This window comes from Seriola dumerili, unplaced genomic scaffold (genome assembly GCF_002260705.1).
Source record: "Seriola dumerili isolate Sdu_G_001 unplaced genomic scaffold, Sdu_1.0 BDQW01000050.1, whole genome shotgun sequence".
Taxonomy (NCBI): domain Eukaryota; kingdom Metazoa; phylum Chordata; class Actinopteri; order Carangiformes; family Carangidae; genus Seriola; species Seriola dumerili.
Genome location: NW_019174305.1, coordinates 1,228,784 through 1,300,569, shown reverse-complemented (window position 1 = coordinate 1,300,569; position 71,786 = coordinate 1,228,784). Strand labels below are relative to the sequence as shown.

At 41.5% G+C, this 71,786-nt stretch overlaps 4 protein-coding genes across 4 annotated transcripts in view; 2 read left to right on the top strand and 2 right to left on the bottom strand.

Annotated features, from left to right (window-relative positions):
- Positions 1–1,949: 1,949 nt before the first annotated feature.
- Positions 1,950–14,759, bottom strand: pi4k2b (phosphatidylinositol 4-kinase type 2 beta). The gene is made up of 11 exons (XM_022740091.1): positions 14,234–14,759; positions 10,243–10,394; positions 9,045–9,125; positions 8,828–8,947; positions 8,483–8,614; positions 7,652–7,805; positions 7,201–7,274; positions 5,854–5,956; positions 4,933–5,066; positions 4,697–4,756; positions 1,950–3,349 (listed from the first exon to the last, which is right to left on the bottom strand). The coding sequence occupies exons 1-11, from the start codon at positions 14,586–14,588 to the stop codon at positions 3,176–3,178; spliced, it is 1,539 nt and encodes a 512-aa protein (XP_022595812.1). The 5' UTR covers positions 14,589–14,759; the 3' UTR covers positions 1,950–3,175.
- Positions 14,760–17,055: 2,296 nt separating this feature from the next.
- LOC111217972 (cysteine-rich protein 1-like) lies at positions 17,056–19,076 on the bottom strand. Its single transcript, XM_022740044.1, has 4 exons — positions 18,886–19,076; positions 17,741–17,835; positions 17,558–17,612; positions 17,056–17,383 (listed from the first exon to the last, which is right to left on the bottom strand). The coding sequence occupies exons 1-4, from the start codon at positions 18,926–18,928 to the stop codon at positions 17,373–17,375; spliced, it is 204 nt and encodes a 67-aa protein (XP_022595765.1). The 5' UTR covers positions 18,929–19,076; the 3' UTR covers positions 17,056–17,372.
- Positions 19,077–28,305: 9,229 nt separating this feature from the next.
- On the top strand, positions 28,306–54,225 carry LOC111217998 (E3 ubiquitin-protein ligase RNF38-like). Its single transcript, XM_022740083.1, has 13 exons — positions 28,306–28,386; positions 29,414–30,085; positions 42,230–42,291; positions 47,625–47,827; positions 47,923–48,295; positions 48,467–48,631; positions 48,917–49,087; positions 49,640–49,825; positions 49,920–50,023; positions 50,157–50,241; positions 50,468–50,589; positions 50,715–50,814; positions 51,562–54,225. Exons 2-13 carry the CDS (start codon positions 29,494–29,496, stop codon positions 51,622–51,624), a joined length of 2,226 nt encoding a protein of 741 aa, XP_022595804.1. The 5' UTR covers positions 28,306–28,386; positions 29,414–29,493; the 3' UTR covers positions 51,625–54,225.
- Positions 54,226–68,035: 13,810 nt separating this feature from the next.
- Positions 68,036–71,786, top strand: part of LOC111217890 (neuronal acetylcholine receptor subunit beta-2-like) — a 7,250-nt gene continuing 3,499 nt past the window's right edge. The window contains exons 1-3 of the mRNA XM_022739911.1: positions 68,036–68,173; positions 70,912–70,956; positions 71,076–71,185. Coding sequence (XP_022595632.1) covers positions 70,930–70,956; positions 71,076–71,185 — 137 coding nt within the window. The 5' untranslated portion in view covers positions 68,036–68,173; positions 70,912–70,929. The remainder of the gene's footprint in view (positions 68,174–70,911; positions 70,957–71,075; positions 71,186–71,786) is intronic.

Sequence of the window (71,786 nt, the reverse complement as noted above, 5' to 3'; positions counted from 1 at the left end):
TTCAGAAAACAGCTTCATCACTTTGACAACACATGCACACAACACAAACAAATGCTACCAAGTAGCACAGATGACATCTCAAGTGTTTCCAGGGGACACTACAAAGTGACAAACCTGGCTGGGACGCCCCCGTTGTTCAGTGCTTTGTGACTTTTGAAGTTAAAAGCATTGGACAATAAGTGTGCATGGGAGTGTTATAATACATGTATTAATCTACAGCCATGCAAGTGCGTCCCAGCCGGGTTCATTCATACACTTCCAAGAATTCAACGGAAACTCCAGTGAATAAAATGCCTTGATTTGCAGGTTTAAAATGTAAAACGTAAAACACTCAGTATTCTATTATCAAACAAACAGCTCTATTAATGCATCTAATCTCAAGAAAATATATGAAAAGCTATATCTAAACAACAAACAAAATTCAAAACACACAGCACCTATGAAGCTGTCATTGCCACTGTGTGATTTTTAATGTTTGAGTCATAATCATGTACATAATTCAAGACTGAGTTATGGATGTTTCAAAAATAATTATAATTTAAACTACAGACGTGTTTTATCTGAGTTTTTACAATTATTGATGTAACAGCATCAGAATAAACACTAACCTCTGTCAGGTTGTTGTACAGTTGTACAGTTGACACAGACTGACACAGTTCTCCACACGGGGGCGGTGTTAGGTAAGGCCTGTGTCAGCCTTCTGCTCAGTGCTGACACACACACACACTGCTGACATTGCAACATGTCTTTTTATATTTTATTTCCTCTCCAGAGGTGTGCTTCCTCTTAGTGAATGTGTATATGTGTGTGTGGTTGATGCCTTAACATAAACGGATAAGTGTGTGTGGTGACACTTTTCAGCTGTATCTCACCTCACCTTCCACTCTCACAGTTGTGAAGGAACACACTGTAGAGGAAGTATGTGGGTGTGTGTTTGTGCATGTGTTTCACTTGCACGTGCATGTGGAGATATGTATATGAGGGCCGGTAAATAACAGGTTTCCACATACCAACATCTGCTCTGCATCATCAGTGGAACCTGCAGGATGAGCTGAGTACGTGGAAGAGGCACAACTGTGTGGAAATGAAACTGTGTTTTAAAAGGTCATTGTTTATCACGGTGATTCTATGATATACAGTGACCTTAAGCTGAAGCACCTCTGTGCCTTCAAGATGTGACTAGTGCTGAAATAATGTCAAAAATCGACAGCACTTTTGATTATCAATTAACCACTGAGTCGCTGGTTCCAGTGTCTCAAATTATGGGATTTCAAATCTTAATCTGTTTTGCAGATTTGACTGAATATCTGTATTGAAATCAGGCTTAGGGAAATTGCGATTGCCATTAATCAGCATTTTCTTCTATATTCTATTTCCTTTTTAGATTAATTGATGATTCAAAAATATAAACCATATATCAATATTGGACGGTTGAGTTCAAGATCCAACAGGAAGACAGACAGTACTCGTCTCTTTCTCATAATCACGTCACGTGAAGTGAGTTTTCTCTTTTTCTCAGTCTGATGGCTAATCTACTGCCTATTCAAATGTCAAACAAATTAGCGCCATACATAATGTACCTAGTTTGTTTTTTCAAACACACATTTTCATTTTTAAATTCCTGTATAACACAGCGGGCACAGCCTGGATAATCTGCATTTGACTCCAACAGTTATTAATAGCTGACTTTGGCTTGAGGCATTACTGTTACTGTCATCCGTTAAACATTAAGTCTAATGGCTCTGTCACAGGTGCATGGAAACCACCCGAGTCATCTTAGCTCTGCTGAAAAACACCTTTGTCAATACTGTTTGACAACTGTAATCGTACACTGTTGTGATACCTGTTGTTTCCCTCAGCAGTGTGGTACCTCTTCATGTGCTTCATCCCTCAAACCATCAGTGGTGATTTTTCTTTGAACTGTAACACTGATCCAAACAAAGTTTCAAATTTCCAAAATTTTATTTTTCATCTGTTAAATATACAACTTTTCTCATACAATCATTGAGTTGGAATAAAAATTTCAAGATGCATACATAAGAAAACACAACGGCGTCAAGCAAGTGTGAGATATTGTCCTCGGTTTTTGTTTTTCCTCTTCACATAATGTATAATAAAGGGGCGGGACGAGACCTCATCCCCCATGCCACGAGGTTCGAGAGAAATCTGCTCGCCAGCGATTAAATACATGTCAAACAACAAATACATTCATTGTTACGAGAAAAGTCTATTTTTTGACAGCATTCACTCGAACTGAAATGTTTAGGAGCAAGAATCTTGTGTAGAAATAGTAAACTGATTACATTCAAGCAATGTGTTTATTCCTAGTCCTCCCCATCCTCCAAACTTTATTTTCAAGTTTCAACGGTATTCTCTTATTGAGGCTTTTCAAAGTTCCTTCCACAGACAGATTTTGGCAGTACTCAGAGTTGAAGACACTAGGTTTGTTCAGCAGATGTGGATTTGAAAACTAACACTGTGTAAGAGCGGTTCGATCCAGATGTGTGGAACTAGTCAAACACTTCCCGCAGTGCAAGTGCACATCTATACTTCGATAAGTAATCCTACAAGGCAAAAGCAAATGTTTTTGGACTTAATATCCCAGACCAGGAGCAACGTCGTACTGGAGAAAAATTCACTTTCTGGAGAGATCTGTGGAAACCGGATTCCCAAACACTACTGGACCACAGATCTGTGAGCGTGCAGTTTGTAAGTGCTTGTTCTTTGGCCGTTAGCCCCACTAAGAGACCTTGCAAGAGACTTCAGTAGGTACTTTGGGTGGGTAAAAAGCGTCTTCCTCTTTCCCTTTCTAACAATAAACAAAGCCTACCTCTGTGGAAAAGGCGATTATCCAATCTAGTCACCATGGTAACCACAAAGATCCCCAAGGTCTCTAAGAGACACTGGTATGCCAATCTCTCCATTTCCAATGTTTCTCTGTGTTCTCTTCAAAAAACTGAGGAATGGGCCCAGGCCCAAGTCCTTCACTAAACATTCTTCATCTCACTTTCTATCATCATGTCTTTCCTTCTGTGCAAGGACTAATATGAGCAGTTTCCAGTGTGACAGTCTCATCCTCTCTCTCATTTCATCCTTCCTCGTTTCAGAACTGGCTTCAGGACAAAAACAGCTGTTGCAGATTCTCTCCTCAGCCCTACTCCTCATCCCTTTCTGATTACCAAGAGGAGAAAAATGGGCGCTTGCAGTGGAAGGTTTGTGTGAAGGCGTTACCCAGTGTGACCACGCGTCCCTGGCCGCCTGATCGGCTGCGCTCCACCACCACCCGGGGCATCTGCACTAGCTGGATGGGACTCTTCCCGTCTTTTAACGCCTGCGTCAGATTCAAAACCTGTAGACGAACAGGAGTCATGTTTAAAGTACAGAAACTGTGCAGTGTAAAGTATGACAGGTAACATAATGGTAAGATAATGGTGAGGTTAAGCACCTGATGAAATCTGAGACAACATGGACCATTCAAATGCAATCTAGTCTGTTGCCGGAGCAGTTTTTGGTTACATATTTACCTGTGTGTAATTTTTTTTTCAACAGGAGAATTTCAAAATAGAATAAAGACATCATCTGTGGCAAGAACATCAGATAATCTGGTGGTTATTTTCTTAGCTAAATGATTATTTGTTTTGTCCCAAAGAGTCAAAAAATTCCCCAAAAAACCTAAAGATATTTAATTTACTATCACATGAAACCAGAAAATGACCACCTATCCTTTTTATTTGAAAAACAAATTCTCAAAATATTTGCTAACAAGCCATAAGCTATTCACTTGTGGCCAAAAAACAGTGACTTGGACCAATCAGGGTCCCATGAGGAAGGAATCACTGGCAGCTGTGTGTCTTACGTGTGATGAAAGCGGTAAGGCGCCGTGCATTAACAGCAATGATGGCTCCTACAGAGGTCAGAGTAGATGCTGCTATAGCATCAGTTACATCAGAGCTGGGGAGTATTTCTTCATTGACAGAAGATGGAAAAAATGTTTTTGCTCTTCTCTCGACTGGTTTGGCAACACTTTGCTTTACCAACTGGCTCCGCCGGTAGTGACAAAAAAAATATAAAGGATGGAGCATCTGATTGGTTGAAGTTAGCCTGTGATAAACAGTGATAGACAGATGGTTCATCCAATCACCTGCCAAGTATCTATTGAAAGCACCTGTCCTTTTCCAAACAGTTTCCAACGAAGCCTTCCCAGATGGTTCTGAGTAACAAACCATCTGGCACCTCAGGTTAAATATTTTCTAATTGATTCACTAACTAATTGTTTCAGCTTAAACAGCAATACAAGAAAGTACCTCACAGCCTAAACAACTCAAATGGGTGGACAGGTCCCAGTATAATCTTATGCTATAACACCCTGGGAGCTCAATGAACATCCATACACATTATAGCAGAGACCAGAGCGGTAAAAGGAAAACAGGGGCAGAGGTGAGGAGCACAACAGAGAGACAGGAAAGGTGAGGCAGGACAGTAGACGGGGGGTGGAGGGTGAGGAAATTAAGTTAAGATGGGTGGTGATGAGGTTCCAAAGAAAACAATGGAAGAGACTGAAAGTGGGGCACAAGAGCGACAGGAGAGCAAGGTAGGATATTAAAGGAAAGAACAAAAAAAAGAGGACAGAAAGGATGACGGAGACAAACTGAACAGCACAGTCAAAAATAATCAGCTTAAAAAAAAGAACCCTCACCTGTCCCCTCATAACAGACATCTGTCTCTCAAACATGGTTTTGTCAAAGCCTTTATCCGTCTGAAAAGAAAGACAATAACTCGTGTTTGCGGGCGTCCTGTGTGTCATTAATTCAAACATGCACACTGTACTCTGCTGCTGGACAGCTGCTTGTTTCCACGATTACTTCATCAATTTCAATTTAAATCTCCATGAACAGTACTAAACAGTTGTAGAAGAGAGAAAGTGGACTGTACCTTGAACATCTCGTAGAGGTCCTCACAGAGGTCCTGGACAAAGTTCATGTCAGAGAGGCGGGATAGCACCAGGTCTCTGGTCTCCTGGGAGAAGGCCACCTTCGCCTGGGGGAGCCACGCCCAGTGGAATGGGTCTGATGGACGGAAGCAGCGTTAAAAGCACAGTTTGTCAATACACTGTATGACATTAAACAACCTCAGCCTGCCATTACAGCAGTACACAGCTGTCAGTAACTAAAGGAACAGTTCATCTTGGAACAATACGCTTATTTGCTTTCTTGTTGAGAGTTCAGATGAGAAGCCTGATACCACTCGCGTATGTATGGTAAATATGTTGCTTGAGCCAGCGTACAATTTAATTAGATAATAACAACTGAAACAAACACCCTGGCTTTAACTGCAGGTTACAAAATCTGTCTACAGGCACCTCTACAGCTCACTGATTGACACATTATATTTTGTTTGTATAATCCACGAAAACACAAAATGTTGTGGTGTTATGGAGAGTCTTTATGATAAGATAAACCTAAAATCTATCATATTTAGGGCTGACAGAGGCACAAGTGTATTTCCCAAAATGTCAAACTATTCCTTTAATTGATAATCATTTTCATGGCCTGAATGGTTATAGTTTAAAATCTAAAAAAAAAAAAAAAAAAAAAGAATCCTAAAACATTTGTTTGATGTAATTACAAAATATTCCTACTAATGATATTATCATTGCAATCTAAAGAAACAGTTTCATCATCATCATATTGTTCTCTGGCAACGTGTGATCTCATTTGCCAGCTTTTTGAAGATTTTATAGATTAAATGACAAAAAAAATGAATCAATCCAGGATGAAAATCAATACATGCTGTTCACGCATGAAGGCAGAGCACAAATGAAAAAGAAGTGAGTGAGAAAAGAGACCAACATACAGGCTCTCCATTCGTCCGGGTGTTTAAAGGGGAAGGCCAAGCCGTTGTCAATTGCTGCGATCTTGATGCAGGATTCTGGACAGTTCTCTGGCCACTCTGAGTCCTGCAGCGAGGCGGGGAGAAGATCAGAGGACACATCGCCATTAAATGACTGAATGATTAATGGCCAATGACCAATTACTGACCATTGTCCAAAGAGCTGATAGATATGACAGATAGATGACAACCTTTGCTCATTTATCAATATGTGGCAAGTAATGACTGATAGTCATTGTCAGATAGTGTCCTGGTTGTTTTATCCAGCAAGGTCAGTGGGGCACTGGTTTGTTCTAGACCCGCAATATTCAACCTATTGTCTGCTCATGCTGGCCCCTGTGTGTACTGTGTGTGAATGAGTGACAGAGCATAAAGTACACAGGGGTGTGTGTTTGCTTATGTGTGCGAGTGTCTCTACAGCAGGGGTCTCCACCCTTTTTTACTCTGAGAGCTACTTTGACAAAATAAAAGGGGCTGAGAGCTCCTCATGTCTTGTATAACTGCTTAAATCCAGAACAAATCAGATGAACAAAATAAGATAATCCAAAACTCACATTTGGTACCAAAAACATCTGAAACTCACATCAGACGTCGCATCAGTGTCAATTTTTTTGTGAAAAATCTGAGTCATGATTCAGTCAAACCTGAACACTCAGACATGATAACACTACTGCAAATAAATCTGCTGAGAAACAAGAGAAAAGAAGGAGCTCCTTAGCCAGTAATCCAGTGATAGCTGTCAGTACATCCAATGGCACATAACAAGCAGGAACTTAAAATAGCTTATTTGGTACACTGAACAAACACTAAACATATCAACTCACTCAATCCATGGCAACATATTTCCTGTTTCTTGGAAAGTCTAGTTTATATCTATTCTGTTAACAGAGGAGTCGCTATCACTGCACGTCGCCTGCGGCATATCTGATGTAAACAAACTTGACAGCGTAACATTAACCTGACAACTGACAAACAATTGTTTGGTGATGAAGAAGGGGGAGTGTGTCTGTGTATTTGATTTAGTTGCATTTGGAGTAGATTTACTGAGTGAAGTTGTGTTGCTTTAAGTTTATACTATGCACCTATGGTTCGTACAGACTATATTCTCAGAACCTTTGGGTGAGCTACTCTAAAACAGAGGGTGAGCTTCTGGTAGCTCGTGAGCCACCTGTTGGAGACCCCAGGTCTATAGGATACAAAGAGAAACACCAAAATCATTCACCTTACAGAGCTCAAATATTATGAGCTGTGACCTATGACGAAAATGTTTCAACACCGCAGCATTTCAAGCGTGTCTGGATTTAACCTCACCTTTTGTCCATCTCCTTCTCCTCCTCCTTCTCCTGGCTTCTCATACTTGATCAACCAGTTGTCGTTCCCTCGATCTGAGGAGGAAGACAAAGATAAAATGGAAATAAAAAAAGTGCAGGGTAAGTTTTCATACGCAGATATGAAGCTGAGCAGAGAGAGCACGATCTTCGCCCAATTATTGGTCATAATGACAAGCGCAAATACAATGTGACACACACTTACACACATTAACAAACTTGCTAATAGCCTGACAGTATCAACAAAATGCAAAGACAACATGATGTGCCAAAGAAAGCCGGTGACACTGTCAATAAATTAAGTCAACACAAGTAAAAAAAAAACTGTCAACACTGTATGGAAACAGTTTGACTGATGGGCTGTTACGCAGTGCAATGTTGTGTTTAAGTTCAGCAAACACTGTGTTCAACTGTCAACACAGACACACCCTCACCTGTGTTTCTGATAACGTAGTCTAACACCACCAGCCGCTCAAACTGTGACTGCAGCTGCTTCCTGATGTTCTCTGGCAGCGGCTCTGCCTCAAAGCGCCGCAGCCAGTAGTCCGCTTCACGGTAACCCTCCACAAACAGCTGAAACGAGCCCACCTGGGAAAAACACACACAATCACATTTACATAGGGTTCAGTGATCTAGGCTGTTTGTTTATATGGTAATACTGTGGTGTCGTGTGGTGTCGTCACATGTGAAATTGTGACATAAATGTTCCAAAATGTCAGCGGTGCATGACATTTGAAACATGAAGCCAACTTTCTCATAGCTACCTTCAAACAACATCGAACATCCACAAAGGTATCACCCTGAAGACGGCCTCAGACGGAAAACAGGCAGTTTTACAATGCACTGTCATACAGGGTTTAGATTATATACTAAAATTGGCACTGGAGGTGAGAACAGTACTCTATACATGAGATAAGGATATCCAGTCACTGTTTGAAAGATCTGAAAGCAGAGATAACATGTATGCTTGCTCTGACCTACTTATTTGAATAAACCTGTCTTTTCAGGAAACACAAAAACAGACTGCCACGATCCCTCTGCCCTCAAGTGTTGAGACAACACTGACACACTGAGACAACTCCTTCACTTTATACTGTTGAGACAGCACACCATGTATATGTAAAACACAACATTTTGACATGAAAGATACTACTTAAATAAAAAAGATGTACATTTTATAATTATTAGTAATGTCAAAATGCAGAGGTGAGTTTCCAGCCTACGCTGATACTACACTACTAAAGGGAAGCACCAGTCTCTGTTACCTTGGGTGGCAGTCCCACTCTGTGGAAGCGTCGTCCCACCTTGGGGACTTTCTCCAGTGCATACTTCTTCCCCCTGGATTTTGCTCTGTCGATGGCGCTGTAATGGAATGTCTCACTGGCCAGATACACCACCTGATGAAAAGGAAGTTAACGCTGGTTTAGTTGAATAAGCCGAGTCATTTCTTCCACAGCTAGAAATATGTGAAAGAGAAAATGAATCCAATGACATCTGCAGCCAGGTTCATTCAGGCGTTCATTTACATAAGCGCACAAATGGAATCTCAGTGTACACGGTAACTTTAAAAACGTTAAAATGCAATAACAGGCATGCTCTCTGAGCCCCACCTTGGTTTTTGGCACCACTCCCAGGCCGAGCTTCGTATCAACCAATGAGGCAGCAGCCTCTGAGAGGTAGCCCTGGTTAGGCAACAAGCAGCCTCGGCCAAAACAACACGGACAGCACAGCTAATGAGAGAGGGAAAGAGAAAGAACAAGCACAAAACCTTCAGAAAGCTGTTTTAAAAACCTGGTTCAACACTGATTCTGTATTCAAGTTGTTTACCTTGTGAAAATATTTGGTCCATTTGGGGTTCAGGTGACCGTACGGTTCCTCTGACTTTGGTTTGAAAACACCAATGATTTTCTGTAGCAGGAAAAGACAATGATGAATGAAAAAATATTTTTAAAAAATGCAATTTGTTAAGCATTTGGCACATGACTGACCATGGACAAAAACAGCACAGTCATGTACATATGTTTACTCTACAGAAATTCTTCTACATTTCTCTAAGAACACAAGGAAAAAACCACAGGCAAGAAATGTAAAGTTATAATCAACAGATGTGAAGGGACAGAGATGCTGCTAACAAGTTAGAGATCAATATCCCTTCCCTGTGGTGTACATTAAACTTGTTAATGTGATGCTAATCGTGCATGCTGGCTATCTGTTATCAATGCGAGCATCACTGGTTGCATTATTCAGCGGCTCTCTGCTGTAGATTCTTCTTCCTGTGCATTTCTCAACTCCTCATTTCCTCTTCACTACTTTCAGCTGTTTCACTCTACTCTACACTGCATTCAGTCACTTCTCTCAACTTTGGTTATGTTGCAGCCTTATGCGAAAATCCTGCCAAAAAAATCATCAATCTACACTCAACACCCCCATAATGACAAAGCAAAAGCAATTTCAGAATGTTTTGCTAATTTATTAAAAGGAAAAACTGAAATATCACATTGACATAAATATTCAGACATTTTGCTTTGGTACCTGAAATTAAGCTCAGGTTCCTCCTTTTTCTCTTGATCATCTTTGAGGTATTTCTACACCTTGATTGATTGGATCACCTGGGGTAAATTCAGCTGATTGGACATGATTTGGAAAAACACACCTGTCAATATGAGGTCTCACAGCTGACAATGCAGACCAGAGCAAAAACCACCCATGAGCTCACAGACGGTGTAAAGACACGGATCTGGGGACGGCTAGAAAAACCGTATCCGCTGCATTGAAGGTTTCCCAAGAACACAGTGGCCTCGCTAATTCTTTAGTAGAAGAAGTCGGCTGCAACATAACAAAATGTGAAAAGGGGAACGGGTCTGACCGTTTCTGAATGCACTGTAGATAGATAAATAGGAGTGGTTATGCAGTAACCTCAGTGGAAAAAAACCTTTTGAAATATTTTAACGACTATTCTTAGTCCGTGCTCTTTCCTTCACCCTCCCTATCATTTATCATTGCCGCTCCTCCATCCCCAGCTCACCCCTTTTGGGTCTTTGACAAAATAGCTCCCACTGGATCCCTGTGAAATCCTCTCTGGAAAGACGCCATTCTCGATGGCTTGCTCCGCCCTTTGGATAATATCTGCAAACTCAGGATCTTCAGGGAAATGGTTGAAGTCCCCACTGTTGGTACCTAGAATGGGAATAAGTGGATAATATTAAAAATTCAAATTTACATTGTGGGCAATAAGACTGTGCTTCAGGAAATAGCGATGGCTTTTCTCAAGGAAGAGAGCAACAATAGTGCACCATCACCGTTCCACAATATGGTGTTAAATTAATGTCATGCAGTTTAAGTATGTTGGTAAAAAATTTTGGTGATCCTTAAAGCGTTATAAGGAAAGACCCTCAAAATCAGTTCACTACTGGAAACATGGCCGCCCTGCTGCCTGTTTCATAGCACATAATACTGAGCGCACTGCCATTAAAGACATAATGAAAAAAACCTATTAAAAAGTAAAAAGATGATATTGCTTGTAAAAAGTATTTTTGAAAATTCATGTGCAAAATTAACTGAAAATGAAAACAATTGAATCCAAATAATGTATATTTAAGCCTATCTATATCTTTCTATCTACTACTGAGTCTTTTCTTAGACATAGTTTGTGTGTGAGAGGCAACTGGATCCATCCATCCATCCATCCATCCATCCATCCATCCATCCATCCATCCATCCATCCATCCATCCATTTCATGGGAGGCTGGACCTGTTCCCAGCAAGTACTGGGCGAGAGGTGGGATTAAAAAGGTGGCTCGTCTATCACAGGGCTAACACACACAGAAACACAGGAACACACACATTTACAGGCAATTCCAAATCACCACTTCACCAAACCTGCACGTCTCTGGACTGTGGCATGAAGACACAGAGAGAACATGCAAACTCCACACAGAGAGGCCTCAGCTGGTCAGTGGATTTAAACCAAAGATCTTCCTGCTGTGAGGCAACAACACTCAATGAGTGACTGTGCCACTTGTCAGAAAAAAGCATTTTCTATTCCCTTGCAGATCTAATATACTTCTCTAGATGTGACTGCTCTCTGATGAGTATAGGGTGCTAATTATTCCTGTGAAGAAGGCCCGGTCATATGACATGACTCCATATGCTCTGTATCAGTCACACTAAAGTCACAGTGGGATGCAGGGAGAGATGAAGGGACAGACACTGGGAGGAGGGGACGGAGGGGAGGAAAGAATGGACAAAGGGACAGGAGGACAGTTATCTGGCCATTTGTCACAGCGAGATAAGGAGAAACAAAGATGGCTTTGAAGCTAATTTACTTGAAGAGGGCAGAGAGAGAAGCAAATTAAAAAGGAGGAAGGAGAGAATAGAGGGACAGAGATATGGAAATATTACATGGGGGTTGAGGATGATTTAAGTTCTAGATACTTGTCAGGGTTTTGTGAGTCATGTAGACCTGACTCCCTAGAGGAAAACTTACAGAGACAAATTCATGTTGAATATTTTACTTCACTGGGGGTCTCTGATATTGTTTTATTTTCCATCCTTTCAAAAACCTCAAAACATTAGCACTGACATCTTTCTAAAAGCCACAGGGACGGGCATGAGGTGCACCTAACAGGCACAACCATAATGATGTCTTAGGCCAGGCTGCACTTGTATTTTGTGCTGCATTTGTTCCTAGCCAAGCCAAAGTCATACTATACAATGATTTAAACCATGCATTCAGACTAGACTAATTGTAATTGCTCATGCACCACCCTGCCACAAGATGTGTGATGACGACAATAACTTTGTAGTATCTACTGAAGCTGACTGTGATTCAAAACCAGCTCCATCTTGACTTTTATATGGAAATAATCTGGAGATAGACTGTGATAAAGTCCTGCAGGCTGTCTTTGATTTACAGCTCGATTTTTTCTCTGTGTGTGGGGCAGATGTGACACAATATTTTATCTTCATTATTTAATTTCCAACAATAAATTCAGTTGTGTTTATTCAGCTGTCGTGCCTGATGAAGGATGTGCGCTTGCACTGGATTGTACTGTTGATGAAAGTCTATGATAATTCCACTGTGTAGTGTGACTGCAGGAGGCAGAGATGTCTCTCTCTCTCAGTTCCTCCCTTTTCATTATTCTCAACCTGCAGAAAGCCAGAGTGAAAGCAAATACACATGCATACTTTCTCTCTCCCAAATTCCCTCTTCATCAACATCATGCACTGTACTGGACTACAGAGCGTTTGTGTGTCTGTTTGAGCAGTGGCCTTATCCATATTTAATGTCTGTCTCGCAGAGCTCTTGGTCAGTTAATGGGCCCAGCAGAGCTCCCTCATTGGGAGGGGGTGGGGGGGCAGCTCACTCACATCTCTAGAGACCTGCTGACCTGCAGAGTACACAGTGTGTGAGATGTCACAGCACTGCGTTCTGAAAATGTGGGTTACTACCAAGTTTAAATTTAAGTCATTACAAGCTCATGTCCTTAAAACATCAGTGCTTTCATGTATTTAAAATGTATCAATCAAGATTAAAACGTATGTTGTGTAGCGTTACATCTGATAAAACACACACTGCTTGCTGCTTTCGGCAACTATGGACTCTGGTGAAATGGTGAAAACAGGCTGCAAGAACAGGTGAACAGTTGAATGCAGCTTAGTGTGTTGGACCCATGTAAATTTTACCACTGACCTATAAAACCTCAAGTAACGTTCAAGTCATGTTCTGGGAGATATGCCTGGTAAAATTTAACTGCCACAATCTGAAATGGAGAATAAAAGGCAACGCAGTACACTGGCTATCAGGACGATGTGTGACTGCTCATTTGTAATGCAAACTGTGTTGTAATACTAGATCTGAACACTATTATTCTAAAAGGTCACAGGAAATGGGACACTAACACCTGCGTTTTCAGGCTCTGTGGCTACCTGTGGCCTAGATTTTTGGCCCTGATAGAACATAGTTGAACAACAGAGAGACACAGACCAATAGAGGTGAAAACAGAAGGAAACAAATGCTCAAAAATGATGTTGCAGGGGAGAAAAAAAGGTGGGCGTTATGAGGGGGAGAGGTGCTAAATCCAATTAGCAGTTAAGTGAGAATGTATGTGCTGCTTCCATGGTGACTAGGTTACCTTTTCTTTGTTTTCTCCTATAATAACCTTTTCTTTTATAGTCCAACACAAATCCAGTGTTGTATGAGTGACAACAGATAAGCAACACAAACTATACATCGGCAAAACATTGATTATATTAGCCTCATTTCTGTAGCAATGTAGAGACTTTGGCTATACAGAGAGAGACATGTACCTAGAAGCATCAACACCTGCTGCACAGGTATTGACACTAATACAGGAAACTTAAAAAAATATGCAATTACCATAAGTATGACCAATGGGCGTCTAAGGTGAGGACATTTAAAAAGCAGTTACACAGTTCACTGTACTAGTGGCTAACCATGTAGTGTTGACGTCACCAGGTGAAAGTGCCAGCTCATATCATTCACATGAGTGATAACATGCAGCTATTACATCAGCTGACTCGAAAACACAGACAGGACACAGACTCCATCTCAATGCAAACACAAGCCAAATACCTAAAGTGTGACATGAATGTATGGATAGTTCTCATAACCTTCACGGTCTTTTTTAGAAAACTGGGACTTTTCAGCTTTACCAGGGCAACAAGTTATTGCTTTTTCTCTTAAAGTCAAAGTTTCCGTTCCCAATTTAGGTAAGGGACCCCTTAAGGGGTGTCAATGGGGGGCTCAGTGAAATGGTTAGTATTCAACAGAAGGTTTAGATAACAGCACAACATTTGGACCATGTTGCAGTCACTGTTACCTCTACACCAACCAGTAATCAGCCGGCGTTATTCTTCACTGAACCATATGCGACAAAACATTATGTTCCTCCGGACATATCCTCACTGGGTATGGGTTCCCTGACTTAACTGCCTATCGATCAGCCAGTACTTGAGATAATAAGATTTTGACGGCCTTGATCCAAAACAATTACCTGGGGAGGCCAAGGTGTCTTTATCCGACGATGAGCTATGTCTGTTCCGCCTGCTCCGCTTCTCTCGTACACCCCGCGGAGACGACGAACCTCCTGCTAAGCACGGTAACAACAGCGCCTCTTCCCCGGAGCCATCCGTCTCCAGCTCGGTCAAGACGCTTTCACAAGAGTCCGAAATACGAACAGCGGCTCCAGGGTTGGCCGCAAGCCCCAAACCTATCTGTTTCCTGTCAAATAATACATTTAGAGGGTCCGCGGAGTGAAAGTTAGACTCCAGCACAGACTCCGCTGTTGCTCCAGTAAGCGACACTGGCTCGCTGGTCTCTGTCCCTGTCGGGTCGCATTCTGACATCATTGTCGCTCAGTTTTTAATACATGCGATTACACTAATTTACACCGAGTTCCCTTGAAGTTGTCAGCCTTCCATTGTAAAGAAGCCTGAGTACATAAATCACGAATGAATTATTCGAAAGCAGCTGCTTTCGCCCACTGACATGTCCACATAATCCTTCTAGCTTGTCTGCTCTGCTTCCTATGTAGTCCAGTACGCATGCGCAACAAAAAGAAAACGGTTGGGTAAAGTTGCCTTCATGTGCTCCTGGGGAAGTCGGGAATCCAGAAATCAAATTAGCCTTTAACAGATACATCCGGCAGACAATTCTCTAACACAGGATATTACAGAAATCTTGTGTCATCTTTTGGCTGTAAACCAAATATGGAATTAGCTTTACAGTCCATAAATATGCTACTTAACGTCAACATAAACAAATATAGCAATTTATTGGAGATTTATTGGAGACATGACTCGCTGGCCTGCTGTGAAACAACTTTCTTGGTTTTTCTCTATGCATGTCTGTTATCTCTTGTCAAAGGAACTTTTACACGGTTCATGAAACGTAATATAAAGCGCCAATATATTAACCCCATCTAACTGTAGGCTACAGTCAAGCTGCTGTGACCTTTAGTATATTTCAGTTTCATGGAATAAGTAAGAAAATCGCGGTGTATGCTCGCGTACAGGCTACGTTTTTAATGCCTTATTAAGACTATACGACTTTTCTTACGACTATAAGACTTTTCCAAAATCGTAACCCTAAAATAATTTGAGGAAGTGGGTAGACTTTTTAAATGACTCGATGTGGGTTACACTAACAATTAAAAAGGGACACTATGTCACAAAAACAACACTGGTTTTTTAGTTCATCCTCACACATTAAAATGTTGAAGACATCTCCCAAACAAGTACACTGATGCCTTCACTGTCCATTCTTTCATGCTATTGCTTGCCTCCCTGTGACATGTAGCAGTTATTTGTAAGGCCACTAGATGTCGACAGGGATACATAAATGAAGACTGCTGCAAAAATATGTTGAATCCCACGTAAAAGAGCTTTTATTTAGAAACATACTTTATTTACTGTTTTTTTTTCTTTGATGTAAAATATTGGTGTTCCTTATAGACCAATTTTAATTTCTTATCATTCTTAATATTTGTCCAGCATAGGAGTAATTCCTTGCCTACCTACATCCTGTCACTGACATTAAGGTTAGGATCACAAATGGGCCTTTTTCTGGTGGAGCCACCATGTGGAAAGATAATGATAAATTTTACTAAGCTCCATTTTTCAGCTTGGGCCCAAGGTGGATTAATGCAGGTTGAAGTACCTCTGCATTAACTTTGCCAGGCTTAATGCAGTAATTTTCCATTCCTTTATTTTACTTCCCCTGCTCTCTTCCTATCTCCCCTATAAATGAGTGGTCTTTCTCTTTTCTTTCTATTCTCTCAGTTCCCCTCAATCACACAGTGGTCTGCACAGCACCAGCTCTCCCTTAACCCTCAGCCCCTCTCCACCTATAACTCAGCCCCTCCACCACCACCCAGCTCTATAATAAGGGAGTAGCTGAAACACATGCAAATGAGCAGTCAGCCAGCTGGTATCACAGCAGTCATGTGATCTATCAAGGTAGGGGGTTAGGGGGTGAAGGAGACATGGAGGGAGGAGGGAGGGAGGGGAAGAGTGCAGGATAGAGGAGGAGGGAGGATGAAGGAGGGATCTTGGGGCTCGAGAGGGAGATGGACAGGTTCAAAGACATGCTAAAGAGACACACAGGCATCCCTCTGCCAGCTCTTTGCTACATGTTAAAATAATCCAATCAGTCCTCTCTTCCCTTGTCCATCAGCCTCCTCCATACTGTTTGTGACTCAGCCTTCTTCCCCCTTTATGTCTGTATCCCTCCATTCTTCAAGGACAAATACCTGAAATGTCACTCATGTGACACATGACACTTTACAGAGAAGCACATCAGCACACAGCACATCTCCCTCATTCTCTTTGTGTGCGTGTGTGTGTGTGTGTGTATGTGTGTGTGTGTGTGTGTCAAACCTATGTACTTCACCCACCACTGGGTGACAAGCCCCTGCAGCAGTCAAGGCACACTGTAGACACACTCACTGCATGAATGCGTGTGTGTGTGTGTGTGTGTGTGTGTGTGTGACAGAGAGAGAGAGAGAGAGAGATCCGTCTTTGCCTCACCGTGGCACCCATTCCAGCAGATTCTGCTGGCATAAGATCTGGTATACTCTGCCAACAGCAACCACCCTCATCCATTCCTGCTTCCTTCCTTCACTCCCCCCCTGGCTGCTTGATGAGGGAGAGAGGGAAAACCCTATAGCTCAACTCATTTTTTTGTGTGCATATGTGTTGTCGGTGATTAGAGTATTTTTTAGTGTGTGAGCAAATACATCAAGTGTAAGCTTGTGGGCTCCTGATTGCAAAGTCTACAAACTCCGACAAACAGACTCAGACAGCCAGCAGGGTTTGATGTTAGAATGTTTAAAATGCATTCATCAGTACTGACTTATAATTTTCTACATGCAAAATTAAGTTACATTATAAAAGTGAACAATCACATACATGTGGCATTACATGGTCATTACACATTTATAAATATTAAATTTTTTGGAAGTGTAAATGACAGTCAACTAAAGTTAATAAGTCTAACTGTCATTCATATTTATTTATTACGTTTGTCATTTTAATAATAAACAAGGCCCTGCGTGTCTTTTTAAGTCAGCATTTGTCCATTTCAGCTCAGTCTGGTTCCTGTGGAGGGGATGCACTCTGCCATGGTGGCACCAGTCACCTGTTACCTGTCAAGAGAGATTCACACGGAGAAAAGAGATTCAGAAATTGCAAATGTGAGCCTGTGTGTGTGTGTGTGTGTGTGTGTATGTGTGTGTGTGTGTGTGTGTGTATGTGTGTGTATGTGTGTGTGTATCAGTGTATGTGTATGTGTATGTGTATTCAAAGTGTGAAGGCAGTACCTCTTGGACCAAACATCTTCAGGTAGCAGTGAGAGCAGTATGGCTTCTCATCATACTGAAATACAATTAGTGGGACATATTTAAAGCATTATACATGTATTTGATTTTCCTCTTTATTCATTCAATCACTTTTTGTCTTTACTATTTCTCTCATGTATTTCTTCATTCTTTGTCCTCATTTACCTCAGCATGTTGTCCAGCTGTGAGCTGTCTGTTGCACTTCTGACACTTCAGACACAGAGGGTGGTAGTCCCTCCCTAAGGACCTCTTCTTCTCACCTGGACCAAGGAAAGATGAGGGCTGTGTTAATGAGAGGCAGGGCTGGATTTTTTATTTTTATTTTATTTATTTTTTATAGAACTTCCAAAAGGTCAAAGGAGTCTTGCATTTGCAAACATACACTCTGTATTTTATATCACATTATGTCTGTTTTTTTTTTGGATTTGAAAATCAGTTCAATTAAATAATATTTTGGATATTTTTTCATCTGATCCACAACGAACATGACTGTATGAGTGTGTCTGGTTCAGAACATACAGGTTGTTACTCTCCTTAGCACAAATAGGCCACAGTTTGTGGTGTTGGAGGAAAAGAGGTAAGTAGGCCAGGTCACATCAGAGCATTTGAACTTAGCTGGCACATAGCAGTAAAAGAACAGCAAAATAGACTTGAAATAGTTGGTTTAGGTGAATCGAATACTGAGTTCTGAGTGTGGGTGAGGATTTGACTAAAAGACACTGAAGGTAAGGAGGAAACCCAAAGAACAGCATGCATGCATGTTTGGCTAGACCCACATCCTGTTGTCATCATGGAACTGTGCATGTGCACAAGAGAAGCAGAAAAAGCCTGGGACAAAATGTCCTCTGTTTAAGCCTTTTTTTTTAGCACATATCAAAGCGGATAACACTGGCCTTTATTAAGATATTATAACATGTCATGCCTATTCAGAAAATGTATCATTATCATCACAGAACAGGTGTAACATCGCTAATGCTGTTGCAATGGCTTAGCTATATTTGCATAATACCATTGCACTCACATTGGTATTCCTCAATACTGCCATAGTTTGTGCTTGGCGGGTTAGAAAGTCCACTGAACAAGATGTCATTAACAATCGTTAATAGTATCTTCACCTGTTCCTTTCTTTTCCTAATTAAGATCATTTCTTATTTGTACTTTTTTTTTTTTATTTAAGTGACACAAGACAAATATAGACACTGAGTGAGGGCAAGTGAGAGAGAAATCAACGGCCGTACAGAGAGAAGATGCCAGGCAGACAGAGGAAGACAAACATCTAGAGTAAAAAAAATGAAAGAGGTCAGACTCACCAAAGTAGACGGGCTTCCCACAGATTGGACAGTAGCCTACCATGATAGCATGTAATTATTTATCATACAGTGTGTGTGTATGTGTGCACTTAAGCTGGCGTAGTGAGAAAATATATCCTACGAGAGCATACGTGTGCATATGTGTGAGAGCTGAAAATTGACAGGAAAACCGTTAAACTGCAGAGATGTCGATGTCTTGTGAAGTCAAAATCAGGATGTGGTGAGTGAGACGTCACAGGAAGAGAGAAAAATGTGATTTGAGCAGTAAATACTATCATCAGTGGGAAAAAAGGAGACAGGCAGCATCTCTAATCAAGTCCTCTAGATGTAAAGTCATATAAATAAGCATCATTTTACAGTCTGCTTTATATTTGGTTTCATCAAATGCTTTGTGGACCCAGCCTTGACACAGTTAAAAGAGGAAGAAAGAAGGGGAGAAAAAAGAAAGAGAAAGGGGTGAGGAGAGAAGGGACAAAACCCAGCTGTCAGCAGCTCAAATTCCCAGCTATCTCCTCTCCTTTCCTGCTCTTTTCACCCTCTTTTCTAGATTAAAAACAAGGAGTTGAGCCTCTGAATTGAAAAAGGAAACCTGACACTTGTGCCTTTCTTTCCTTCTGTCTGTCGTTCCTCTCTCTCTCTCTCTCTCTCTCTCTCTCTCTCTCTCTCTCTCTCTCTCTCTATTTCCCTGTCACATACTCACACACATGCACACCCCTGCGCTCACTGACTCACACAGACACATACCACACACCCAGTTACACGCACACACACACACACACACACACACACACACACACACACACACACACACACACACACACACACTCACCAAAAAGGCCGTACTTCTTCTCAATGACATCACATGAAGAGGCTGCAGCCAAAGAGCAGAGGGAGAGGCAGGGTGAGGCCGGGTTTGGTTGAGGGACAGTCAGGGGCGGGGGAGGTGTGTGTTTGTGTGTGTGTACATATGTGTGTACGTGTGTGTGTGTGTGTGTGTGTGTGTGTGTATGTGTGTGTGTGTGTGTGTGAGTGTGTGTGGGTGTGAGTGTGGAGGCGGTTTCCCTCGAGACGTGATGGAAGCAGACCTGGGGAGGGACAGGGGTGAGGAGAGATGAGCGAGACAAGGATGGAGACAGTAGCCAGCCTCAGCTAAGCGGGGACAAAGAAGATGAACTCTGATGAACTTCGTAGAGGAGAACAAGGCCACTGAAGTCACTGAAGACAGGCAAACGCCTGTGTGGTTCGATCCCTATCACTGTCAGTGGGACTTGTTTCTGCCTTATGAATGACTGAAACACATAAACAACTATGTGAACTAACAGTCAGGATAGTATAATGGTGGAAGAAGTACATTGCTCAGATCCTAAAATGACCAAAAATGAACTTAAAGTATCAAAAGTGTTTATTATGGGAAATGGTCCTTGTCAGTGTTACATTATATTATTGGATTATTATTACATATGCATTTCTGTACATGCCTAAATGCAGCATTTTATGTCATAGCTGGTAAGTTGTTTCGAAAATTTAAAGAGGAACACCATCAATATCAACATCAGTCTGTTTAGGGGTCAGGTAAAGCCTTTTGGCTCCAGAGAGATAGACAAAATATGATAAACTGCCTCAAGTGATGTCACTTGAGTCAGCATCGGCTGGGGCTGAACAATACAAGATACTGGGGGTGTGGAGTTTAGAAAGAAGTGAGCTCACTACACCTCTCTGCTTGAGGCTGGAGGCTCCGCAACATCAGCTGCTACTAGCATCACACACCTGAACCTCCAGCTTAACTGTCAGCTCTTGAGTTGCATTGTGGGTAATGTAGGGGGCAAGTTTTGACAAGGAAGAAGAATGTGTGGAATAAAGAAAGACAATATCTCTGGTTCCGCTGCATTGATTATAATCTTTATTTTTAACTATGCATAAAGAGTCTGACTTTGTTTTTGGAGGGCAATGCTAAATTATTGCAGTACTAATTGAAGTTGAATTTTATCTTTATTTTCATTTTATACAAGTTTATCATTTTTGATGTGGTAAAAATCTGAAACAGTTTTTGGATTCTGTGGAGATGGATTTCAACCTCTGAATTTAAGGAAGTCATTCATCGTCTTTGGTGATTGTGTGACAGATTTATAGAGCAAATGTAAGTGATGTGGTTAGTGATGCTGAAATTGAAAGTGTCTGAAATCAAATTATTTGGAGTAAATATGCTGGAAACCACTAAAATATGTCAAAGCAGTCTATCGCACACTAACCAAAATTAAGCACTTGTCAAATTTAGCTACATTATACAATTTGTGTTGTTCAAATACATCTGCGGAAGTATGGGAGAGGACAAAAGAACAAACACAAACTTGTCAATAATATAAACTACTGTATACTCAATATTTTTTTCGTCTTTCATTAGCCATACCACCTATCCTTTTTGGGTCGCAGAGGGGCGGGAGCCAATCCCAGTTGACCCTGGACAAGCCACCAGTGTATGACAGGGATAACATAGAGAAACAAACAATCATTCACACCTACAGGCAATGTAGAGTCACCAATCGACCTAACCTGCATGACTTTGGATTGTGGGAGGAAGCTGGCGTACCGGGAGGAAACCCACAGAGGCACAAGGAGATCTCCACGCAGAACCTTCTTGTTGTAAAATATAAACCTGTACAATTCAGAGACTTTTGAAACGGCACAATTCAGCACAAAAACAAATTTGTTCCTGTAAGTGTCCAAGAGTTTTTTAAGAAGAGAGAAAGTCAATATGATTTGAGAGCAGTCCTTATGTTTAGAGCCAAAGGGGGAAGACTAATATAAAACAATCATTGTGTTTCTGGGCAGCTTCATCCCTAACAATACATCACATTTGATAAACCTCTCATGAATATTAAAGGTTGATGCCCTCGAATTAACAAGTAGCTACAGCTGTCAGATAAAAAGGGGAGTAAGTGAATGAGTGAGTAGTCTATATTGAAACTACAATACTTAAGTAAAGGACATTAAAATAGTACTTCAGTACAGTATGGTACAGTACAGCTACTTTTCACCACCACAGGGAAAATATATGTACATATGTGTAAATATATATACACATATTCATATATACATCTATATTATACTGTCAGATGCAGGTTCCTGACAGCATTTGTGATGTTTTAAATGATATTTTCACAGACCTCACACATCACAAATACATCTGCATACCATTACTGTTGCTGATGAACTTCACAGGGCCACAAAATATATGAAGTATTTCATCATTTGCATATTTGCCAGCATCCCTCTCCTGTGTGTCATGCTTTGCAGAGGGATGGAATACCAAGTAGCTTTTTCATCTGACCAGCCTTCCCTACAGTATAACCTATCATGTCTCTCCATCAGCATTCATTGTGTGTGGACAGTGCAAGGAGAGTTACATCCTGAGTTGGAGGGCTATATGCATGCCCAGCTTACAATGTGTTTTGATGCAAATGATGATGTTGTGATTTTAATAGAGAGCAGAGAGTGAATATACACACAAGAAAAGCAAAAAGTAAAAGATTTGTGTTATCAGAGTGAGAAGGAATAGCTAGAAAGAGGGGGTTGGGGGGTTTCCACAGGTTGAATTTGAGGAAAATGAAACAGAATTGAAGGAAAAGGATAAAATTAAAAAAAGAAAGAGGGAGAAGAGCATGGCGAAAGAGAGGCAATGTAATTGTGAAATGGAGAGAGAAAGGAAACAAGAGAAAAGAAGAGAAGAGAGGGGGCGTTAAAACCACATTTCCCACTGGATCTTTTGGTAAGACTGCATTGAGAAAACTGCCAAAACTCTTAACACACACATTCCCGCACTAGCACGCACATATGCATGGTTCACTTCTGCCAAGTCATATGAGATACACCAACACACACTGGATGAAGAAATGTGGGAATATTATTGTGTGTGTGTGTGTGTGTGTGTGTGTGTGTGTGTGTGTGTGTGTATGTGTATGTGTGTGTGAACGGGATTTACAATAACATTCAGTGAGTGGTGGAAACAGTCAGAGTTCAGAGGAGAGAGAGAAACACTGGCTCCTCTCCTATGTGTCCTCTGGTGGGTTGGCTCTTGCTGAGGCCAAACCCTCCGACGCCGGCTTTGAGAACTGTGTGTGTGTGTGTGTGTGTGTGTGTGTGTATGTGGAGGGGTGTGGGGGGTGACAGGAAGAGGCTCAGGAAAGAAAACGGCTGGAAGGATTCCTTCTTCCCACACATACATGCACTCTTGATCACATGTGCGTACACATGAACGCACACTCGCACACACAAAGAGCCAAAAGGAGCCTTTGGAAGCTTTTTTCCCCCACTCACTCTCACACACCCACTCGTCATCACGTTTCAGTTCTTGGCATCCTCCTTTCTCCTCCAAGCCCAGAATATGACATGGCTTTGGGGTTGCATCTCAGCTGCATACACACAATCAGCCTCACAGTACAAGACATATGGCAAACAAAACCAAGCAGCATTTCAAACATTTGACACAATGAAGATAACCAAAGGACCACATGGTGATTTGCTTTGCGATACCTGTTTGAGGTACAGAGAAGACAATTTTTTTTTGTTTTCCTCTGATATTTTCATTTGAGCCATTTCTGGGGTGTGTTTTTCCACAAATATCCCCCTCTGTGACGGCCATTCTGGAGTCAGACGATCTAAAGGCTATAATCCTCTACTCAGGGTATCAGCGGATGGAAAAGTCAGGAAAATAAATCCTTGTTTTTCACTATTAATCTGGCAAAGCCTTTAAGTCCCCTCATACCTCTATGTAGTGATATGATTATGGCATGGTGACTATTACTACATGATTAGTAGCTGTGAGTGGCTGGGTCAGTCAGATTTCATTATGGGATATTCTGTTGTTTTCTATGGTGTGTGCTGAAGCAAATGGAGTGTGTGTGTGTGTATATGTGTGTGTGTGTGTGTGTGTGTCAGTAGCATAAAATAAACAGGTGTTGATGACGCTCTGGCTTTTAATTCTCTATAGGACTGATATTCAATGCCAGTCTTCCAAATGGCTAACACAGTTCTTGAAATAACACACACACACACACACACACACATACAGGCACGCACGCACGCACACACACAAGCAACAGGTACTAACATGCCAACATGCCATAAACACCAAGAACTGAAGTCCTAGCATGGTACGTTCGTTGTTGTGATGCCATCAGCTTCAAGAGCTGCTTAACAAAAGAGAGTAAACACAGCAAAGGCCAAGCTAAGATTTGCAAGGACGCTCGTGGCAAATCTTTTGATCCACCCTTTTGGTCCAGACTGAAAATTCTCAACAACTATCAGATGGATTGCCATGCAATTCAGTACAGACATTCATAGTCCCCAGAGGATAACCCGCACTGAATTAGGTGATCTTCTGACTTTTCCTCTAGTGTCACCAAAGCTTTTATTTGAAATGCCTTTACAGCTATTGGATGAACTACCATGAAGTAAATCTGGTGCCATCTGCAGGTCACAGTTTTGACTCATTCAGTAAAATATCTCAACACCTACCCTTTAGATTGGCACAAATTTTGACACAGACATTCATGACCCCCTCAGGGTGAATTACAATGAAATGACTTTGGAGATTTCCTGAATTTTCCCCTAGCTCCATCATCGGGTCAAGTTTCTAATGAGTAAAATGCCTGCAAAGCTAATGACATTTCCATCCGCCTCAGCTGTACTCTCTGTTTACTGCTAATCAGCAAATGTTAGCATGCTAACACACTAAACAGAGATGATGAGCATGGTCAACACTGTACCTGCTAAACCTCAGCATTTTAGCATTGTTACTGTGAGTATGTAAGCAAGCTGACGCATTTAGGTTAAAGTGATGCTGTGCCTACGTACAGCCTTGCAAAGCTGCTGGCATGGCTGTAGACTCTTAGTGTAGAGGACATTTCCATAGTGTGATCAATGATCTAAACATTTTTTACATTTTTAGTAACAGTGGTAATGCACTGTGGCCTTCTGGTGGGCCAGTCGTTACAAACTCACTCTGTGAAGCCAAACATGGTTCAAACCCAACATCTGCAATATTTCAATTGGATTTTGTTATGCAACCATGAAAATGTGTCTTTCTTGGGTTTAAAATATTTCACCCAGTGTAAACATCATATAGCTTCAATGAAGACTTGGAACAAGCTAGTACCTGCAGTTAGACTGTGTGGAATAAGACGATTTTAACAGCCTTAAAGCTACTTGAGGGCAAACAAAAAAAGGAAAACTGTATATTAAGGGGATGATGATTATACAGGGTTTCAAACTTCCAGAGTCGACCTCAGTCACTCAGCAGGGTTCTGAGTGAATAGTGCTCAGTTCTCAAGGCTGGTCCCACCTATTGTTTAGATCTGCTTAGGGAAACAGAGAGGCAGGCAGAAGGAAAGAACCTAATGTGTTGCTTCTTGCCTGTGCATTCTTGGCATAGCTCTTTGCCCTTTTCATTTTTTGACTGTGATTTTTTTTTCTCCCTTGCTTTAATAGTGAAGCCAAGGGTCCACAGCCAGCCAAGTCCCACCGCTCCAGTCTGGCTAAGCCACAGAAAGCTTGGCTTCCTCTACTCTGTGCTTTCTCTCTCTCATTCTCCATGTATGAATACAGTATGCGTCCCTCTCTCTTTCTCTTTGTATGTTTCTCTGTGTCGCTATGTCTCTCTTACTTGTCTCTTTCCTTTCCGTTCTAATTTTTGTGTCTGTCTGAATTGGTCAATCTGCCTCTTTGTGTCTATTTTTTTTGTCCTGTTCTCTTCTAACAAACACACACACACACACACACACACACACACACACACACACACACACACACACACACACACACACACACACACACACACAACCCTCTCTATTTCCCTGCTTGTCGTCTGTCACAGCCAGCGGACTGGTTTAGCAGGCGGGGTTCAGCTGGGCTCCACAAACACATGGCTCTCAATCTGCCTTCTTGTGTGTGCTGGAATGGTATTTCTTTTTCTATGCTGTCCATGCTCTCTATTTAATCTTCTTTAATTTTATGGACGTCCTTAAAGACAAGCATTTCTACATTTTTATGTATGGATTCAACAGACATATGGCCTACCATATGTCTGACTTTTTTTGCAGTGAACTTTGTGTCTCGATGAACAAATTTCAACCACTCGGATCTTTTGAAATGTCTTTATTGTCAAATATAACCTTCAAAAACATATTGCATAACCATTAGGTAACGCAGAAGGTATTAAAGCAATGACGTGTCATCTAAAATTCAGCTGCTCCTCAGAAGACACTCAGTCTTTCTCAACACAATGTGAGTTTGAATGTATCCAAAAGAGACAGTGTTGGCAATTTGCTCCTCTCTGTCTCTCAAGTGAAATTGAATTATAGATCAAGAACCTCTTGTGTGCACTAAAAACAGAATTCTCCAACTCAAGCAAAGCCCGCTCCCTCTTCTACTACGCCCATTTCTATCTGATCAGCACCATTCATTCCGCCACTTAGACAGGAATCTAATTAGACCAGAATATCAACATTAAAACACATATCTGCCCCCCTCCCTCCTCTCTCCCTCTCTCTCTCTCTTTGTTTCTGTGCTCTTCCCTACAGCTGGTGAGAGTATGGTTTGTGGCTGCCCCTCCCCCAGCGTTTGAACAAGCCAATAAGAGAGCATGTCAGCAAAATAACCCCCCCCCCACACACACACACACACACACCATCCCTCTTTTTCCCTTACCACCCCATCCATTCCCAACCCCATCCCCCAGAGCCCTCTCTACACCCCATCCCCCTTTCCTACCACCCCTAACCCACTTACTCATCCTGCCTCCACCCTCCCACACACCCACGAGACTTCCCCACCCTCTCCACTTTCTCACCCGTGCTCTCTCTCCCCACTCCTCTTCTTCCCCTTTCCTCTCACTCTGCTTCTCACTCACCCCTTTTCCTGGACACCCTTTCCTCTAACTTCCTTCCCTACACCCACACTCCATTTTCCTTATCCCCATCTCTACCGCTCCCCTTCCTTCCCCCACCTTTCTCTCTCCTCTCTCTTCTGTGGCCTTATCTTATGAATATCGGTAGCACACTGGGTGAAAAATTGATCCTCCCCGCCTGTCTGTGGACGCTGCCACAGCGCATTAGCCTGTGTGTGAGTGTGTGTGATGTGTGTGTGTATGTGGAGGCTTGCTGCTTGCGGGAGAGAGGAGAGGAGGAGTGAGGGAAGGAGGGTGGGAGGGATATTTGCATATCATCAAAGTAGGGAAAGGGAGTGTAATGAGGAGAGAATGTGTCTGTGTGTGTTGGGTGTGTGTGTGTATTAGGAGTGGTGTTGATGCGTTGGGGTTGAGTGTGTGTGAAATGAATGAACAAGACCAAGGGACTGGGATATAGGAGGTGAGATGGACTGTGATAGGTTTAGCAGTATGTGTGTGTGGTGTTTGTGTGAGTGTTTGTGTGTGTGTGCGTTTGTACGGGTATGTGTGAGAGAGAAAGACAAGACAGACAGACATAGACAGATAGACATAGATCACACATGTTTCCCCTAACATGCCATCCATCACAAAATCTCACACCCACTTGCATAGAATATCAACACTACACATTATTTACACCAGTTTCAGACATTTTTCATATACAGGTCATTTCATTGACCTTTGATACAACGGCCCTTAAATGTTTCCATAAAAAAGTGTTATGCTCTCTCTAGCTTCACTAATGGGGGGAAAATATAAGAACTTGCCATTTTCCAACATAGGCCTATTCTACAATTGTAAGAACATGAGGAGCTAAGCTGGTTTGCGTTGGGATGTAGACACATGCACAAACCTGTTCTGCCAGTGAGAAATGTCTCTCACAAAGACACTCCTCACTTCCTTTCCTGTTGATGGTATAAATTGCATTAGACGAATTTATTTCAGGTTAGGGATAAATAAACCAATTTTATTTTATGTTTGCCACTATTTTCTTTCTCTATCTGTATCTTGTTTTTCTAGCTACTGTGAGATCGTAGCCGATATAACGTTTGCAAACACAACGAATAATTATTTTTAAAGCGAACTTTCGGCTCCAGAGGAAACAGCTGCAATGGGTAGGCTTGGTATTTGTAAATAAATAATTTAAAGCCCCTTTTAGCCTGCCTCTCTGCTATCCACAGCTTCTGATTTAACAGGGCATACACATCGATTGCCGATCCTACACCGATTCATATTACCTGTAAAGTCGTGATTTTTGCGTAAAGTGAGTGAAAAACAGCCACATTTCACACTTTGAAATGTTGTTTCGTGTTTAATTTGTCTATGTGAATGAATGGAAAATGCGTATGGTAATAACAACTACAAACGCTTTCCGTTTTCTGGTATCGATTGGGCAGGCCTGGTGAAATCCGACTTGAGCGTTGACGGTCTGTCACATTTCACGCTGACACCAAGCGAACACTGGGCTCATACACACACATTCACATACACTCAAGCAGGGCTCACTGTATTATCGACAGATCCGCGTCAGGAGTACAGTCGAGGAGAGCACATTGGAGGTAAGTTGTTATCAAAAAACTACTCAGGGCAGGGGAATAAGACCGGGTTTCAGCGGTAGACTCGGAGGCGGACTCATTGCTTAAGATCGCGTTAATTTTAGCTGTGGTTCTTTCTTTGTAATTTTAGGTTGACCACTTTTTATCTCTCTGTGTGAGCTTTACTGTTTTCCCCTTTCCAGCCGGGAAAACATTACTGGGTCACCCTAACTCAATGAAATGACACCGAATAAGTTTTTACTCAAAGGCTTTTTGTTTTCTTACTATTAACCAAGCAATTTAAAGGGATTCGAGGCGTGGGTGGCTAGCTACGGGATTTTTCTCTGTGTTGGTCGGTGGAGGAGGAGGGGTTGGTATGGCTTGCCAAGCTAGCGAACGACATTACGCAGACTGCCTAAACAAGTTGAAATGGTTGTTAAAGTGGACAAAGTTGCCTTAAACTCAGTTCGGGGATACACGCGGTTATGAATAAGCGACTGTGTGTGATAACACGGTTGTTGTTTGGCTAGAATACGCGTAATAACGCGTTTACCACTGTATGCTATGCGCACCAACGTTAGCATACCCCCCCAACGTTAGCCTCCTGTGAGCTAGCGAGCCATGGCCGTAGTCGCTTCTCGGTTGTTATGGACCAAACGTCGCTTGTGAGCCACGAGATTCAATGTTACTGCGCCGTGAAAGTGGCTGAATAAAATGTTTATCTAAGTTACCGACCCCTGCCCATAGTTGTGTTTAGTTAAAACACGAGATATCGAAAGTTTCTTAAACATACAACGTTGTTTAGTTGTTGAACCAGCTTAGGCAAGCATGCTGTTTAGTAATGTTACTTTGTCAAACTTGAGGGAAGTAGCAAGGCTAAGTACCAAAGTTACTACACTCATGCTATTCAAAATAAACGCTGGCGGTTAACGTTAAGCGTTTGTGTAAACAGATCTATCTGGTGACTGTTTTGATATGCAGTCTTAATAGACAGTCCCCCACAGCTCGTGTTTAACTGTAAGCCACTCTCCAACGTTGTATTTTTAAACAGTGTCTAAAAGCTTCTTCTGTGAGAGGAAACGAGAGGAAAACGCAGAAAAAAAAGAAACAGAGGAAATCCCCCGAAAGGAAATGCCAATCGCAGCCGCTGGACAGCCAACGACCCAGGAGCCTAGAGTTTGCCCCCGGCTGCCCTCCACCCCGGAGCCTGTCCCTAAAGGGGCTGATTTATTCGACGAGGCGGGGGCGGCGGAGTCGGCGGAGCGAACAGAGTACGGGGGCGCGGAGGGGGGCAGAGGACTCGGGGGCTATAGTTACAGCCAGAGCGGCGCTAGGGGCTTTGTACAGCCCGGATCCACCAACGGCTCTCCGCCGCAGTCCCCAGCCGCGTCCTCATCTTTTCTCTTCCACCCCCTTCACCCCCACCAAATGGCCATGGAGCCCCCAAGGACTCGATCGCGCTCTCGGTCTGGATATTACCAGCAGTATGGTGGCGGGAATGGCACTGGAATTACTGGCAGCGGAGTCATGGGATCTAACCATCACCACCACCACCATCAGCAGCAGCAACTGCATCCACAGCAGCAGCACGGTGCCGGTTGCGCACCACTTGGAGCTCACAGCAACCACTCCGAGAACCAGCAGCGAGCCCCAGGAAGTAACGCCTCTCCCGGCATTCAGAGGCTTTCTTCGGTTCCCGGAGCGCACCGCATCCCGGCTGCAGGTAAATGTCCTCACTTGTCATTGTCACTGTGTATGTGGTTGTGTCCCCTGGACCAAGAGAGATAAAGGAATCGCACGTTTTATTTGACTTTTTCCTTCACATAAGCACCAAGTAGAAGTGACAGAAGTCGAGGAGTTTAATACCTTGGGGAGGTTTTTATGGGTAATTTGATAGAAGGAGGGGGCTGTCATGGGGGTGGCGTGACAAAAGTGTGCACCTGTGAACACATTTTGTTGTATTCTAATGAGACGGGGTGTTTTATGTGCTTGCCATGGAGCGGCAGAGTGAATGTGGTGCACAGTTAGCACATACATTAGGTAAATGAACAGCAGCAATCTGCGGTGTGGACTGGTGTAGCCTCAAACTTATTGATCTGCTGTGCTTAGTTAGTTACCCAGACTGTGTTTCTTAAGGCACGGTGGCATGTCTATTTTAAGTCAACTACACAAATATTGATGTAGCTAGGTAACAAGCTTCATAGTGTGTGTACAGGCTAATCTTTTTCTATGGCCTATTCTTTTTCAAAAACTCTCACAGGTAGTTGGGGTAATCTAGATAACACATGGCTTTGGCTTTGTGGACTGAAAGTGTTAAGTTGTGAACAAGAAGAAAACAGGCACTCCTCATATATTTCTATAGTAACACTCATGTTAACTTTAAATACAGTCCCGTGCAGCTCACTGGGATGGCACTAACTGTTTAAGATGCAGGTTTTTTCATATACATACATTCAAATCATAGTATTGTAAATCTTCACTTGCTGTAGTGCTTTACACAAGAGAATCAGCTAAATGACAAAATTGGATGTGTCATGTTACACAGAAAAGGTTGGCTGTGGCCTCTATAATAACAGATATCCAGTGTCCTTAGGGATGTATGGGCATATTCTGTTTCAGATAGAAGAGGTTCTCTGCAAGTAACTACCTGGGTAGGCCATGCTTTGATATTTGTGCTTCACTGCAAAGCAAAACTTAGTGAGAGTGTGCATGGGCTGGTGCTGGGTGTAGAATACATGTGAGGGCTGGTGCTGGGTGTAGAATACATGTGAGGGCACTCTCACACAGTGAACGCAGTGCAGTGAACCACATAACATAGAAACGGCACAGCTAGAGTTTCACATCCAGTGAGGCTATGGAAAAGCTTTTCTCTCAGCACACCTAACAGGCTTCTCAGGTTAGAAAAATGCTTGGTGGTTAGTTGTCTCCTGCAGTGCTTTCGGGAATATTATATAAGTGGTAATTTTGCAATGAAACAAACTGAAATGCTAAAACAAAGAATTTATTTATTTTACTTTTTGTACACATCAATCCATGTGTACAAATCTTTAAACTAAGTATAGATTTGAATTATTGACACCATGTAAGGGTTAAATGAAAGGAGGAATTCTTATTGTTGCTAATCCGAAACCTTCCAGTTTGTTCTGCCCAGAGCAGACTGACTACTCATACTGATTCTACATGTTGGAATTAGTTGTCATGCACTCAGGAGTCTAACAACCTAGTCATCCCTCTTATTGAGCAACTCATGTTTGACAGACAGGCTAACCCTGGAACACAAAGAATCAGTCCTAGGGTTAGCTTAGTCTCTACAGGTGTAGTAACGAAGCTAACTTTTTTCTTTTGGGTAACTGCATTGTTGAATGAATAATTTGTATATAAAAGAACAGGGCAATCTTCTCCCAGTCCAGATTCCTCTCATACAGCACCAAAAGTCTATTTCAGTTTTTATTCAAATAAAATAAAAAGAACAGACACCCTTTTAAAGGGTGACTGCGTGTATGTGTACATGAGAGACCAAGCAACTGTGTTCAGAGACCGGAACTACCTGTCTGGCAGAGTGAGAGAAAGAAAAAACAAAACAGCTGAACACATGTAAAACAAAGGCTTCTGGACTCCCATCAATGTGTGTGTTATATGTCTAGCTTAAGGCTTGCTGGGTTACAGGGAAATCAAGCTCAAACATACAAGGACACAATCCTTACATGTTTGTATTAGAAAGGCAGAAAAGGAAGAACTGAGTCAAAGGATTAAATAATTAATAAAAATACAGATCAGTTTCCAAAGTCTCCCTGCATCACCACAGAAGTTTAACTAGCCATCGTCAGAGTTTGGTGGTCTGCTGTGACCTGTGACCCATACTCTGTCATAGTAGCTTGGTTATGACATGTAGGATAGAACAAATCAATGGATAGAATGACTGTATTGTATTTCCATCCAAATGGATTTCGATCTAGAGGGGGAGGCATTGGCTAGAGATTCTGTAGACACTCACTCATTATCGGGACTAATTTTAATCAGACCTGAGATGCACAGCACCCGAAAGACCAGTAATTCATGAAGAATATTGATCTTAAAACACAGTATTTGTCTGTGTTAAGAAAATCTGACCATAGCAGAAATGGAAGAACATAAAAAAAGGTTGTGTTTGTTTAGTAGCTGTGAAGCTGCAAAGCAGTTGCTTTATTTAAGAATAAAAAATAATACAAGTGCTTTATTTTTGAGTAGTGTTTACATTGCTGACTTAGGCAAAGGAAACCTTAGGTCTAATTTATAGTTGAATGTTCTCTTACACAAGTGAAGCAGCTGGCTAGCTGGACATTTTCCAAGACTACACCTTTTATTAGACCCCCTTTCCACTCCAAGAATGGGTCCTGTTTGTTGATAGAGGGTGAGAGAGAGGGAGAGATACTTAGTCCATTCTTCCTATGCTAGTCACCTGCATCAGGCATGAAAGCTAATGATATCCCGTACTCTTCAATCCCTCCCCCTGTCTCCTCTCCTTGTAGTCCATTCTAACTCTTTTAGACCCTTTCCCCCCTTGTGCCTCAGTCTTTCATGCCAGTTTCATACTGTAGCACTGACACTTTTTTTCTTCTTCATCATTCTTTCTCATGCACTATTCACATGACTTTGCCCACCATGTTTGGAAATTAATGTGTTATGAGATAAAAAGACTCTTGAGAGATCATGTCTGAAATGTCCAGGCTGAAGGTGCAAGAGAATTGCAGAAAATGTAGAAGTACTTAAGCAAGAGCGCCCACTAAAATACTTTAAACTGGTGCCAAATTGGTCCAAGTGGATAAAAACATCCTCTGTAGCAGTTGATATCCTATCCTGATTCTGACCTACCTCTGTCACAGTCTGTCCTCTCATAGCCACATTCATTTCTCCCTCCTCTTTGAATCAGTCTACCCTTTCTGTACCTCTCCAGTCCATTTTCTCTGGCCTCCTCCCTCACATTTGTCTAATGGAGGGATCATTTTAATGGATTGCCCAAAGCAGCAGAGGGGCAGACGCTCTTGCCACTCTACCTTTACCCCTCCACTCCACTCCTATCCTCTCCATCCTTCTGTCTGCAATAGAAGTGGAAACATAAACATGCACTCTGTTTTTTTTTCCCTTCCTTTGTCTTGTCGCCCAGGCAACCCCCTCCGTTTTGAAGAGAAACTCTTTCACTTGGATTGACCAAGTAGCAGGGGTTCCCTGTTACTCTGTCACTCCAAGTAAACAACAAAGCAGTCACTTTGGTCAGCAAGGGGTGATCCTGGGGGGGTAGAGGAGAGTGACCCCAAATTAGCTCTAAATCCAAGGGATGGGCTCTGATCTAGCTTGAAAAAAAGGGGGGAGTTGGAGCAGGAATGGCAAAGGTTACTAAAAAATCCCGAATAAGGTAAATATAGAGAGAATAGAAGAATAAGGTCAGTGAGAGTACAAAAACCAAACTGGAAAAGAGGAGTAATAGAGAAGTTATTTTCAAAAGAAGTCATAGGTTGGATTGGGCAGTAATAGGAGTTGATGAAGGGAGGAGCGCAGTGCATGAGGTTTTGGAAAGTCATTCGCAGACAGAGGATGGGGATGGGATGGGAGAGATGATCAGAATGAAGTACAGGAGAAATGGCAAAAGGAGAGTGTGAATACGTTTCATGGAATAGGGCTGACTTTGGAGGAGACACAGGGTGTCTGGGTGTGTTTTGTCATAAGCAAAGCACAGAGAAGAAGAGTGTCTCATAGACAGCAGTTGAGTGTGTGACCTAAGAGGAGGCAAGGATATTGTGACTGGAAAGACACGGATGAAAACGATTGGCTAGGAGCAGATGGAGGCACGGGGGGGTGACTGTAGAGATGATTGAAGCCAAGACCGGAGGCAGTAAGTTGGTGAGTGGAGGTAAAGGTATGTGTGAGAAATGAATGAATGAATGTTGAGTGATTTAAGGAGAAGGAAGGGAGGGAGATGTTGTTTGTTCCTGCTGTTTGAATGTTTGCCTCTTGTCCCTTGATATAACTGGGAATGTCCACCGGATGTGGCTTGGTAGTGTCATGGGTGCAAATCCATGTTTCCAATGTCCACTGGACGCAGTTCAGATGGAGTGTGTCTTCAGGCAGCTGCACATGTGTTGTTTTTTAGCTGTCTCTCACTGACTGAACTGGGAACTTCATATTACCTTCATATTATCATATCAAAACCTATGTTGTTGGTATAGAAATATAGTAAAGAGGTACAGTAAAGACAAGTCAGTTCTCACCAGCTATGGATACCAAAACGTCTACCATTTCTTTTTCTCACTGTTGTATTTTAACCACCAGTTGCTTTTGTAGCAATTGTCTGTCCCAACAGTTTAGCATATTCAGTTTTTGCTTGTTATTTCAACACAACCCCTGTCTGTGTTGTTCCCTATTTCCTCCTCTTGTTGTCCTCTTTCTGCCTTGGTTGTAACTGCAAATCTGTGTAGATGCTTGTTGAGGTCGTAACTAAGTTTGTTTTGGGTGTTTTGTAGTCTTATGGTTGTATGAAAACGCCCTTTTTTTTTTCAAACTTCTTGCAGCATGATCCACTTCTCTTCTGTCTACACACATGCTGAGTGTGTTCCAGTCATCATTTCGCCATCATATGGCTAAATATGCTATGTCGGAAGATTCAGGGCCTCACTGTCATGGAAGGAAGCAACTCAAATATTCATTCCAAGCAGTTTAAGTTGTAAACAAGGAAGCATTCAGATTGGGCAGCAGAGATTTTCTTCTTTGAAATTGCATTGATTTGGACAAACCTTTTCAGACAGCCCTCATATGTTGGCACCTGTTGTATACAAGCCATATTAACTGTGTGTGTTTGTGTGTCTTCACTCTGGTATTTCCTTTGTCTTGATAAAGTGACATCCACACTTATTATTAGCATCATACAACCATATGGTACAATATCTGTGGTCACTTAATGAGCTGAAGTTGTGAAAAAACTAAAGAATGAATGATTATTGAATTTTATATTTCTGAATTTTTTATACATGCACTGACATTGACCCTAGGCCCACTGTACGGATTGTGCATTGGTTATGATAATATTAATAATGATGATAACTAACTTAATTTATGTAGCATTTTTTTTTAATAATGTCACAAAGTGCTTTACAAAAGAAATAAAACCAGACAAAGCCCTGAAGACACTGAACAAGTAAATTTCTTACAAACTGTTTCCATTTAGCTCCTCAGACTGTAGTTTTAAATGAGTTAATGGCTCAGTTTGTGGTTGTAGTGTTGAGATTTATGATGGAAGAAGGGAATTAAGAGAGTCATCTATCTCTGCCTTTCTGTCCTTTACTTTCTCTTCACTAACACCGTGTCTCTCAGCTGGTTTCTGTCTTAATTGGGGGAAAGGGAGATTGAGGGAGGACAGAAGGTGGAGTGAGAGAGAGGGTAAGGAGTGTGAAAGAGTGGTTAGCTGCATGTAGTGTGTGTGTGTGTTCATGTACTTCTACTGACTATGTGCGTGTGTACGTGCACACTCCTTGTTTACTTGCTGCCTGGGTGGGCTGGGAGCAGGAACAGAACTGTCAGAAACATGCATACGTACAGAATGACATCACTGCACTGAGAAGATGTTGACAGAAGTAAAAGTAACAGAGCAAAGGTAGATGGCACAAAAAGTAATATATGTTTAGCAGGTACACACTGATATACACTGAATTATCAACCAGTAGACCATACATTACTCTACACAGCACAATGGAGCTGTTATTGGCAGTGAGACTGTATGGCCTGGCAATGCAGTCACACAGGTATCATCTTTGGGCTGCTAATGTGCATCTGTGACAGCTTGCTGAAAACTACTTTAAAAGTTCTCTTCTAAATTAAAACTAGCTTTTTGAGTGATTCTTTTTTTATGTATTACTGATTTGTATGTCTGCAGTGTCAGCCAATGTGTTAGAATTAACAACTGTCTCTTGCTTGCACAGCTTCTCAGTTTTGTAACCAAAAATATAACAGCAAGATGACAAGATGTAATGGGTTCATTTCAAAAGTTGCCAAAGACTGCCCTAATGCTGCCTCTATGAGCCTTAAGAAAGAAACTTTACAATCCTACACACATAGGGTCTTTAAAGCAAGTGGAAGAATATATCAAATACTCCCCTAAGACATCTTTTTTGTAGAAGGGATTCTTTGAAAGAAACATGGTTCTGAGCCAAACAATTGTCTTTTGTAGGCTCTTTTTTTGTTTAAAAAAAAGTCTAAGAAAACAAAAGAGTCAGTGATTTTTACCAGATTACATTAGATGATATCCATGACATTAACTAGATGACTGGCATTCAGCCCTTTTTAAAAGGCTGTTATTAACCCCTTAATAAAAGATGGTAAGCTGCTGCTAGGTCAGGTGTGGAGAGTGTAGAAGGGTATAATGTCCTTGGTTACGGATGAAGAGAAGGAGGTTATGGGTAGCTGTAGTTCACATCTTCAAAATTCAATTCCACATTATGTGCATCTGTAGGGCTGTTGGTCAAGGAATGATGTGCAGCAGCATTGCATTTATTTTCTGGTTTATTTTACTTTCTATACTTTCTCTGGGGTACAAACAGGTTTCTTTATATTTCCAGTGCGTCCTCATTTTGGCCAAAGTAATGCTGCTGTCTATACACAGAATAACTTCGCATTCAAGTATATTGAGTGCAAACACCTGCTCATGTTCACAGGCTGAGGGATGTATAAGCAGTTTTTTAGACTTGCGAAAAAGTGCAGGATGGAGGAGCAACCTCAAGGACTGCAGCAGTAACGGAACAGAAAGGAAGATAATGAGAAAGATAATGAGGAAGGAGAGAACAATAAATAGATGGAGGAGGACAATGAAGTGGGAGAGAGGTAGAGTCATTCCCATCTCTATAGGCACACACATTTACCATCAGGCCTGTATGTGACGCAGTGTTAGGCAGGTAATGGCTGGGCAGGCGTTACATGCCCGCCTATTTTAAGCCCGTATGCCAGCTTGTTACTCGACTCTGCTTTGTGCTAGGGTGTGAAGTGTGCTGTGACATGTGTTCAGGAGGCGGGGTGATGTAAGAGGTGTGCATGTTTGTGTTACACATATGCTTGACTGAAATTGCCTTAACTTTCTGTATATGTTATGTAAATTGGTACAAGTTCTGCAGCGGTCAACAAGGCTTCTGTCAATTTTCCCATTTGTTACTGTCGAGCTGCCGATTTTTTAAGTAAGACTGTCACTTATCTGCCATCTTATCTATCCAACCAGCCTTTCTATTCACCCACTTTCCTCTCCTTTTTTCTTTTTCGACTCACGAGGGGGAGAGGTAATTTAATGGAGAAAGACTGCAAAAGAGAAGAGAGGAGGGTGATGGAGATCATGGACAGAGATGGTGTGATAGGGAAAGCAAAGAAATGTGGATGCTGTGAGATAAAGCAGCAGGAATATATGGGAGAGAGACAGGCCGGCTGATAGGGAAATAGATCGGTGGCAGGCACGGATGGTGATGAAGTGATGGAGAGTGTGAGGAGGAGGAGGATGTGTGAGGAGGGTGTCTGAGCTGAGTGCGGGGGAAGGGGGGGTTGGAAAGGGAGGGAGAGGTGGAGGAAATGGATAGAAATAGCTGATGCACTCTGAGGCTTACAGAAAATCAATAGCAGTCAAGAGGGGAAGCCACAACCCCCACCCTTCTCCCTCTCTCTCCCTCTCTGACTGCTCTCTCACCCTCAACTCCTCCACTCTTTATCTTTTCCCGTCTCCCTTTTCCCCCCTTGGTGCTCTCACCCTTTTAATGTACGTTTCCAACCTTGTCCTCTTCTTCTGTACCTCCACTTTGCCCTCTTCCCGTCCCCAATATTTCTCCTCTTCATAACCCCGCTTCCTCCTCGCCTCCCATCATTGTTGCACCATTCTTGTCTTTTGGTCTTTACTATTACAGGCCGCTGCATGCTTTAGATGAAAGAGCAGGGATCATCATTCATAATTTTTTTTCTTTTTCTTTTTCTTAACTTTCCAGAACAAACTGATGTATATGTTCATTTTCTACTGGGAAGGTGTGGTTGAATGAGAAAAAGGGATGGTTTTATGTGGTCTGCAAACTTCATTCTTCATACTGTCTGTAAAGCAAGTGTTGATTGCTTAATCTTTTCTACATTTGAATCGCTTTCCACCTTTTTACATTTAAACTCACACAGCAGCACATACTGATTGGGCAAAGCTGAATTAAATTTTTCTGTTTTTACTTGCATGTCTTTATATGGCTAGATAGTTTGACCATTTCACTCGCATTTGCAACTAAAAATAGATGTGTGCAAACTGTAAAATGTATTTAGTGGCACGTGTGTGTGAAAAAAGTATTACAAATTTCAGCTCAAGCTACCTCGTTTTTTTTTTTTTTTTTACCAAAAAGGTAATACAACACTATCAACAATGAAGCAGTAGCTGCACTGAACCAATGTTGTCCATTGAAAAGAATCATGTAATCCAATCTCAACACCACTTTTTCTGTCTTAAAAAACTGAGTAGACAATTTTTGAGCATTTAGAATTAAGAGGAACTACTGTACTATCCAGCTGTTCATACGTCACACAGTTTAAAGCAGTTTAAAGCATAATTACATAATTAGATAAATACAGTTTGAAGCAGAATTAATAAAAAATCAAGTGTACATTTTGTATTCAAATGAATGAAATCATTTTGCTTTTAAATGTTCTCTTGTATCCCTTACTTAAGGAAAAACATATTATTTGATCAATGTTCATTGTCCCCCCCTAATTTTTTTATTCACCCCTTAATTTCAATTTATTATTTGCTTCTTGGCATCAATCAAGCCCTGATTTATTTAGTCAAACTGTGTGCTCTGACATTACTTAATGCCAGTTGTAACGTTTGTTGTTGTTTTCATCCTTGTCTCTCTCTCTCTCTCTCTCTGTCTCTGTCTCTGTCTCTGTCTCTGTCTCTGTCTCTGTCTCTTTCTTACTTACTTTAAATCATAATATTCCATGCTGTCTGGTTAATGCAGCAGAAAAAAGGAAATTAATTTTATAATTATCTCCATCATGATGCAGTCTGTTGACCTTTGTTATTCTAGCAATGATTTTAGTATTCTTTATTGCCAAAACTATCATCTGATCCCTCATTACCTATGACTACTTTCTGTTCACATTCACAATCCTCTCTATGATGGATACCATCTCATTCCAACTGTAAGTCTAGAAAATTACAACTTGTCCTCTGTTGTGGTCAAAGTAGTTTGATATAAGTGATATATTTTCACTTTGCAAATTTCACTAAAAGAGAAAACTCATCTTTATATCTTTATCTTTACTCATCTCACCAAGTCTTTATACTCTAGTGTATTGGTGCAACATACCTGCACTTCAAGGTTAAACATCCCCAATGAGTAATATAAATGAAACTTATTCACAATTAACATGTTTGCGACAGTGATGAAGTTTAAGGTGATACATGTACGTGTTAAATGTACTTTTCATTGAACTCATTGGTTCAGTTCTCTTTCCTTTGATTCTTTTCACTGTTTTTCAATGCAACACTGACATCAACTCTAGCTACTGTGTGTCTGTGTGTGTGTCTGTGTCTGTGTCTGTGTGTGTGTGTGTTCATAAATTCCCAGTATCTTTCTAGAAGTATGTGTGTGAATGCACGCTCTGCTCTGAGCTACTAGTCACAGTGTGTTCATGCAGACAGTCTGACTCTGGTTCTTGTCTCCATGTCTCACTGCTCTGAAGCACTCTGTCTGTTCTGCCTCTTGAGCTGTGCTGCAGCCTTAAGGTCCAGCTCTCACTTTTCTTCTGTTTGCTCAAGAATTTGACTACACCAACATACAAACAATAATAATCCATATAAATCTCAACACGGGCCCTTTCTCAGCAGGGGAAATGCGATTCAACAAGACCCTGTGCTGTGCAAGAATCCCTGGTCCTGCACAAATGAAGTCACACATGAGAAAATCTTCCACATTACCACATTTCAAATTTCATCATATTCATTAAATCTTCAATATTAGCATCCTCTAAAACAATTTACCATCTCCACACACATTGAAATCCATACTGCAATGCTACTATTCAACTTTCCTTGAGGCCCTAAGTGCAGAGACTAGATTGTGTGGACTGTGCTGTGTGCAGTCTGTGTCAGACCAACAGCGGACATGATGTCATCCAAACATTTTAAACCTGTTCTGTAGCTTCTCTATAGAGTGACTCCATCTGAATGACTCTCTCTGACTCAATTTACCGGACTCTGACAATGTGCAAGTGAGACCATATTCAGGGAGGGAGCTGGATTTTTGCCTATTGTGATCAGTGAATGAGTGTCTTACAGAAAAGCGCTATGCAGCCGGCAAGTCCCCTGAATGCTTCACCACTGCTCTGTCCCCAATCATCTCTATGAAAATAGCCTGTTAGCTGGTTTTTCACTACACTAATATAAGCTTTACTTGCCCCAACCTTTTCAATCCATTTATTTTGCCAGCTCTGGGGATTGGAGTATGAGAGGAAAGGCTTTTTTAAGGATTGAGGAATTCAGTTGTGAAAACCTCACTCTGTCTGCCTCTTCTTTCTCTTTCTCTCCCCTTCTCTTCTTTGTTGTCAATCAGAGCTGTTTTTCAAAGACGGAGGCTGTGAGCAGGAAAAATCCCACAAACAAACAGCCGAGAGGTGAAAAATACTCTTTTAAAAGGCTGTTTTGCATCTATTCCCTTCTAGTTTAGCTTTCTTCATCTCTATGGTAAAGGTAGCCTTGTCTTGAGTGCCCTTGGGAGCACTTACCCTTGGAGTGTATACCACTGCCACCATCTGTGGTGAGGACGTCCCCAGCTAAAGACGTGCCCATGACAAGGGGAAAAACAAAAGCCAGAATAAATAGAAAAGACAATAAAAAGATGAAAGGATTGTGGAAAAACAAAAGAGTAAAAGTCTTAGCCATAATGCGAGCGGCGGTATCATCAGAAAGCTTCTCTAATCCAGGATTACTGTGTTTATTTTGTGTGTATGTCTGCCTGTGTGTGTGTGTGTGTGTGTGTGTGTGTCTGTGTGTGTGTGTGTGTATGCATGTGTGCACCTACATCTACTGGCTCTGATCTGACACAAGAGTATACCATATGTGTTTCAGTCACTTTTGTGCTGTACACATGGTCAGCACCCCTCAACACACAAACATGTTGTCATTGTTTTTGCTGTTGTGTATTAAATCCAAGTTGCGTTAGAACAATAACAACAAAAGGATTAAATGTACTGGATGTAGATGAAGAGGGGACTCCCCACAATGCCTGGGTAAAATGGTGCTATCAATTTCAACAAAAGGTATTACCAACATGTTGTGTATATTGTATTGTAAAATAATACACAACACTGTGATAATTAATACCGTAGCATTTAAACTCACACAGACCAGGACAAGACTGTGTTGAGTGTAACGATCTGTACGGGGGACTGTGTTTATCTGTAAATATGGGAAGTGTAGAAAAATAATGGCCTTTTAATGGCCTTTTTAAACTGCTGTATCAAATGCCATCCAACTCAAGATCTGTGTTTATACTAGTGACACATTGGCTGGTGGTGCAAATGGGGTCACATAAAAAAACAACAAAAAAAAACCCATCATAAATATATTAAATAGGCAGTGTAGTATCAGTGTTGGTAAATGGAATTGTATGAAAATGACTTTTACATACAGTATCTCAATTTCAGTATTGTTTGTGTAATATCACTGAACTTATAACTTCGGATCAGATATATACCGGAACTAAAAATTGATCTTTTGATGAACAAAATCTTGTAATTCAAGAGACATATACAATTATAAAAATGTGGAACATGTAATAAACATGTTTTGTCTCACTGTGTGAACTGCTCTGCTCTTTCCCATCTCTCTGTGTAGGAGCCTCTGGTGGATCCTACCACTGCCACCCAGACCATGCATATGGAGAGGAGAGTGATAAGGTAAGCTGTCATGCACTAATGTCAATGTTCACACCAACACGGGACATGAAGGGATGTTTGTATGTTACACACTGTTGTGGCCCCTGATTGAGATCATGCTGCGCTGTAACTGAGTATTAGATAATATCGTCTCTCAGCTGATACTGGGGTGAATCACTGAGACGCACACACACAGAACCAGACAAGATCCTGATAGTGTGTGTGTGTACACGATGTAGATGCAGTGTGTAATATGTGAGTCTCATCCTGCCCCAGTGAACTCATAGTTGTCTTAAGAGAAGAGGAGGCTGTAGTGTAGCCAGTAAATAAGATTGGATTTTTTCGTTTTGTTTTAAAAGTGCTGCCATGGTGATGAACACTAGTAACACATGACTTTGACCTACTGTGATCTTTAATGGAATATACACTGTGCTTTTTGAAATTTAAAATGGTTTTAAATATGATTTTGTCCAATAAAAAGCACTCACACATGTCTACTACAGATGCACCAATGTGAAACACTGCGGGTCAATACAGCTTTCCAATTAGTTACAAAGATGTGCAGATACAATAAGAATTAGTTACGTTTTTATCACATTATTACTCTGATCCATAAATGACCTGTTCACAGTTTTGTTGTTTAAAATATGTTTTCTAGGGCAAACTTAAAGTAACAAAATAAAACATTTTTGATTTTTGATTTCATAATTTGCAATAATTCAAACAAAGGAAAGGACTTTTGGGGTAAAATGATAAAATGAAAAACTTTAAAATGAAAGTTTTTTTCCATCCCTTTTCCTCAGTTGGAAGCTGAGTAATAACTGATGTTCTTCTTTGTGCCTTACTCTCAGGCACTTAATCAGTTTGTTGTGTAGACGTTTTCTAACAGAAGGGCCTCCTTGAGAAACTCAAACACAGCAAAGTTTGCAAATAGCAGCTCTGCTTTATGTTCTATGAATGCTGAAGTATGTTCCTAAATTATACAATTTGAGATTGCCAGTAGCAGCATAAGCCTGTGGCAAGTAAGCCCTCCATGAAATGTAAGGATGGAGAAATGTAAAGTGCACTGGTTTGTTGTTTAATCATTTTCCTTATGGGCAGTTGTGATCATATTGCGCAATTAAATCCATGATTACAGACCGTTTAGCATCTGTTTTAACTGAGTTGTCCTTTTTATCTTTCTCTTTTATTTATTTAAATTGATTTATATAGCTGTTTATTTCATTGTCATCATTTAATTTATTTTGTTTTTTTAATATTCTATTTTTTAAAAATATTTTTTATTATTTAAACTTCATCATTGTAAATGAGGACCAGCCCTCGATTTCCCGAGTTTGGCAATATACTGTACGTATATATATGTTTTAGTTTTTCTGTATTTGAATAATCAGCTGATGGCCAATTGTGGAAACTTTGTTAAGCAGCTCATTACTGGATGATATATCCTTGCACCCTTATGTCTACATTAAACAAATAGCTTTTCCATTCTGTTGAGAGTTTATTAGAAAAACTATAAGCTTAAATTCATAAAGGGAAAAATCACATTGTATATTTTCAACATAGTATTACTGATAATTTCAGCAATACTGCCATGTAAATGATGGCAGTAAATGGCATGAAAACACACACATGTAGATCATATAGGCACAATTTAAAACCTAACCAGACTATACAAGTGTACTTCAGTAAATGATCATCACCATCACAAGTGAAGGTCTGCGTTAAGAGCAGATGAAGCGAAAACGGAGAAGGAGATGAGGGGAGGCAGGATGCTGAGGAAGGTGTTGCAGAAAGCTTGGAGGGAGAGAGAGAAAGGAGGGAAGGAGGCAAGGCCAAAAACAGGGAGGGGGTATTGCTAATGATTTCACCTCCAGCTGTGGGACTTGGTTGGAGGGAGAGAAGGGAAGAGGAGGGGAAGGAGCAAGGGAGGGAGGGGAAGGAAGGGAGGAACAGTGGCAGAGGAAACAAAATGGGCTTTGAAATCTTGTTGATGGAAAGAAAATAAGTGGGGGAGGGAGAAGTGTTTGAGTGTTAGTGGAAGCATGTCTGCAAATATTAATGAATCCGTAAAAGCAAATGACCATATTTGCTCAGTGTGCACATTCATGCACAATTTCTAGAGCATGAATGCTGGAAAAGAGGACGCTGGGCTCAGTTGTATTTCTCAGGTTTGTGTTAGCATACACTCTGGGATTCTCTTTATTTTGGTTCTCAGCAATGACAGCGAAGCCACAACAGCTGCTGGCCACAGTAACTGCGTGTGTGCAAGTGGATGCATGCATTTCCCAAATGTGGACATAGTGAAATAGAACGTGGTAGGGTGTGTCTGCACTCATGCTTCAGGATGTCTGTTCAGCCTGGTGTGTGCACTCAGTGAATGTGGACAGAGTGAAAGGGGATGGGAGGGTGTGTGTGTGTGTGTGTGTGTGTGTGTGTGTGTGTGTGTGTGTGTGTGTGAGTGATTGGTCTCTACACTGTGAGCACTGCAGAATGTGCTGTAATATCAGCCATAGAGCAGTCCGCAATGTTTCTGGGCCGTGCTGGGAGTCACTGTGTGTATCTGTTTGTGTGCATGTTGAGCTTCTGAAAATCAGCAGGATTTTTTTCCCTCTATATGTGGAAACACACTTGGACCAGACGTGTGTGTGTGTGTGTGTGTGTGTGTGTGTGTGTTCGTGTTCACACAACAAGCTCTCTATGAAAACATAAGGCCACATTATGGCACATTGCTTGAGGACACACACATGCACACTCCTTTGTCTGACACCGCTCCCTTTCCACTAACGCGGGCAGACAGGCCCATCAAACTTTCATACTAATGGGCAATAGTCTGCATGTGTTAAGACAGACTGTATGTGTTTTTGTGTGTGTGTGTGTGTGTGTGTGTGTGTGTGTGTGTGTGTGTGTCCTGTCTAAGAACTTCTTGTCTTGTCCCCTCAGATTTCAGGCTGGGGTCTCGGACAGGACAGACAGAGTTAAAAGGGGGAGGGAACAAGAGGAAGAGGAGACTGTAGCGGGATTCATCTTATCTGATTGGGGGGGGGGCTGGTTGTTGAGGGGGGTCGGTTGTTGAGTGGGGGGTATGTCAGGGTTTGGATGGAGGAGGCTGGCTTAGATATGAAAATGGGCACAGTAGATGTCCCAAGGGTTTTGGGGTTGGGGCTAGGCTGGTAGAGAGGTTGTGGGGTGTCGGGTTGGAGGAGAGGGGGTTGTTGTTGAGACGAACAGAGAGGGGTGGTTTAGGGGCGGGGGCGGCTCCGGTGCCCTCGATCCTATGTAGAAATGGGCATAGACAGTATGTGTCCTCCATATCTTTTGATAAAATGGGCTGTAGAAATGTTTCTGTTTTTTCCTCTTTTTTTTTTTTTTTTAACAAAGTCAGGCTATATGACTTTCGTTTCATTAAGTGCCACTAGCTGTTTGATAGCTTGTGTCAGTTTATTCAAATTCATATGAATAGTTTATCTACATTTTTGGTTAAAACAGATTGCAAGTACAATAGTTGAAGAAAACTTACTTTCTAAAAGTGATTAAAACTGAGTCAGTAACAATAAAAGGAACAGACCAAGTTAGTAAAGATTTTGACTAGTGTCAATGAAAAATAAAGCAGGAGCCATTGCAATGAATTTTGTCTACTATTTGAAAGGATTTGAGGCAGTCCAACCCCATTCCCACCGCACACCAAATGCTGCCTGTCGTAGACATTCAGCTGGTACTTGCAGAAACAAATTAAAGAACAAAAATGTATTTTGAGCAATGGATGAAGCAGGGAAGGATGTGTTCACATATAATATGGCTTTGAAGGGAAAGTCATCTTGGACCCAAATGTCCAGGCATGGTAATCTACAAGGCTTATGAAAAGACAGACACACTGAAAACTGTGGTGTTTAACCCTCACTACGACCCAATTTCTTCTGTCATTTAGGGTCTGGTGCGCCCTTAGGCTCCGCCAAGCTTCACCCCTCTCTCGTGTCTGCCTATTTTACACACTGACTCTACTTCTCTTATTCTGCCAATGCCTTTTCCTTCTTTCCAGCCCTCTCCTATCATGCAGTCTCCTCCAGTCAAGACTAATTTAAGTCATTGTTATTGTTTGTCTTTCCCATAAGCTGCTCAAGTTCAGGTCACATTTAGTGCTATGTGTGAGTGATAGAGCCATTAGGGCACGGTGTGTTTGGCCCTACAATCAAAACACATTTTGTTCAGGTTTGTTGGAACAGCAGAGTTTGTCTCTAAAGAGCTTAAGAAGGTATTGTTCTTTATAGAACAATATGAAGAACTCAAACAGTGGCAGCTGCCCATGTGTGAATGTGAATTTGCATGTCTGCAGGCGTTTCCATAACTGTATGAGTGTGAGTGTGTGTGTGAGAGAGTGAGTGTGCATGTGTTTCTGCTGCCTGCTCTCCAGCTGTTTCCTGTTAGCTATCACACTGCTCTCAAGGTTGCTGAGCTGTATATATGTGTGTCTGTGTGTGTGTGTGTGTGTGTTAAAAGTCACAGCCGCTGAGTCATTTTTATCACACTTTAACAACGTGTCTCCCCCACAAAGAGGAGAGGTGGAAGCAGGGATCAAGTAAGTAGAGGGAAAAAAAGTGTTGAGACGGTAACTATAAGGAAACGTGTGTGTGAGTGTGTGTGTGCGTGCTCTTTAAGGAACCTGTGTGTTCTTCAGAGCACAGCTAAGGTCCGCGTCAGGAAGAATGACTAAGAACTGACACATCAGCGTGTGTTTGTGTGTTCTTGCCTCATCAAGTGCCAAGTGTGAGAGTCACTGCTTGACTGTAAGTGAGATGAGTCATAGATGAGTTGATGGGGCTGAAACAAGAGAAAATGATAACACCTTAGTCAGTCTAAACCTGCGTGACTACATATTCAGCTACGTCTCTGGTTTTGAGTGTATCACTGAGTTTTTTGACTCAAAGTATTTGCCTAGCTCTCCAGTTGAGGGTGTGTACATATGACTAGCACATGGGCTTGTGAGAGCTTGTCTTGCGTTTGCATTTCCTCGCAACAAGAGGAAGTGACTTTGAACCCTCAGGACCTCAGAGCACTGGTGGTGTAATATGCTGTCTTTCACACAAATACACACACACACACACACACACACACATGCGCGCCTTCAAATGCACATAAGCATACACTCACTCTGGATCATACAGGAAATGCCACGAGTCACAAAGGAACTTATGTCTATGCAGTAGTATGGATTCTAGGCCAGAGGGAATGTCAAGCATGGTGAAATTGATTTATTTGATACGAGTGCTATGGGTCACTAACCACAATACCCATCCCCTCTCCCACCCTCCTCTCCTTTCCTCTCTTTCCTCCCCCGTTTTCCACCCCTCCCTCTGCAGAGTGAGGAAAGCCCCAGTCCAAAGCGCCAGAGGCTGTCCAGTCAGTCCGTCTTGGAACAACTAACCTCATCCGCCCCCCCACCATCCACCCCATCTCCCCCCATCCGCCCCTGGGAGTCAGGACCCCCAAGTCGAAGGCAACCTCACCCCCACACACACTACCACCAGGAGAGATGCCTCACTCCTGCTCGGCACAGACGCAGGTAAGTGAATTTCTTGATTTGTACAACTTAGTTCCACTGTGATGAGTTAACTGTAGGTCCCAGATATAAAACCGCCCCTTTCCTCCCACCTCTAGCCCTCCAGCAAGGCGTCAGCGCGGCCGTCTCTCCAGACCTACCCGCCACTTGCCTCCACATCACCACCCCTCCACTCAAGGTCCTGCACCTCGCCTGTCGCCATCAGAGCTCCAGGATGAAAACTTCCACCACAACCCCCATCCCTCCACACACCAGACATATCCAACACACACGCCCAGCACCTATGGTCAGCCCCCCACAGCTGGTGGTGGTGGGGCAGGTGCAGAGGAGCCCCGAGCTTTCCACCCCCCTACCTTGTCGCCACGGCTACTGCATCCGGCTGCTCACCACCACCATCACCTCCATCATCAGCAACAGCATCATGCGGCGCAACAGCAGCAAGGAGCCATGGTCATGGACTTGCATGAACAGGTTAGTGTGCAAATGTCAATTTTTGTTTGATATCACCATAGTGTGTGTGTGTCTGTGTGTGTGTCTGTGTGTGTGTCTGTGTGTGTCTGTGTGTGTCTGTGTGTGTCTGTGTGTGTCTGTGTGTGTCTGTGTGTGTGACTGCATATCAACTGTGGTGTGATTTCTCCTCAGCTGCAGCAGGCCAGTGTACCAGTATCCTACACAGTGACCCCAGTCCCTCCTCACGGTCTTGCAGCACCTTTGTGTAGTGGTCAACACCTTCCCCCTACCTGCTCCTCACAACAGCAGGTCCCCACCTGCAGTGTGGTCTTCAGCACTGGACAACACTACCACCCGGTGAGAACACAGTCGTGTTTAGTTTGTAGTGTCTGTGTTTGTTTGTTAATAAGAAGTACAGTTTGTGCTGAACACTCTCTCTTACTGCTCAACCAAAGAAAAAGGAAAGTGCTTGAGGGAAAGTGGGTAAAAAGTAGCAATTACCAGCAGCGATTTCCTGCTTGATAGCTCTTGGCTGCCACCTTGTGGCAGGACTCGGCACAATTCAATCACCAAAGTGAGAAAATATGTATTTAAAACATTTCTCTTTTTCCTTTCCTGCTCTTCTTATTCATGCTTTTCCAGATGCTGCAGGCATGTTCAATGCAACATTTGCCAGTGCCCTATGCCTTCCCCTCACTGCTGTCCAGTGACCCTCAGTTCCTGCTTCCTCCTCCACCTCACATTTCTCACCACCCGCCCCACCTCCCCACACCCGGACAGTTCCTGCCTTTCCAGACACAACAGCCTCGATCGGTACGTGAATGAATTCTGTTTTTATTTTTTACCTGATATTTATTTATATTAACTTGCATCATTATAAAAGGACTGGTGTATACCTAAAAAAAGAAAAGCCACCAATATTTTCTACAAGTATTTAATGCCCTCAAACAGAACCAGTGAATAACAAACTCATAGTTCAATTAGTTTTCTAGTCAGACAAAGAGCAGGATCTACAGAAATAGTATTTGCATCTAACAGCACTAGCAAATGAAATAAACTATGAATGTATTAAGTCGTCAAAGCAACACAATAATTATGTTGTTTTTATCAAAGTTTTCTTTTGCATGAGTATTTTATGATGACATTAATGGACATATACTGTAGATCAATGTGTCATAGCGTATGTCATCACAGTCATCCTCTTTATCACTGCAGCAATAATTGAACAAACAGATGTAACTGTAAAAATCTGCTGTCCGACTTTTGTTAAAATGCCCTTCAAAATAAAACAACAGCAGACGTCTTTGTCCCAGTTCTTGTCCCACCATAACATCGTGATCAATAATGTAGCATGTTTCTTCTCAGCCGTTACAGACGATCGAAAATGAGGTTGAGCTTCTGGGAGAGCAGATTTCAGTGGGTGGGGGCTTCAGCTACGCTCACCACCACCACCATCACCATCACCACCAGCCTCCCTCCACCCTGCCGCCCTCCACGCCACTCCAGTTCCTCTCACACCATGACCCCCTGTCGCAGGAGCTCTTCACAGTGGTGAGTACATCTGTTAAATCGTGTTTGTTTTGGAATAAAACATTGTGTAATAAATTGGAGTGATAACTTGATACTTTTCTCTGCCCTTTCACAGCCCTATCCCCACTTTATGCCTCGCCGATTCACAAGCCGGCGTTACCGCTCTCAGCAGGCTGTTTCCCCATCACCCTACCACCCCAGCTTCCTGCCTTACTTCCTGTAAGTCTTTCTCACTTCCTTGAGTTTATGATGATACCACACAAGCGAATTTGCTCTAGATCTGATTATGCCCCAGAGAGGTGACATACAACCTACTAAACTCGTGTCCCTTGTCTTCAATCACCTGTCACAGGTCCATGCTTCCTGTGCCCCCGAATGTGGCCCCCACCATCAGTCTAGAGCTGGACGTGGATGACGGAGAGGTGGAGAACTATGAGGTGGGTCGAACTGCTGACCCACAACATGTTCTTTTGAAAGAGAGAACCATGAAATCAACGCAAATTAATTATTGTGTAAACACTGACACACATGTACCATGAAATCCAGTCACTGGAATTTAAGTGGTTTATTGAAAGAATGCTTTTTTTTTTTTTTTTTTCGCTGAAACTGTGTCGATTGTAAACTTTGGCCTCTAAATTTTGCTTTTCTGTATGAAACCTTCAGGCCCTGTTGAACCTCGCAGAGCGTCTAGGAGAGGCCAAGCCCCGTGGTCTAACTAAGGCGGACATAGAACAACTTCCATCTTACAGGTTCAACCCCAACAACCATCAGTCTGAGCAAACACTGTGAGTACTTCTCTGTCTTTAAAAATGTGTGTGGTGAGGATTTTCTGTTATGGGTGGTTGTAGGTTTGGGTTAGTATGAATTTAAAATGTGTGTTAAATGGCACCAACGTTGCTTTGTCTTACAGGTGTGTGGTATGCATGTGTGACTTTGAGTCTCGCCAGCTCCTAAGGGTCCTGCCCTGTAATCACGAGTTCCACGCCAAATGTGTAGACAAGTGGCTTAAGGTGAGTGAGGACAACTGCATGTCTTAAAATATATCAGCTGTTTCCCTCTGGGCCCCGTCACACCAGAAAATAACAAGGCGAAATTCATCCATGTCTTACCAAATATGTGGTTCTGCAGGCTTGGTGACGTGATGACTACTCACAGGGCTAATTGGCAAGCGGATGGCTAACACGCTAGTCAGCTGTGAATATGCTAGCGTTAGTCAGTCACAAGAGCTCTCAGAGCTGTTTCTGTTTTCTCAGTACTCAGTCTCGTATTATTACCCCTGGCATTTAGTTTTCAGGATAGTACATATTTTCAGTTAATAACTGAAGGTAGAGAAAAGCCAGTTAGCAGAAAGTTAGCAAGCTTGCTAATTGGACAGTTAATTGACACAGTTTACTTTTTTGCAATCCATTCTTTTGTGGAGCAGATTATACCCTGACGTTTTATACAATGGGTGTGATGAAAGTTAATAGAACAGCACCACTATTAACTTAGCTTCCTCTGTTATGGCTTTTTGATTGCTATTGGATTGGTATTGGAATAGCTATAGATTAGGAAAAAAAGTGGCTTTACTTCACTCCCACAAACAAATCCCTGAATCCCAGTGCGATAAAGGGATTTAGCCACAAAATTCACAGTTGCAGATACTGGTGTGACCGGGCCTTTAATCTGCTGACTTTGTGTCTATCATATCTTGATCTTTTAGGTACATTTTTTAAAATCTGTTTTACCTTCATCTCCTTATTTTTCATTTCTTCCAGGCTAACCGGACCTGTCCTATCTGTCGAGCCGATGCCTCTGAGGTCCAGCGGGACTCTGAGTGACCTCTGACTCGTATCGACACCCAACACCCACACTCCCTTCCTCCCACTGACTCCCTTTTGAATGCACAAACCAATCAGTGAATTTATCTCTTTTCTATAACACCATCACTCACAAATTCTGCCACTTAACTGGGACCAGTGCTCCTTAATCCTTCACTCTTTACCCTCCAGGACAGTGAACAGTAATTCTCTCCTGGGATCAGCATTTAGGGGTGTGGAAACTTCCTACTGACTCGAGCTCACTTAATTGCTGGACTTCCTAGGCCTTCTGTTTTGGACTACTATTTTGCCTTCTGCTCATGGTTCCTGCTTTCTATGAATGGCCTTTGAAACAATGCAGGTGGACATATATATGTGTATTTTTTAAAACTCATTATGAACCCTTCCAAACTGATGTGACCTGATCAGTCTTTTACGGATGGACAGAGAAAAGACTGCTTTGAAAAACTTCTGTATAGTTGAACTAACAAATCCTGAGGGAGAATTGGCAGTCCAAAGATTATTTAAATTTCATTGTTATTAGTCTGGTTATAATTAAGCATTCAAATCATGAATTGCAGAGACTGTCATTTCTGCCAGAGTCATTATAATTACAGTTGAACCTAATCAGTCCATGTGTATCCTTGCATTCCTTAACGTGAGCGCAGTCTGTGTGGGGTGAAACAAAGATGCTGTACACTGTGTCAAAGAGCGAGCTACTTTGGAACGGTAAAAAAATATGCTTTATTTTCTCTAGATGCGTATGTGTGTGCACGTCTGTGTGTGTGTGTGTGTGTGTGTGTGTGTGTGTGTGTGTGTGTGTGTGTGTGTGTGGGTGTTACTCTTCCTGTGGTATTTATACAGTTCTTGTGGCACAATTCATTCACTAAATCCCAAATTCTGTTTTTTTTCCCACTTAACTTCAAACTGATTCAAACTTTGTTGCCAAGCTTAGGACCAGGAACTCCTCCAGGGAAGTTCACAGTGCTGTGTCATGTTTCTTTGTGTTTATGCCACACATCATTAACATAATCTAAAACCTTGGCTCCATCACTCCATCCCTGCCCATCTGACATTGTTCTTGTCTGAAAGGAGTAAAGTCTGAAGGCTTTCGAGATACTTTTTTTTGTCATACAGTATTTCCTAGTCATAATGAAACAAATCAGGACTATTAGTCTCTGTGTCATCATATCCACTCAGCTCTCCTGTAAGATAGATAGATCTTACAGAGCTGACCAGGTGGATGCAAAACATTCATCAAAAACATCTCCAAAACTGTCCTTCATGCTCAGTTTACTAGCTTTCTTATAGGAATAAGGCCTTTGAGGACATGTGTCTGTATCCGTCTTGGTACACAAGCAGCTTTCTGTGTGTGTTGGCAGATGCAGACGCAGTGTTTTCTCCATCACTGACAGGGAACAAGTTTAAAGAGACTTATAAGGTCACAGCTAAATCTACTGTTTCACCAGACGCCGGATCTGACACTTCAGCACTTTAATACATAGATTTTCTCTCTTTTCATTGTGAACAAACCACTGATCAGTTTTCAGTTAGTGTGTGTATGTGAACAAACATTTGAATGCATTAAAAACATACATCTCCACTCCTAGCTTCTAGTACCTACAGTACCCCAATGTGTCAACGCTTTTATTTCCTCATGTCCAGAGGTTTTTTTTTTTTGGATTTGTTTCTTAATGATGCTTTTTTTGAATCTCTGTAAGGCCTATGTCAGCATGTCATAATGTAACTCCAAGATGTTCACCTCATGCACAGAGCAGGCTTACTCATGTAATTTATCACTATTTATCACAAATGGCATGTTGCGTCAAGATGACAGCCTAACATAGGACTTAGAGAGATTGTGTTGACAAAAGGTTGGTTTGGAAAGTTCAGCCAGGCACCTGCAGTCTTACATCTGGGATGCCTTTTTTTTTTTTTTTTTTAACTTCATTTCCCAGGTAGAACTTGTATCTACCTAGTGTCACCACATCAGACCAATACATTTGTTTAAACCTATTTTAAATGCAAACCAAGTGTATCAGTGTCCAGGAAGAACGCTTTTTAAAAAAAAAATAAAACTCCTCTTCAGTGTTGTCAGTGTATAAAGTCATGTAATATCCATGGGAATGTTGGGAAATTATATTTTCTGTCATCTTATTTTTTTTCCTTTGGGGTCAAAAGTCATATTTGTGACTGTATGCATCCATTTTGTGTCTTAGGATTGTTTTTGTGTTGGACAGTTTTCTGTTGCTTGGTACACTAGCAATTACCTCAGTCCCACTATTTATGTCTTTTCAGAAAATGGTGCAACCAGTATGATTAGTGCTTATCGAGTCATTTTGCTAATGTTTTCCATGCAAGTTGTTGGGTTGTTTGAATATTTTTCCTTTTAAACTCTATGAAACTCTATCATTAAAATGGTGTCATAGTAGTTTCATCATGTATTATATCTGTAACCAAAATCATTTGAAGGCCTGTTATGATAATGAAATTTTTAACAAACATTTGTACATTTTGTATGAGAGTTATTACTAGTAATACTTTATTAAGTAGTGCAATGATTTTTTTAATCCCTTACCCCATCTTTTGGATTTCAAAAGCTGGTTCAATAATAAATGTATAACATCCTCTTCTAAAACACTGTGTTTTCCTTCTCCTGTCTGTCAGCTTTTAAAATCTAGTTACACGCTTTCTTTTCCACTGAGGTGCACAACACAGTTAAATGATGTGTTTTGAGGACACTCCACTTGGTGGCAGTGTAGTTCTTTTATAAAGATGGCCCTGTTTTTTTCTCCTGGAGTCGCACCAGCTCAGTGTCACCAGTGACATTTGTTTACTTTCCATCAAAATGCTATTTTTACTTTTCTTGACCTGTTCAAATCAAGTGCTGACAACATCTGTAATCACCAACATTTTGATCAGTATATAATTACAATTTTTTTTTTTGAACATCTCTAACATTACTCTGACATTTATTTTGTAATTAATTGCATAATCTAGGATTACTTGTAACTAGGTAAAAAGAACAGAACAGCAGCAATGTTCCTTGGCATTAACTCTGCAAGTCTCTGGACTCTGGTGGTGGAGAGCAATCTTCCATAGGTGTTCAATATTCAGTCCCCCCGTGCCCTGTGTGGAGGTATCTGCATTTGCTATGTTTCCCCACGTCACCCATTTGTCTTTTTCTTACGTCACTATTTCTATGCCATTAGTAGATTGAAGTGCTGTTTCTGTTGCGTTTCTCGAAACAATTCATTCATCAATACAAACAGCACCACACAATGGATTTACCTGCAAGAGCTCGTAACTAACTCAAAATCCTTAGTTTATCTCTCAAAAGTAAATATCCATGTCAATGAACATGTCAGTCGCATCAGAATGACAAGTCCTGATGTCATTTTTTATGTTATGTTAATGCAAGTGGAATACTTTATTATGAATCTTTACAGTGCAGTGCTCATTGTTCGATTACATACCTGATCTGTCTTTGAAACATCTGAATGACTGATGACAAAGTTGTTCTCCAAACATTTAGCTGCAGCCTTCGGACATTGTTAGTGTCTATGTCCTATGACAACTGGTTCAACCATTTTACATGTAATGACTTATGCAATGAACAAATGCAGAGATGTTTTGAGGGCTAAGACTATTCAACAGAGAACCAGTCTGATACATTTTGATGAGCATGACATAAGCAATTGATAATGTAAGAAAAAGCAGAAAAATGTACATAATGTGCCGAAGCATTTGCAATGTGTTCAAAAGAAAGAGAAACTGCTTTTATGATGTGCACAGCTGACAAGATGATGTGGAGGTTGAAGAAGTCATTTTTGAGAATTTCAAATTCTGATCTGAGAAATTTACCAAAGTAACAGAAAAATTGGAGCAAGCTCTGCCGCAACTAGACCCAGACACCACATGTCTTATTGGCTCCATGTAGACCAGACCCAGGATGACCTCTGGAACCCTGAGCCGAGACGAAATAAACAATATCAAACAACCTGCATGAAAAGCTGAATCACCTCTGTCATGCTTTTACATCAAAACCCTTATTTTTTTCCACTACAGACACAGGCTTCTCCTGCTGGACGCCTGACTAGAGAAAAAGCAAAGCCCTTGAATTGCTGTCCTCACCTGTACAACAGACTCGGCACACATGAGTCTGGAGCAGGAGCGCACACATGGCGAGCAAGACCAAATTTAATGAGCTTGACTTACAGCAACAGCCGAAGAAACAACACATAAATATTCATTCTTGTTAGGTCAAGACGATGTACACAGGCATCAGGGACTAGCAATGGTGAAAATCCAACATATCTGATGTAGAGCTGGGTGAGACTGGAAACATCTCTGCTGCATGCGCTCATGCAGACTCAGGTCCGGCAGCTCAAACTGCAGACAAGAGTTTTTCATGAAGGAAGGGGCCATTCCACAAGATGACAGGGTTAGGTTAGGACTCTGGATCCAGAGTCTGCAGCTATTTGAGAGTTTTAATCTGTGGATCTATTGGATCATTTAGGAAGGTTTTAGAAATGTGATAGATGTAAATGTCAAATGTCAGGAACTGTGTCGGTATGACTGACCGATGATTTTAATGTGAATGAGAAATGATAGCTGAGCAGTTGCCCCTGTAAACGACGTTTGACAATGTGATGAGTTGCACTAAAATGTAAGAATGGGTATGTTACTACTGTGCTTGAATTTATGTGTTATCGGGTCTGATCTTTTTCCTTAGAAATTATTCTTCTATTGAGACTGCAGATTTTTGCTCCCTTAAAAACAGTCATTTCACATTCACTTAATTAAACAATCTAGCAGTGACTGTCTAAGGAAGACAGACATTGCTGCCACAGTGCGGTTCACATCATGTTCTCAGACACCACGGGCTGTCGTACTTTGTTTTAAACCTTGCTGTTGTCCTCTGCAGTCCTGCAGTCATCTCATATATGCTCCGTTATGCCCCCTTTATGGAAGCTCAGGTGAAGGGATGATGACTCAGCCTTCATCTCTTGGTCCTTTGAGAAGAGTGATTGTGAGTGTCACTTTCAATGTAGGCTAAGTCGCACCACACACTCTGGACTTGAAGTGTACTTACCCTGGGATGCGATGTAGAGAGGATTGTAAGATGTTGTAAAAATCACTGCACGCCACTGGAACTTAGTGAGGACTTTCTGAATAGCAGTTCAAACCTCAGGGGCCACCAAAACCCAAATTTTCACTGTGTGGCCATTGACTTAATGCAATTTAAAAGATGTTAACTTTGTTTGGAAATATATCAGCTGACATTATGAGGGCATTAAGGTGGGCCTTGCATTATAACTTAACCTTGAGGCCTTGTGTCAAAATGAGTATATGTTTATTTGTGTTTAATCAAATTACTCTACAGTGGAACTAAGGCTGTGTAAAAGCAGGAATCCTGTCTGCAGTGTGCAAAGAAGGAAAGGACTGCTGAGTTAATAAGGACCCAGCTGCTTGTTTTTACCCCAGGGCCCCCCCAGCAGGTTAATGGACCGCCATGAATCACTAAGAGGAACAGTATATAGGAAGCAATGGGGTGCTGATGCACAAATTCACACATGATAGGTGTGTCAATATTTATCATCATTATTGCTTTATTTGTCACCTGAAAACTGTGATGTGGCTTCAAACTGTAGGGCTGCAATATAATTAAGATCCTGTTTTGGTGTCATTATGTCATTACTGCCATCTAGTGGTAAACATCATATAGTTTATATAATGGCGTCATAATAACAAGATTTTGAGGGTCAACTTGGTTTTAAATGAGATTTAATATTATTTTTCTAGCATACAACAGGTAATGGAGGAGAAAATATGAACTGTTGATTTTTCCTCGTATCTATGGTGAAGTTTGAATTAATGTGCAGTAGAAGTACAAGTTCACGCTCCAGATAAATTCTTGTTGAGTGTGTGTGTATACCAACCTTTTCCCCAGCCGTCACATACAAACCAACACTGACAAGTTCAATTGAATCACTGACTGATGTTTTTACTGAAATGATTTGGAAAGAAGTGTTTGAGTGATTGTTTGAAACAGATCCAAGCTGCTCTCAAGATGGATCAGTGAGGTGGTAGGTGTTGTTTACACTGGGAGTCATCTAATCCACCTAAACTGGGTGAAGCACTCCCAGAACAGCAGGAAATGTGATCAGCTACACCGAGCAAACTGAGCCAGTAAAGAAAACAGATTAATGAATGACTAGGAATCTCATCTGATACTAATTTAAATTTCGTTTCCTGGCCTCCATAGACACCCCCACCACTGCTACCTGAGGTGAGGTCGTCCATTTTCACCTCTTGAGCTGACAGCTTTTATCATGACCCTGCCAATCAGATATGAAAACTGTCAGTGGTGCAGGATAAAATCTACAGGCTGTATATAACATATTATATACTGTAAATATAATTCATATTGGTTGATCAACATATTTCATTGCTTATATAGAATGTATGTCCTTTAATATGTACAAGTGTTAAGATATCATGACTAAGCTATAAATGATTTTCCCAAAAATAATTATGCTCCCATAAACAAGCTCATGTGTTGCGTAAAAAAGCAGCATCTGAATGAACATGCAGCCAATAAAAACCTTAATGTGATGATGTAAGAGCACAGGAGGTGGACTGACTGCGGGGTGAAAGCTCTGGGGCTTTGATCGCTGTGGCATATTACACCTGTCACCCTCTGCATGTATGTGTGTGCTTGCACTTTCATTTAGATCAATGCTTTTTTTGTTTGGACAATACTCATAGGGTCCTGAGATACCTGCTGCTAGAAACTCTAATGGATTTATATGATATTTATTAAGTCCAAGTATTTGTCTTTTTTTAAATCAATTTTATTAACTTGGGATGTGAAGAATAAAAACTACAGAAAATCTGAGATAGATGATAAAAACAAGGACAGGACTGAACCCTGCAGCCACAATAAAAAATACAATACCCAGATTAACAGGTTTTGTGTTGACAAGATAAGATACAGGGTCTAGTGAATTATACCCTCAGGTCTGATGCTTTGTGCCTGACCTGTATGAATACACTTATCAGGTATGTGGAGGAGAGTACTGGATTTCACCAGGCTGCAGTCCTAGATGTCACCTGCTTCTCCTCCTGTATACTGGTTTATTTTGCTCTCTCACAACATCCCTGCCGTTACTATGCCAATGACACTCAAATTATTATTTTTTTCCTTTCGCCCAACCCTCAGGCTGAGGTGTACGAATTGTGCTGGATGTCAGCCAGCTACCTCTGATGCTCTCTCGAGATGGAGCGACTGTTTACACTGGAACAGTTCGCCATGTGCACAACCTTTACATTACCACTCATGAATCCATAGTGATTTCTTTTCAGGATCTTTGATTTTAGAAAAGTTTCATTCAAAGCTCAACTAATGTTACTGGATATGACTTTTCCTTTATTGTTTCTACTGGCTCCTTGTTACATGTCAAGCCTTGATGCGCCTCTCAGCTGTTCCCAGCCTCCTGGCTGGTATCCTAACGCTAACACAGATTCTCCTCCATGATTGGCCCATGAATCAGAGCCACCCTCAGTAAGTATTTATCTACTGCCCCTTTGTCCATTCCCTGCCCTCCACACATTATATGACCCTTTTTGCCTAATTTAATGGGCACTTCACTGATTTTACACATACGGTTCATGAGGAGTAACCTATACTCGCACTGTGAGGAAGGACCTCTAATGACATCATCGTGATGTCATCACAGTTATCTCCGCTCAGAGAGGACAAATTTAATGTGATGAAAGTGGGAATACATTTATCAAACTGTGAGGGTCTAATGAAAAGATGCGATTCAGTTGCATTGTGGGAAACGTAGGATCAGAGATTTTGGAGCTTGACCTATACTGAGGACTAAAACTTAGAATATCTCCATTTCTTCTTTATTGTCATTATTGTTTTCACTTCACAAGGAAAAAAAACACTACAAGTGCACACTGAATGAGACACCGCCGGAAATAAAAACTGTTAATTAATCTAAGATGTACAGCTCTTAAGATGTCATCTTTGGCCTCTCACCTCTGGTTGAACTTAATAACCAACACCCTTGACCATTTTGTTGTATGAAGATCAAGTTATCAGAAACATTGATCATTTATTAAACCTCTGTTATGGGAGAAAGCTGGACTTTTTTAATCCTCCTTTACTCACCAGTGAAGTGTTTTTGGGACATTTTTACCACAAATTTTATTGGTCGAGAGCTCGTAGAGAGTGAAGGAGGGAGTGTGACACAGGACATTGTTTTATGGTTGTATGATTATATGGTCAATGTCTAAAATCCCTAAAGCACCAGGATGCCCCAGAAGGATATTTCAAGATGATTTCAAGATATCAAGAGTCTTGTTTGTTAGTATGCCTCTTGTCTTTGTGACATCGTGTCAGGTATATGGATAAACATGTGCTCTGCAGGTTGTTGTTTTTTTCTCCATATATTTCTCTGTATGATGCTTGGTTTGGACTGAGGGGAGGTGTATTTGTGTGTATCTGTGGTTACCTACACTAAGTGACAACAAACACAAACTATGCATCAGAAGAAGCAAACAAATGTAAGGATCCAATCTGCGACAAGGACTTCTACTACAGTTGGTCAATTTTCTCGGAGCAAATAACAAACCTCCGTTGGAGCTGTTCATTGGCTAACATTAGCACACTCACTCAGGTGGGACTGTGTGTGTCTATGAACGGGAAGGGAGGTGGCTTTCTACAGGCTCAGCAATCTCTCCAGCGTGCACACTCAGCAGACCTTATCTGGATAAATAAAGATTAAAACCACACGAGTGTGGAGCTCCAACAGTGTGACCCTCTGTGTAATATGTTGATATATGGGTCCCACCGTATACCCAGTAGTTTTTTTCTCCTGACTGTAAACATATAAATATGGCAGGTACGATCTTGGCACTTTTATATAGCAGCCTGAACCTGCCTGTATGAGACAGAGGCGGTGATGGAGCAGCGGAGATACAGAGGGAGGGTGTTGTGAAATGCCTTAAGCTGTAGCGCCCTTGTGCCAGTTAACTTGACTGAAGCAGACACACACTTCCATTATGGCAGATTGAAATCTCCACTGGGCCGTGTAAGAGAGTAATGTGTTGGTTATATGGCCTGGACTGTGAGGGATTTATGCACATGCTTAACCCATCAATAATGGCACAGGAATAAATCTCTCATCAGTTTTTGTTTTGACATCATTATTGCTGTTTTAGGAGATTATCTTGTGGGTGTTTGTGCGTGGGGGGGGGGTGGGGGTGGGGGGGGGGTATTCACACATTTTGCATCAAAAATAATTGATAAAAAACTGGGGAAATTCTTCTGGATTTAATTATCAGGTGATATTTGGTAATATATGTTTTCCATTCGCATAAGGTTAATTGCTTTAAAACATCAAAACATAACCGTGCGTTTTCTTGTATCTCACAAAGGAAACATATATATTAAAGAACCCGTCCTGCCCCCATCCAGGCTTATGACTGTTAGCCCCTGAATCTGTGATGGATTATTCATGAGGGACAAGCAGAGATGTCTAAAAGAGGTGCAGTCTGTTCATGTCTTTTCCTCTTCATTGCTTTCACACCCAAGTCTTTCTCTGTCTCCACTGTGACTTTCTTTGGCAGAGTGGCCTGCGACACGACTCTCCTCTTACTGCGCTGGCATATCATAGCCACGTGCACCCGGTACAACTGTTAAAAATACTCTGTGTGAGCTCACAAATATAAAAGCAAGCCCACACAGATATGCACCAGAAATGAGTATTCTGTATAAGGCCTCTGAGGTAGACAACGTGGGTGAGTGAGCTGAGCCGCAGACAGCAGCCAGTATATGGAGGAATGTGTTTGTTAAAGACGTCCCAGCCTCACAGATCACATACAAATTACAATGTGTGATTTTTAACCCCCCCCCCCTCCTTCAACTCAAAACATGTGTTTGGCTTGTTGTTACTTCACTGTGATGTTTGAGCTTCACTGTGCAGGAACGATGTATGTGCAGAGTTGACTGTTTTCCCTCTCACCTGCTGAAAGGGGAACGTTTAATCTCAGTTCAAGACGTGTACATATGAGCCGGAGTTTGGAGGCCAGTCATGATCCATCATGCAATTTACACAAGTGTGATGTGATGTGGAAACTTGAACGTCCCACACTCCAAGAAAGGACCTGCCATTCAACTAGGAGACATTTTGTTTCTAGGACTTCAACTTTTAAAAAGAAAAATATTTACATATTCATATGGATTGGATTTTTCAATGGGAGAGAAGAAGCAGATGTCAATTTAAGAATTTTAAAGAATGTAAAAGTGATGTTTCAAAACATAGTCTATATATGTCATATAACATATCGGGGGGGGGGGGGGGGGGGGGGGCGCTTACTTTTTCCAGATGCAATCCTCACAGAGGTCAAAGTGCAGAGTGTGGGGCAGTGCCTGTTATGCTCAACAGCTAGACTACTGCTCCTGGAGTCCATGGGGAAAAAAATACTACAGCAACTTCTTATACAATACGTATACCTCATAAGACAGGTAATACAATAAAATGTAAGAAGGTACAGGACCAAATTGTAATGAGCATGTACACACTGCAGCAAACACACTGCAATCAAATATCCATAACTAACCAAAATACAATATAGAACAATACACTTCCCCATTATATGCAGCTGGCACTCTGTGCTGTTTCAAAGCATGTTCCAGTGATCATATGCTTATCCTCAAACTAAGCTTGAGTAAACCTGAGCCTAAATAATCAGCTTAAAGTAACCAATGCTCGTTGTAACGATTCTTATGTAAATTTGTGAGTAAAAACAGATGAGCTGGGTGTATTTCTGTTTACAGCCATTTACTGTGGCTTTTTTTTTCTCTTCTCTGTGTTGTTGAAGTTTGCGTTCACTGAGCGCCATGAGAGGGAGGCTACCAAAGCCCCACTGGCCGAGCAGAGGCCATCTACAGTGCGGACTGGCAGCTGAACTTCAGTCGGCGAGTCATTTCCACCTAAACTGTGTACACACACACACACACACACACACACACACACACACACACACACACACACACACACACACACACACACACACACACCCCTCCCCTCCACAATACCCCTCCTCCTCCTCCTCCTCCTTCCCCCCCTCCCGCTTCTCTTTCTGGCTTCTCCTCCGATCAGCGTGAGTTTCATGGGAAATAGCTCCTGGCTTCTATGTGGACTTTAACTGGAAGTAGTTGCCCTGAGGAACCGACGCGTCCCGGCGGTGCACCCTGCACTTTGAGCTGCGCCACTTTCTATACGCACGAGAACTTCATCTGCGCTTCATCAGGAGAGTGCGAACCTACCGCAGGTGAGCGCTGGCGCCTTCATTCCCTGAGGAAGAAGTTGAAGGAGGGTTTTTTTTATTATTATTTAATTGGACGAGAACAACTGCTTGCACTCATTTGAACAGTTGGATTTGGAACGAGAGCTTTTAAATGTCACCGCTGCTGGTTTGTGGCTGAGGAGGCAGCGCGCCATGGGCAGCCCAGCTCCTGTAGTAGTCCGCTATAAAATAAACGATCAACATGTTTTCTTTGGTAAATAAACATTTCCTACAAATAACCTCTGTCTTATATTAGCCAAAGTTTCTTCGTGTATTCGGCTCAAGATCAGAGCAACAGCCGGAGCAGGTGTGTGGCGTCCAGCGGAGAACAGAGGTGGGAGGTGGATGAAAGAAGAGTTCAGCTAGTGTGACACGACGGAACCTAAACATTGAATTTCTCTTCACACACGACCCACTTCTTTTTCTTCTTCTTCTTCTTCTTCTTCTTCTCTGGAGGACCATCTGAAAAAAGTAGTGAGTTTGTCCAGGGGAAAAGAAGGAGATGACTACCAACACTCTCCTCCTGCTCTTCATCCTGTCTCTCACAAGTAAGTTGTTTAATCGGCTAATAACATTTCTAAAGTATGAGTGTGATCTGATGCAAAGTATACAATGATATACAGTATAATACACTGTTTGGATGAAAGTTTCGACTCATATTTTTTTATATCCTTTAATCAGTTTCTGTGATTGAGACATTAACACCCCCCCCCCCCCCCCACACACACACACACACCCTCTGTTGGCCTGCTGAAGTCAGTGTGACCAGTGCAATAAGCTGCTAGAGAAGTGAAGTTGCGCTGAATGCAGTGTCCTGTAGATAATTATGCACAGCTCACATTAAAGGTGGCACTAGAGAATTTGATATTGACTTTTAATTAAATCCTGAGCTTTATTCCAAACCCCTCTTTGCTTCAAGCAGACAGGCTGAAGGAACTGGTCGTACAGGCTTTTAATTAAGATGCCACTAACCACTAAAGTTTATGTTCTCTGCAATGAAAGAACAGATGGGGTCTATGCTGCATGTGTTTAAATGTTCCAGTATTTGTAATACTCTTCTAGACTATATTCTTTGGCAATCAGAATGATATGAAAGAAAAATTGAACCTATCATAGCATAATCCTGAACATTTACATGTAGCCTAATTATTCATCTCATTTTATCACCCTATTATGGTTTGAACATTATTTCAAAGCCTTCTCCACATGCCAGGGACGTAATTATGCTACAAAAATAATTGAATTGAATTGTAATTACATTTCAGTTACTGTAATTAAGTTTTTGCCATGTAGCCTTAAATAAGTGTGTAATTTGTGTGTATTTGTAGGATATAAAATACTATCAAGGACAAATATGGAGGACATGACCTTGCGGTGCCCTCAGTGGCAGCTACAGTGTTGCTTAGTTATGTTTGGTATTCATGTTTTTCTATCATATTGTTTCTGTCATAACAGCATGAAGAGTGCTTGGTTGCAAAAGTCTCACATGATGAGCTACTGTTTGATCATGAATGTGAGTCCTAATAACCAAAAAAGAGAAACAAACCCAGAGGACCACCATGTTTCCCAAGAGTATGGGATGTGGTTTGTTTTTGTTGTGTCTCTGAGTTTTTGAATCAAAAGAAGTCACAATGTTGCTCACAACTTTCACCTCAGAGACAGGGTTTTAAAAACCGCGTGTGATGTCCGTTCTCTTAAAATACTTGTAAGTAAAAGCAGATGGGTTCTCTGAATAATTTACAGAAGGCTATTTTGTCTACCACAAAGAGAGAACCGTCTAGTGTCTTTTAGGCAGAACACTTGAATGTCTCCACCACAAGATGGGAGATTCCTTCTATTGACCTGACCTCTTGTCTCATGGATTGTTGAGTTTTCCATCTTTTACTGATGAAATTAAGCTTGTAGGCCAGGTGTTATCGTTAAGCTTGCTGGGCTTTAAAAAACAGTAATTGACAAGACAAAAAACTAAATCAGAGCCATCGTTGTTCATATCCGCTCCAAAAAAACAGCTGGAGTCTGACAAAGATCAGGTATGACAGGCAACATAGTCAAGCATTATTCTGCAGCATCCATCAGGGCAAAGATACCCTCAAGTCCAAGTCTAAATTATTTAAATGATGTAATCCACCAAGAGGGCACATAGCACTTCTCTGTGTCTTCCACCATGTTGTTGTGAGTGTTTGTGTTTCCCTGAAGGCTTGATGATTTGACCAGGCTTTGCACTATATATGCTATGATGTTTGGCACCACTCCTCAGTGACAGCCTCATTATTTTCACTAAAACTTTTGAAAAGCATAGAGATTAAAAACAAATGTGAGTACAGCCTGCATATGACAGCATCAGTGTTTTGGGTATTATTTTAAATGCAGGGCACTGAAATACTAACTGAAAATACTATACTATAATGTAAGACAGAGTCAACATGGGGCAGATACAGCCCACATACCTTGGACTTACTATAGCCTATAAGTGAGCTTTCAACCACATTTTCAATGCTTTGTCCTGACTGTAGTATAGTATCAAGAGGTTACTAGTCCAAGTCAAGAAACAGTCAGAGAAAAAAACCCACACCTCCCCATTACAGCAAATTGTCATTTTCTTTGGTTTTTGTTCAAATCAAACAAATGAGATAGAACATGTTAATTAGTGAGCTTTACATGTACTGTTAAGTGGATCTTCATATCTTTGAACAGAGCCAGGCTAGCTGTTTCCCCCGGTTTCTGAGCTAAGTTAACCAGAGAGTGACTGAGTGATCAGTCTTCTCATCTGACCTTTAACAATAAAGCAAAGTGTTTTTCCAAACTTTTGTACTATTCCTTTAATAATGTAATTTCGGTAGACTGTATAAAGATGGGCATAGCCTCCGCGATGTCACCTATACCCAATACTGTTTGTGAAGAACAGTTACAGTGCTGCAGGAATGAGTCCTAAATTCTTGAAATTACCTAGCATTTTAGCACTTCCGTTGTTAAATACTAACTCCCTTGTCCTGAAGTCAGTGGGTTTTTTGAATGGGGTTTTGGTTAGATGCTTAAATAAGTTGGTAAGTAGTTGCTAGTAGACTGCTAACAAGTGGCTATAGAGCTTGTCAGGGCCATTAACTGTCAAAACAAAACAACAACAAAACAAACTATTATTAACTTTGTAAGAGGAAATGCCTTTGTAGAAGAGGTAAGCGCTAGCTTCAAGTTGGAAGTTTAGCAGTGGTGACGTTGAAGTCATGCGACTGCGGTGTAGTTTGTTTATACCCTAATGTTAGCTTTTTACTTCTGACGATTGTATTTAGGCTTCAGAAATCATAAAAGTGTTGTTCATTTGTTAAGATTAAGTATCAAAAACTTTGGTTGGTCACAGAACTTTTTTCTGCAGTCAGCCAAAAGCCAATGTAAAAATCCCAGAGGCTTTTTGTCGAGGGGAACCAGGGTGATGCTAACTTAAAAATACGTCATCCCTGCTGCACTCCATGGAAGCTTAGAGTGGGCTGTTCCGCCATCGCCATCACTGCCTGACTCCGCCTATCTCCTGGCTAATACAAAACTGGGCAAAGAGTTGGAGTGGTGTGCAGCTGAAATGTCAGTGAATGCCGGTTTAGTAACTGTGGCAAGTATAGGCTCCTGTTTGCATCATTAGCACAGCTGGGCGTCTGAGCGTCTTACTCAAAGGCTAACCCAAGGCTAATTCATTTGCTAGCTAATTAGCTAGTTAACAAACTAAGCTAACAGGCGGTGAGTACAGACACCAATAGCTGCTAATTACTACTAACAGGTAAATGAAATTAAACTAGAATTTCACTCACATCAAAAAACAGGAGAACAGACTTCCTCACAATCTGTAGTTGGCCAAACTATCTGTCCGATATACAAATAAATACAAACATACAAACACGCAGACAGCTAGTGGCTAAACAGCCTTTGAGCAAGACGCCCAGATGCCTAGCTGTGCTAACGATGCTAAGTGGACAAAGTTAGTTAGTCTTGTATTTATACTATTCATATACTACAAACTGCACTGTAATTTGCAGACTGTAATGTAAAACAATACCACCCATTATCATAAAACAGGCCATTCTGCTACACTGGGGCCACTTCAGACGAAAGTTAAATGTCATTATCCATTAGGTTAACCTTTAATTTAACCAACACCCTTCTCTTACACAACTTGATTCCTCAGGTTATTACTTAATGGCAAATAATGTATACTCTATCTGCAGACTGAAGAGTTTTCATGTAGTTCTAATAGATTCTCTTCCCCCCGCCCCTTTCAAACTGCCGAAAACATCAGTGTTAACTGTGACATGAAAACTTGAAGCAGCAGGGTGCTGCTGACAAGAGAACATCTATGCTCACTCAGCCTTCCCTGCATGTAATCTTACAAAAACAGACAATTCATGTGGCACAGAGGGGGTGAAGCAGTCCTGATATTAAACGCTCTCTGTGCTGTTGTCAGTTTGTTTGACAATGTAGACATAATGGCTGCGGAAGCCAAGAGAGTGGGTCGAAAGCATTTTGCTTCTGACTTATTCATACGATCACTTTTACATAACCAATAATTTAGGGCTGAGGAAACACAAAGCTTCAGGGATCCTCTCACAGGGATGGATGCATGACTGGATTTTTGTTTGTTCTTTTGCTCTAAAACCCTGCAGTAAAGCGTGAGACTGCAAGACACACACACGCACACACTTACTGAGAACACATGATTCAGCCTTAATACCCTTTGGTAAATTAACTTCATTCACAGCCAACTTGTTTATTGTTCATCATTCATGATGACACTGGACTGAAAACATACTGTGACAGAGAGAATATCAAGCTCGGAGCTGCAGCACACGCATAGGCTGTGGTGACATTTTTGTATTCAGTGTAACACTGAAAGGGAAACACACTACCCCTTCTGCTATTAGTAACACGTGGCATTTATTTATACGTATGACATTTATGTTTGGCTGACTGACTGTGTTCTTTTCAAACAGAGCAGTACAGGTATGTTTTTAAGCATACATGCATCCTAAATGTACAGCTTCAAAAAATAGTGCATACTTGTGTTTCTCCTGTAGGCAGCAGGGCAGAGAATGCAGAGGAGCGTCTGGTGAACTACCTGTTGGGTCCAGAGCGCTACAATAAACTGATCAGACCAGCTGTCAATAAGAGCCAGCAAGTCACCATCTCCATACAAGTGTCTCTGTCTCAGCTTATCAGCGTAGTAAGTATATTGAAATACACAAATGCACACATTTGTATGCATGTACAAATACTGATCAATATGTATAAATAACCCTTGGGGCTTGGACACTAGCACTCATGGAGATAATATATCCACCATTTGATGTGATGATTGCAAACAATTAGGATTGATTGGTTTGTTAGTAGATATAAGAATTGTATATGAGCTGGAACAAGTTTTAACATCTCTCTGCAGCAAGACCCACAGTGCACAAACTATGCCTCTGCAAAACCTCTACCCACATCACCCACAGTTCACCCTGGGACCTTTTTTGTTTTGTTTAGATTTCTCACCTGAACCCGACAACTTGGATTCCCATCTTTTAAAGCCTCCAGCGACTCTTGTCCAGACTACTTTTTAAAGTCTTTTAGGGTCACCATCTACATGCAGGCTACCTATAAAAATTGCATCACATTTCTGCATAAACTTATGACAAACTCCTGTCGTAACATTTTAGACTTGCTAATTTGGCGTCCTGGTGGTCCTACAGACCCTACAGAGAAAGTATCATTGATATGCTTGATTGACAGCTCCGGCCCCGTCCTGTTAGTTTTGTTGCACCAGTTAGGGTAGGGCAATTTACACTGGTATCAATTTTACTAGTTCATAAAGGTTGGCGACATCATGTAAACCCAAGCATTGCTTCACCCAACAGACCTCTCTCACAGCAAACATTGTTACGAACATTTGCATATATTAAAGCAGTGTTGTCTTCTGTCGGTCTCCAAAGCCTTGTTTAAAAAAAGCTCTAACTGCGGGGTGTGAATGCTTTACTTAAACTTTTATAATTGTTGTGTTGTACCTGCTTCACTACAGTACAGTACTACAGAGTGGTCTCCCTTAAAAAAAACAGCTTCATAAATATTCAAAAGTGCTGAATAAATATTACATTATTATGTGTTATAATAAAAACTTTATAATAATGCGTCATACCGCCAGAGTACAAAAACATGCAGGTTAGAGGGACTGGTGACTTTCTATTGCCTATGGGTATGAATGAGTCTGAATCTGTTTGCCTGTCTCTTTGAGTTAGCCGTGTGATAGACAGGTGACCTGTCCAGGGCACCTCTGCAGTCTGTCCCTCTCCGTGGGATAGGCTGTAGCTTCCCCTCAGTCTCAGGACAAGTGATTTAGAAAATGGATGGAGAGATAATTTTTGGACTTTTGTTTGTTAGTTTTTTTTAAGTAATCCATCTCTGGATTATCCATGTTTTTGGAATATTGACTGCAACCTGTTATTCAGTGTGTGCCATGAACTCTTTGAACTAACACGCTTTAATTCACTTGAGCAAAGGCTTTCCAAGGCTGTGGCACACCAGTGTGCCAACAAACAAGACGTAAACAAGCTGTGGATGTATCAGAGGAATTTGAAACATCCATCACACTTTAGTCACTAAGTCTTCACCTCATTAAGTGGGCTTCTAAACATGATTTGCTATTTATTTTATGGTACAGATAATTGGATATATTTAGTCATATTACTTATTACAGTATTTTCTGTTACTCAGCCAAACTCAGTCAAAAGTGCTTTCCAGCAACTCCAAATCCACCACACACACATTCTCTATATTTAACACTTAGAAGCAGAAATCAGAGACATTGTGGTTTAACAGTCAGCCCACGGGTTGAGGGTATTTACCAGACAGAAGTGGGAGTAAGTCACACATGTGCAAGTCTCAAGCAAATCCCAAGTTACTATGGTGAGAAATCCCTGCTGTAAGTCAAGCAAGTCAAGTCAAGTCAATGCTCAGGTCAAGCAAGTCAAGCTATATGAGATTCTGATGATCAGCCCCAGTTTCCACATTTAAATCAGTTAAAAGACAGCGGTCATGAAAAGCTTAGTTTTACTTTAGTGTTAATGAAAACTGTTGCAGCTGCTTACAGCTTATATATCTTACTGATATTTGACATTTTGTGGCAATGTAGAGTCTGGATCTGTGACTGTAGCCACCCACTGCTGCAATTATTATTTTTAGTTTCATCATTATTATTATTACCTCTTCCAAATAAAAAATCCTGGATCCACTCCTTTAACTGGATCTGCACCAAAATTGAATGGGTTCCTTCCTGGCTCATGCCACATCCCTCCACCAATGTCAGTGCAAATCGGCAGTGGCAGCTTTGTGCATTAGCCTCTGCTGGCCTGTTGCATTATACTAGGTTGCCAGGTTTGTGGGCATCACATCTGCCAGAAATCACCCTCATGTTTGGAGTTACTGGAGGACGTCTCCCCTCTTGAAGCTAACCAGCAGGTAGCTACCAGTCCAACCAGTCCACTGAACACAGAGATGAAATTATTATCAGCCGTAATAACTACAATCACATTACTGTGTCACGTTGCTAAGTTACTATGACTTCACAAGACAACTTGACTCAAAATTCCTTGTGAAGCATTTCATTGGACATATTTAAAATCCGGAATAACTCAAAACACTGCGATATAATGTGTTATATTCTCTAACTCTTGACCACACATATCTGCTAACAGTGGACACAAAAACTGGTGTTGGAAGGGATGTCATTTTGTCCAAAACTGCCTTTGATACTGTGTCCACCCCCTAAAGGTGTGCTTTCATATTTGGGTTGACCATGTGTGTGTCTCGCCCAAACCACCACCACAAGACAACATTATAATAATACAGCTATTTATATTGTTAAGTAAAATATTATGGGAATTATGCACGATGTCTGACAAGCTGACTGATGTTTTCTTGCAGAATGAGAGAGAGCAAATAATGACGACCAACTTATGGCTGTTTCAGGTACAGTATAGTCTTTGTCACTGCTGAGTGCACCTCATTATACAGTTTGTACAGTATGTGGACGTGTTTGTCAGTCAATCACCGCGTTTGTCAGGAGCTTATGAAACCTCTGTCCACAGGAGTGGAATGACTACAGGCTGAGATGGGACCCAGAGAAGTATGAAGGCATCAAGAAACTACGGATACCATCCAAACACATCTGGCTTCCTGATATAGTGCTCTACAATAAGTAAGTACATGCATGTCGCGCCACAAAGAGAAGACCAATTTGTTAGTATTTGATTTAGCTGCTATTTTATAGTCAGTGGAATGAAAAAATACAAATACATTAACAGCCTGTGTGTATGTGACCTTGTATTAATGGATTACAGTATGCTATTAATGGAGTTTCAGTATATCATTCTACAGCATTAAGAGGTTTTCAGACATTACCATCCAGGCTTTACAAGAAGAAAATCTATGAATAAAATAAGCCTGTTTTTTTCTACAGGGAAAAATGTTCTGTATTCTCTCCTTTAATTTTTCCAAACCTGTTTTTGCTGAGGTGCAGGGGATTAGTGAATAATCTGTTTATTATCACTTTAGCCAATCACAAGGGAGCACTTAGGTTTGTCTGATTATTAATCACTGCAAAAAAGGGGGAAGAGCTTCAGAGCTCAGATATATCTTATTTAAAGGAGTAGTTTGACATTTCGGGAGACATGCTTATTCACTTCCTTGCTGAGAGTTAGATGAAAAGATTGATGCCACTCACATGTCTGTCTGTTCAATATGTAGCTGGAGCCAGGAGATGGTTAGTTTATCTTAGCACAAAGACTGGAAGTGAAGGG

Excerpts from the sequence above, each read along its gene's own strand:
- LOC111217972 (XM_022740044.1), bottom strand. The coding sequence starts at position 18,928 with ATGGTAGGCTACTGTCCAATCTGTGGGAAGCCCGTCTACTTTG. Across the intron at positions 17,836-18,885 it reads TGGGAAGCCCGTCTACTTTG|GTGAGAAGAAGAGGTCCTTA; the intron begins GTGAGTCTGACC and ends TCCTTGGTCCAG. Across the intron at positions 17,613-17,740 it reads CAGCTGGACAACATGCTGAG|TATGATGAGAAGCCATACTG; the intron begins GTAAATGAGGAC and ends ATTGTATTTCAG.
- pi4k2b (XM_022740091.1), bottom strand. The coding sequence starts at position 14,588 with ATGATGTCAGAATGCGACCCGACAGGGACAGAGACCAGCGAGCCAGTG. Across the intron at positions 7,806-8,482 it reads GAGTGGGACTGCCACCCAAG|GTGGGCTCGTTTCAGCTGTT; the intron begins GTAACAGAGACT and ends TGTTTTTCCCAG. Across the intron at positions 5,067-5,853 it reads CCCGGACGAATGGAGAGCCT|ACCCATTCCACTGGGCGTGG; the intron begins GTATGTTGGTCT and ends TCCGTCCATCAG.
- LOC111217998 (XM_022740083.1), top strand. The coding sequence starts at position 29,494 with ATGCCAATCGCAGCCGCTGGACAGCCAACGACCCAGGAGCCTAGAGTT. Across the intron at positions 30,086-42,229 it reads GCACCGCATCCCGGCTGCAG|GAGCCTCTGGTGGATCCTAC; the intron begins GTAAATGTCCTC and ends CTCTCTGTGTAG. Across the intron at positions 50,590-50,714 it reads CATCAGTCTGAGCAAACACT|GTGTGTGGTATGCATGTGTG; the intron begins GTGAGTACTTCT and ends TTTGTCTTACAG.